At 41.8% G+C, this 72089-nt stretch overlaps 3 protein-coding genes across 6 annotated transcripts in view; 2 read left to right on the top strand and 1 right to left on the bottom strand.

The window, feature by feature from the left end:
- pde9a (phosphodiesterase 9A) overlaps positions 1-84 on the top strand; it is a gene marked incomplete in the record, with an annotated part of 44516 nt that extends 44432 nt beyond the window's left edge. The window contains 1 exon segment of the mRNA XM_034202078.1: positions 1-84. This exon segment is cut by the window's left edge and continues 240 nt beyond it.
- Positions 85-23366: 23282 nt separating this feature from the next.
- On the bottom strand, positions 23367-48860 carry wdr4 (WD repeat domain 4). Of its 2 annotated transcripts, none has more exons than XM_034202052.1 (11): positions 48568-48860; positions 48026-48094; positions 47319-47465; positions 47077-47233; positions 38407-38519; positions 36498-36558; positions 35916-36029; positions 34076-34140; positions 27522-27708; positions 25508-25577; positions 23367-23703 (listed from the first exon to the last, which is right to left on the bottom strand). In XM_034202052.1, exons 1-11 carry the CDS (start codon positions 48648-48650, stop codon positions 23549-23551), a joined length of 1221 nt encoding a protein of 406 aa, XP_034057943.1. In that variant the 5' UTR covers positions 48651-48860; the 3' UTR covers positions 23367-23548. The 2 variants fall into 2 exon arrangements, with proteins under 2 accessions (XP_034057943.1, XP_034057944.1); XM_034202053.1 differs by having other exon boundaries at positions 35925-36029.
- Positions 48861-48984: 124 nt separating this feature from the next.
- On the top strand, positions 48985-67205 carry si:ch211-140m22.7 (uncharacterized protein LOC570370 homolog). 3 transcript variants are annotated; one of them, XM_034202051.1, is made up of 8 exons: positions 48985-49347; positions 49578-49644; positions 61487-61592; positions 62921-63171; positions 63298-63892; positions 65765-65828; positions 66108-66232; positions 66895-67205. In XM_034202051.1, exons 2-8 carry the CDS (start codon positions 49600-49602, stop codon positions 66924-66926), a joined length of 1218 nt encoding a protein of 405 aa, XP_034057942.1. In that variant the 5' UTR covers positions 48985-49347; positions 49578-49599; the 3' UTR covers positions 66927-67205. The 3 variants fall into 3 exon arrangements, with proteins under 3 accessions (XP_034057942.1, XP_034057941.1, XP_034057940.1); XM_034202050.1 differs by having other exon boundaries at positions 61496-61592; positions 62921-63892; XM_034202049.1 differs by having other exon boundaries at positions 48987-49347; positions 62921-63892.
- Positions 67206-72089: the final 4884 nt, after the last annotated feature.

Below are 72089 nucleotides of genomic sequence, written 5' to 3'. Positions count from 1 at the left end.
GTGTTGTTTTTTACAGATTGTACAGATTTGTAGTGACCCTTGTTCTTTCCTACAACAATTAAATGGATTTCTTTAATTACAAAATCCTGTGTGCACTGTAAGTGTCTCTGCTTATTGTTTTTCACAAATACTTATCTAGGCGTTTCGACCTTTTCTGAACTCCTTACACACACATACACACTATAAAATAATGTCATGGTAATGACCCAGTCTCACGGCATTTCGTGTTATAGTCACGACATTTAATCTATTGATTCGTGTTCACCAACACGATTTTCCCCTATTTTCCGTGTCACACAGAACGATTTTAAAAGCAATGTATTTCTATTGGTAGTATGTTTCGTGCCTACAGCACGTCTTTTTGTCCGTTCGGGTCTTGGAAGAACGGAAGCTGTGGGGTTCATAAAAACATGTTCTTACTCAATATCAAGCCACGATTATTGTTCTTATTTTAAATCGTATAATGTAGGACTTTTTTTGTCGTCTGTGAGGAAAATAAATGGCTCAGAGCCTCAGAATACTGAAATCTGTATTTTTTCAAATCTTTTTTTCCTTCTACTTTGCTATTTTTTTCAAAATAACACACTGTTATTTACTCACCAATAACACACAATTATCCTTGTTTTTATTTATTTGTTTAATTCCATAATCTCTGGCTTTTTTGGCGTCCGTCAGGAACTGAATTTCAAAATAAAAATAACCGGAAACAGACGTAGCATCATTGCGATACACACCCACTGAACTGATTACCCAAGATCCTCAGCTATGGTTTAAGCTCGCTGATTGGATGTTTTAGCCGCAATGCATGTAGGGATATGGTGTTCATGCCATATCGAATTCCAAAAACTTTTTTTTTTTAAAGAAAATAATACTTTATTCAGAGTGTTTTTGCTTTTCTCTTTGGAAGTCATCACATAACGGCATTGTAATACACGGTTCGGCTGCATTACATATTACAGATCTGCCGTAGTTCTTTATTTATAGAGCCCTGATGAGAAGACCTTTGGAAAAACTGGAAGAAATGCCGCCGAAACTGAATACTTGACGTGGATCATAAATATATCAACAATTAAACAACATTTTCAATTTCTCTTCACACAATATGTCTCCTTGCAGTATCAACACTAATTCGGCTGACTTTTACATTTGATCTAATTCGTAGATAGGTTATATTTACACCATAACGGTGCAGAGCTGATATAAAAGGACTTGTAGTATTTAAAGATATTACTGATTTTCTTTGAATATAAGAATGTAAATACTGAGTCTGAAATAATATAGCAATATGCTGTAAAATTATGTGAAAGCATGAATAAAACTACACATCTTCAGATGTTATACATACATAAGTGTCCTACACTAATAATACAAAGTTATTATGGCTGTGTGTCCTTGTGTGCACCGCCTAGTGGTTAAAGCACATTATTGAATTATTGTTTTTATGTGTTATATTTGATGAAAAAAATATTAAGAGTACATACTTTCATAGGGGAAAAGTAGAAGGTCAATGATAGAAATATAGAATATTAAAAATCAAGAAGATACTGTAAGTGATCTCTACAATAAAACAGTTTAGTGCAGGATGTACAAAGATATTAATAGGAGGAGGTGCAAAACAGAAAAACGAATTAACCTTTATTTAAACATTAAATAATACTTTATATTAAGGTCTTCTTTTAAATAAGAAAAAAACTTTGGGGGTATCAAAAGATAAATAGTAAGCCTGACAAAGTACTTAACGTCTAATATATTGCTTTCCTGCAATGTTAACTATGTTGAAGCACTTATTTTAACTGATATTATACATATGGATTATACTCTTATGTATGTAGATAGAATAAGAAATGTGCAGAATTTGACAGTTTAATGGTGGAGGTTACACACATATTGATAGATGTCTTGCAATGCACTGTTGAGGAACCTGTGACCCAAGTTTTTCATTAATTGCATAACTACTGTTAGGTTTCCCGAGAAGTGACTGGAGATGAGAACCCACTATGCAAGCACTACAACTGAGACTGTGGTGAAGTGTCAAAAAGGCTTTATTTTGTCCACGACACTGACAAGGAGTTGACGAAGCACACGTAGAGGGAAGACGTGGAGCTGGGCTGATCAGGAGGGGAGGCTGGACGTGGCAGGCAGAGCGGCTGGAGTATGTGGATCTGGAACAGGAAAAACAAGCAGGATTAGGAAATGATCTCCCTTCACTAGGAGCATTAAAAAGTCACTAGGAAAAACACTAGTAGGCCTGGACGATAGTTTACCACTGAAGAATACACGAAGAACTGGCGAAGTCTGAAGATGGGAACCAGGGTTTTAAGCAGGTGCAGGTGAGTAGTGGCAATCAGTGAGATGAGCAGCAGCTGAGGAGGTGAGTTGGCGGGAATTGGAATGTAGGTAGCCACGCCCAGCCAGGGAGACAGACACACAGACAAACAGACAAAACAAACACAGACAGTGGAAAAAGAAGGAGGAAGTACTGCAGATCCTCACAACTACACTGTAGTTGTGTATATGATATGTCAATAAACCTTTGAAAATCTTGAAATCTTGAAAGGGATGTGCAAAATAGCCATACTATACAGTCTTTAATTAACTATTAGTAGAGAATAACGAGTAATGAATATACTTTATTACTCGTTTCCATTCATGTCGATTGCAGATAAATGTTTAGTCTTCTCAAGCACCAACTATCAAATATCTCTCCTGATTGTTGGCACTTGACAATCACCTTCCCTGAATTTTACTCAGGTGTAACTAAAGTCTGATTTAAGGGTTGTTTATATTTCACATCATTAATCAGAATCTGCAAAGTAACTCAAATAAATGTAGTGGAGTAAAAATACCAGGTTAACCTCTGAATTGTAGTGGAGTAGAATTACAAAGTAACAATGAGCTGTCATGTGGGTATATATTAATGCTGCGCATTATGGACACAAGTGATTTTCACCCATTTATTAATGATATGTTTTACATGTGATAACACCAATGTGTTTAATACTGGCAACTTCTAATTGTGGGGAAAACGAAAACGTTCAGTAGAGACGTCCCATAGAACATTTTGTGAAACACAATAGAGTGGCGAAGTCCCTCCCCTTCCGGTGGACGTCCATGGGACCTTATTTCGAAAAAATTATGTATTGAAGTCAATGGAGAGAGAAAGATTATCTTTCGATCCCGTTTGAATTGTGCCACGAATTACACATGATGTTTGTCAATTTAAAAGATAATTTTGCAAATCCAAAAAAATGTGTCGTAAAACTGTGAAGTAACACATTTGTTTGTGTGAAACGCTCAATGAACTACATCTCTGGTCTCGCAGAAAAACACACGTCACCAAGATGGCCGTCACTACTGTCTTGTCAACAAAACGATTGACTACCCTCACTATCACCACAATGAAACACGTCCAGAGGAATGTCATGCAAAGCTGCCTGCCTGCCTTCCTTTGATTCTCTCTGAACTGCCTGGTCTTTTTAATGTTTAATGTCAACCATTTGTGCAGATAGCATGAAGCAGAAAAGATCGGCGATCGCCGATGCTAGCGTTAGCATTTCTCCCCCGGGCTTAGATGGTGTATCATAGAATGATCACACCGGTGACAGTACTCTTCAAAGGGTTCACGAAATATGACTACTACTCTTACTGTTTAACATTTTGGGTTACTTAATGTTACTTCATGTTAAGGCTAATAAAAATGACAAGGCTGTAATGCTAACTAACGTGCTAGCTACTAGCTAGGTAGTTAACTTGATCCAGCCACTCCTGGTCCTTTCATCAGACGGGAAGCAAAAGAACGAGCAAGACCCATTGATGGTATGATAACTCACAATGATAACTTCCGGTCTTCCAAGACCCGACCGGACAAAAAGACGTGCTGCAGGCACGAAACATACTACCAATAGAATCAATAGATTAAATGTCGTGACTATAACACGAAATGCCGTGAGACTGGGTTGCAAGTTCTATGTATTTACATCTTGGCAGATTTGAAACCACACACACACAGACGCACACACAAACAATGGATTACTTAAAAGATTGAACTCAATCACTCAGTGAGACTAATGCACCAGCGATTACAAGGGTTATCATAAGGTGCTTTGGACAAAAGCTAAATGAACACTAGTTCAACTGGATTCACTCCTCCTGCAGGACAGCCCCAACAACTCTTTTATGAGGGTGATTTTATTTGGGGTTAAGTACATTGTCAGAATAAGTGAGGAATGAATTTTACTTCTGTTAGACAGCCATATGCCATACATTTTTGCATACATTCACAGTAAATATGTATTCAGTATGATAGCTGTCTAACAGAAGTTAAATTCATTTCTCACTTATTCTGACAATGTACTTAACCCCAAATAAAATAACCCAATAAAAAGAGTTGTTAAATAATAGTGAAGTCACGTTGTAATAACAATAACTCATCTATCTCTCGTTTTATTTTTCAGCTTTGCCAAAAGCCACTGTGTCAAGTGTCCTTCCTGGGTTGCCGTCCTGAGTTGTCCAATATGGCGGACCATCTCGCACATGCGCAGTACAGATCGGGCAGGGGGACCCAAGCCCCCAGGAAGTGCGCCAGAGTCTGATGAGAATATTCGTTGTGGCCAAACGGCGGTACTACACTTCCTTTAGGTTGCTGGGCCCGGAAACACTTTTTCCCATTGACTTACATGGGGAAAGAGTGGTCTGTAACTCGTCGGATAATTTTTTTTAAACTAAATAAACAACCCAGTATGAACACTTGTATAGCCCTTATTAAAAACATTCGTTCCTCAAGTTGTAAAAATGTGCTAATAACGTTATTCTGAGAGTTATTTCCCTCTGCATTATGAACGCACATCTAACCCACAGGACTGCGCCGCCCGGCACGTTCATGTTACGTGTTCAGCAATACATGCGTTTATCTTTACCCATGGATGCACACTAAGAACGGACCCATATCGCCTTACTGCCAGTGAGGCCACGGAGCTGTAATAATGGATATTGCACATGTTTGCTGTAATTCATCATTTGTCAAATATTATACATGGGCTGTATGATGTAAATCTTGTACCGTAAATGTTGTATTAAATAAAGTTAATATTACCGATGTTAGATTAACGTCCCTGTAGCTTATTATTGCACTAAGAAGCTTATTGCACTGTGTGTGTATATATATATATATACAGTCAGGGACGTGCACAGACATTTGGAGGGGCTATTGCTCTAAACTGGAAAAAGGGCCTCCCCCCCTTGTTTTTAATGTAAAAGGTTCATGATATAAAATGGGGTGGCTGTGGCTGAGTGGGTATAGTGTGCTGGACTTCGAATCTGGGGATAGGAAGTTCAAGTCTGCTGCAGGTCTCCCTTGAAAAAGAGATTGTTGATCTCAATGGGATTTTCACCTGGTTAAATAAAGGCTAAAATACAATACAATACAAAAGTCCCACTGCAGTCAGCATGTCGTTGTGTCCCTGAGACACTTCACCCCAAATTGCTCCTGTGGAGATTGTCCACAGTACTGAATGTATGTAAGTCACTTTGGATAAAAGTGTCTAACAAATGACATGCAATGTAATGTAATAAAAGCACAACACTGTCATTGCAAGTGACCCTCAGTTGACTTTCATGTCCAACTGCTAAATTCGTTATTCAGGCACATTTTTTGCAGTCCATATCTCATTAAAATATCTAATGTTAGTAACTATTAAAGAAAAATGGGGACAATTCTGTTTTAATGTAGTTTGACCATTGTAACTACTCGGCAGACATGGCTGCTGATAAAATAGGGCTTCTAACTACCTTAAATAAAATCACGAATTAATTAAACCAGTTCAATACGCATCATTCTTATAATTCTTTTGGAGCGTAGTAACGGTAAGGTATTTCATTACTTATTTATTTAGAATTCCATAACTTAATAACAGAGATGGTCAAACTAAAGTAGAGACATAGCAGAAATCCTACAATGAAGCGGGACAGTGAACTGTTCTCTGAGAGAGGGCAATCAAGAAAAGAGAGTGAGCGGCCCTGTTGAGGGAGTTCACGGAGCAGAGTGAAAGACACAGAAAGACAGAAACACAATAACAAGTATATGTAGGTGTTTTTTTTGTAAATAACCGACGGTGTCAAGAGGACGTAAAGTCCCCTATACTCTAACGCCATTTGGTGTGATCACCATAGCCATATGAGGCTGGACTCGCAGGGCTTGCCTTTGCTTCCAGCTGTCAGATTGTAAACAAAGTCACGTGACTGGAGGCAGATGAAAGCGCTGACAAGTTGAGTTGTTATCGCAGTGAGACGCTACAATACTAATTGTGGGCTTATCATGTTGATTCGGTCACAATAGAAAACAAAAAAACTCTCGCTCTCTCCAGAGGGGCAGGTCGGACAAAAATGGCAAACGGGCTGTTGCCCGGGCAACATTAGCCCGTACCTGTGCACGTCACTGTATCAGGGTTGCCAACTCTCACGCATCTGGTGTGTGACACACGCTTTCACTCTCAATCTCACGCTCTCACGCTGCCCAAACTATTCTCAAGCCAAAAACAAGAATACCGAAGACTAGAAACGGTTTTGAAAACGTTTGTCACGTAGTGATCGTCTTCTCAATAGAACATATTTGATAATGTCTTCTGGCCAATCAGAATCAAGATAACAGCGTGGTGTTGTTGCAGGAAGTCCCGACGGAGAATACTTTTGCTGTAGTACATCTCTATATACATCGATACAACATTACGTGTTGATAGAAATCAACACGTAATGAAATAAGACCCCACGGTTTGATGATTGATAGGTGTGTGGGCTGTCTTTCATTTTGACACACAGAACAATGGGGGCTATCCACCCTTATCCACAATGTAAAGTAATTCACAGCCTCTTCCCTCTTCAGTGAGGAGCAGCAGGTTCAGCTTTCAGAACTAAGTAACAAAAAACTAAAATGGCATTCATTTTTTAAAATATGTCGTGTATTAATAGATGTATTTATTTCTCTTCTCAAGAGAGTACCAGAATGTGTATTTTATGTTAGTATTTCAAAAAATCTCATGGGGGAGAATCCCCCAGACCCCCCTGCAGGGGTTGGGCTTTCAGCATGTCAACTCTTTCACCTGTGGATAAATTGCAGGATTGGCTCCAGGTCGCCCTTTTTATTTACTACAAGACAAATGTGCCTTTTTATTTCATACAGTTCAATTTGGATTGAGACAGGGAAATAATCTAACCCTCACGTGTGGCGTTTCACTGTCAAGGGGAGTGTGTAATTACCCAAGCGGCAAACTGTGGGGTAGAGCCGGGAAGCCAATACGGAAGTGCCACACACTGCAGTTCATATATTGGCCGATAGGCGATGGCTGCAGAAAGGAGCAATTTCCATAGACCCCCATGTTAAAATGCCCGATTTTACAGCAGAAAAAAACATGTTTCTACCCCTGGCTCCATACATTTTATTATCGATATAGTTAGATTCCACCTTCATGATTATGGATCTGTGAGTGAATTGTTTTCTAACGCGACCCTTTATATTTATATTAGGTCTTAAAGTTTGTGCATACATTAGGGCGTGGTCACTTTGATTGACAGATACGTGCCTCACTGTCAGCTAACAGCAACTTGTCCAATCTGCTAGGCTACAACCATAGAGGCTACAACGTTAGTTAGTTGTAGTTACTGTACTTGATCCTTTAGCTGTGTTCGTGGTGATCGTGCCTGTTAGGGAATATTGTTACAAATACCAGATAATTAAAATGTCGTGCTGTGCGCTTGAATGTACTAACAGATCTTCCAAGAAGTCTACTTTCAGCTTTTTTCGGTGAGTAAAATGATAATATTATACATGTTAACCCTGTTAGCAGGTGTTTGTGTGCTTGTTAGCTTAGCCTGTTATGTAGCTTATTAGCCAGCTAAGGACGTAACCCTTTATACATATATACAGTTTAGTTTATGATTCAGCCTTGGGTAAGACTTTTATACTATATGGCTATGACGCCCATAATGCTAAACGGGAGCAAATGTTAAAAGGGGTGGGCCGCCGGAGTCCACGCCGCCGAAGCTAACGGGGCAGCAGGGTACTAGCTCGCTAGCGCGTCCCGGCGGCCGTAGCTAGCACCCTGGGGCTCCGTTAGCTTCGGCCAGCGGCGGAGTCCGGCGTTATAACTGGAGATCAAGGAATGCATCGTAACGCGGACTTGGTTCGCCTGCAGCCCGCTGTAGTATTAGCTAAATAAATGATATTGAGCAAGGCTTATTAAGCTGAACACCGCCACAATTATTCTGCTATGTATCGGTACTTATTTTATTTTATTAACGTGTGAATGACCAGCATTAAGAATAATACCAAATAGCTAATTATCTTGCAGATTGTCTCGTTTGATTATGAATGTAACGTTTATATAGTGGAACTACACTGTTTTATCAAAACCAAAGTGCCACGCAGTGACTTGGTATGCATGTATTTCAGCAGGAAATGTGCAACCTAGATGACATTTACCAACACAGACTATATAGAAATATTTGTAAAAGTTGTTCATGCGTTACTAAGTGAATATGGCATTAACCCTCCTGTTGTCTTCGGGTCAAATCTGACCGATTTACTACTTTCATCAATCATGTTTTACATTTGATTGATACTGAGAGCATGTTAGCTTAGCTTCTTAGCCTGAGCTAGGACTCGAACGTCACGCTCGTTGGCAGCAGGTCCCGCCCTGTCCCGCCTCTTTGCCCTTATTTGGAGAAGGCGGGAGAAGGCGGGAGTTAGACTCTGACGACACCGTCGAGCCGTTAGTGGCCGACTCCGCCTACTAAGGGCTTCACGGCAACTCTGCAGAATCCTATGGGTGACGTCACGGACCCTACGTCCATTTATATATACAGTCTATGGTAATTACATTGCAAATACTGACTTGAGCCCCACCACTGTATGGGCCCTACCATAGATTACCCAACAAAAATACTCTGGAGCCGCAACTGCCGACCCGTATTGCGCATGCGCAGATCTAAGATCCAGTAGACATGATAAAAAAAGTAAAAGTCTGCTGCTTATTGTTCTAGGCCAAAATAGAGTCAAAGAGTATATGAGAGTGTGTTAATTAACATATTTGGCAGTTTGGAGTAAGTCTGTAGATTTGTTTGTGTGTGTGTGTGTTTCATGTATAGGCCTCTCACGATAATTAATTTTGTTGGATACATTTTCCCGGAAATTATTGTCGGCACCGTTGTATGACCATTTAGACCACTGACATAATGATAATATATAATAATAATTCAAGTACATCCTTTCAAACTGCTAGTCACATCCTCACATGTAAATGGCAATTTATCGAGTTCATTTTTATTTATTGTACGATAAGTCAATTAATTGCTTAGGCACACAAGGCACAGGCACACAATAAAACAGTGGAAACAAGCATGTGTTTGACCTTCATTAGTAAATGAAACTGTGTGCCCTTTATAGTCTGTGTCCAATATTGTGTATTTGTATATATTGTATATATCCTATATGCTAAGGTCTCGCTGCTGACACAATAGCAGTCATTTTGTGCGCATATGTGTAATTAAACCCATGATATCAAAATCTCACTCCAGCCAGGAACTCAAAGTTGGCAACCCTGCTGTATACAGTGCAATAATTATTTCATGCTAAATGAAGCTCTGTTGGATATCACTAGATCCTGTTCCAGCGTAATATAAGTACATAACGATTGATGTGTACATTAGCATAATTACTAGCTAGCCGCTAGCTGCTAACTGCCGCCTCGTTAATATCAAATCCATCATAATAACAATCCATTACCATGCTGTCATGAACGCACGGTGCTGTTACGTGTACGCAAATTGACGTGCTTGATGTGAATGAGCATTTTGGTTAAAGTTGCGCATGCGCTATGAGCGCACATACGGGTACTTCTCAGGCATGCCGGGTAATCTGTGACGTTTCACTCTCTCAAAAGTTGGGCCATTTTGTCATCATGCGCTAATGAGCAACTCTCATAGGAATGAATGAGGCCCCGCCTCCCACGCTGTATCCAGTTCTTATTATACATCCATGAGGGGGACGGATCGGGTAGTGACAGTTGGCTTGTTTGAGACGCGTTGCGGCTCGCCTCGAAAATAGACGAGAATAGCCGATCACAGCCGGGGGAGGTCTTAAAAAGCTCGCCTGAAGTCGGACAGCTCGGAGTCGGCTTCGTCTTCTTCTTCTCTCGGTTTTTTTGGCGGATTGCAAACCACTTTAAGGTGCATACCGCCACCTCCGGAGTCGGCTTGACTCGGTTTGCATTTATAAAGAATGCACACATGTGTTTAATCGTTAATGTCAGATATGTACTAAGTAAATACATTTGTTCCTGCTCAAGATTAGATTCAACTTTATTGTTATTGCACATATTACAGGTACTGAGACAACGAAATGCACTTTAGCTTCTAACCAGGTGCAACAAGCCGTAAAGACATTACAAGACATTACATTTAAGACACTGCAACGAAAGTAACAAAAACAATGTAAAATCCTTTTCCGTTTCACAGAACACAAATTGGGTTATTTACATAATTATGTTTACACTGTCGATTGTTATTTTTTAACATTCAAACATAAAAAATAACAACTAACCGCTAGCCGCAAAGCTAGCATCACAGCCACTGCTCCGTTTTCGGAGACTTTGCACACGTTTTTCACAAACAATTTCACACGCTAGGAGTACTTCCATTCGCTTCGTCTTGATCTGTAGATGTGATTTGATGTGTCGTGTGTCCCCCAACTCCTCTCCAAAGTTCAGATATTTAATAAAATACTCAGGGGAGTTTCCTGAATGTTCATGCCCAAAGCCAAGCACTAGGCCCTGGGTAAATTAAGAGGCTGATCTCGGGCACTTTTGTCCACTTTACCTGGTGCTAGAAACTCAAGTCAGGCATCCCTGGAATCGGAATAATGACAAAATAACAACCTGAAAGATATGTATTCTATCTACACATTTCGTAATTACTACCGCCCGTAGCTCTAGGAGGTTGCTGTGTCGAAACTCTGTTAGAGCCCAGCGCCCACCTATAGCCCTCTTCAGGCAGGTCCCTCCCCATCCTGTTCTGGATGCGTCCGTGAACACTGTGATGTAGGAGGTCATCCGTCCCAGTGGAGACCCCCTCCGGAGGCGCCCGGGAGACCCCAGAACCGGAGGTTGCCCTCCACTGAGGGGTGGGGAGGTGGTCACCAGCCGCTGTTTGTGCCTCTTGGGATCCAAACGCAGGCTGGAGAACCACCTCTGCAGGAGGCGCATATGCAGTAACCCCAGCGGGACCACAATATGAGCAGCCGCCATGAGACTTAAAGTCTGCATGACAGTTAAAGCTGTCACTGTCGCCCCCTGTCGCAGCCTGTGAACCGCCCGGAGAAAGGACACACTTCTGCTCTCTGACAGGGTGGCGCGTAGCACGCCTGCATCGAGCACCACTCTCAACTACAACGCCTGTTGGTGAGGTATGGGGGTGCTCTTTTTTCAATTGATCGCAAAGCCTAATTTGGTTAGGTGTGTGATCAATTGTGCTGTGCAAAACATTGCCTGTTCCCGGGACCCAGCCATGACTGAGGTCGTCTAGTAAAAGGAAACTATCATGCCGTGGGCGCGCAGCGGTTGAAGCGCAGTGGCCACACATTTACTGAACGTGCGTGGGGATAGGGAATAGCCCAACGGTAGTCTGTTGTACTCGTAGGCTATCCCCTGGAAGGCAAAACGCAGACACTTTCTGTGCTCTGGAGCAATTTCTACATGAAAGTACGCGTCTTTCAGGTCGATGGTGGTGAACCAATCGCCTGGCTGCACAAGCCCCAGTAACTGTTTCATAGTTAACATGCGGAATTTCCTGCAGGAAATGTGGCGATTCAGGCCGCGGAGATCTAGAATAGGTCTGAATTCCCCTGTCTTCCTGAGAACCAGGAAGTACATGGAATAAAGATCATTTTCTCTGTGCTGAGGGTGCACAACAGACACAGCCTGTTTCTGCACCAGAGCCTGAATCTCTGCTGAGAGGAAACAAATCTCCTCCTGAGGACAGATTTACCTCTTGCATGCCCATAAAAGAGGTGGGTGTGGGACACCCACAAGACAGTGGTCCATGTGATACAGTGGTACAGTGTATAGACATGTGGTACAGTGTCCCTCCACCTTGTTAGCACACAGCTGAGGGCTTGTCCATTAACACAATGTTCTGGGGAATGGAAACTCAGCAACTCATTCCCCAGAACATTGTGTTAATGGACAAGCCCTCAGCTGTGGGGCCGCAGCTATGAAGCTGTGGTACTCTCTGGTGACCCGTTCTGCCGCAAAACTCCCCGCGAAGGGAAGATTTGCCCATGGAGGGTTGACACAGAAAGGGCCGATTATTTACTGAGGACCCTGAACGCACCGCCGCGCGCTCTTGTGTGAGCGCGCGCTCCACCCTAATGCTGTTCTCACCACTACGGTAAACAACATTCATCGGAGTCTTTATAGGCGTAGTGTGTTTTACTAAGGTCCCTGAACGCACCGCCACGCGCTCTTGTGTGAGTGCGGGTGTTACCGAACAAGATGTGGCCCGAACAACTGGTGATATTCTATAACGGTATAGGCAGATTTATCAGGGGCGTGGCCTTAGTCGAATAACCAGGAAATACACATTTTGATCGCTTCTTCTGTCGTTTACATACATCTGTTGGTATATTTGGCTGGGTAGGAACACTTTGATGCACTTTCAGTACCAGTGTGTGAGGTTGTGGTTGCGATGCCGATATGCGGACGCGTACAGCGAGGACTACAAAAAGACACACGAGGTGACTGGGGATGTATGTTCAAAACATTGCAAGCTTGAATAAATAATTTAAACCATTTATTTTTGCCAGACTTATTACTGAATATCATTCTTAATGTGATACCAAGTCCATCTGAGACCTGTGTACACCTTCAGACAGCCTCCAAGAGAAGCACACGTTGTTTACTCACAGTTTGAAAGTCTTCAGCTGTGGAGAGCTCCGCCCAGGATAAACTGTGATACGACTTCTGTGGCTTGTTCTTGTTGTCAGTCTTATATTTGTATCATGTATCGTTATTAATATGATGTCGAGTTGATTTGAGACCCGTTTATACTTTCATACCATCTGTTAGTGAAACATACAGTTTACATCCATCTCCAACGCAGCGTAGAGAGCTGTGGTAAACAGTGATCCGCTCAGATTAAACTGTGATACGAGTTCTGTGGCTATCAACCAGCGATCATGTTTAACATGAAAGACTACACACATTGATCCCTTATCAAAACGGCATTCTGCACTTTGCCGCACTTATCCAGATCAAATTTGACTGTTTACTCGTTTTGCAAAGATAGAAGCAGAAATGTCATTGCTACATTTGCAGGGATATTTAGAATTTAAAATGCTGCTTGATCGTTAATTTTGTTCTAGGCAAACAATGTTATGAATCCTCTATTCAAAAATATTATTCAGTGTCCATCGACATGAAAATAACAAAAAAGTTCATGCTGGACTCAAACCCGAGTCCCAATAGCAAAAATCCCTCGTGCCATGCGCGTTATGAGTGAGCCACCGATCAATACAATGAATGTTATCATCACAGTATATTTTCTCACATTAACATTGTTAAAAGAGTCAGAGCAATTCAACCCGACCATCTTTTATAATGTGAGCGAATGTATGTACACTTTAAGCCATATAATATAAATATTATAGTCATAGGCATTTGCTTTGAAATAGTATACTGACTGAGCATCTTTAAGACCCACCGAGATCAGATATCCTATCAGCCTGCGAGCCTACATTACGTTGTGATAAGTGGTCATTTTACGTATTATGTATTCTCGTGCACACATTAAGTTCACATATGCAAATCAGGCCATGTGTTTCGTTATGTAGTAGCTATAATCATCACCTGTCATGGAAATACAACAATAACAAGGAATTCATATTAATATTACCAAGTTACACAGAAATAGATAAAACACATGAGAACAAAGACCACATAGATAAATGCATAAACGTTAAGTTAGAAATGAAAACATGTTAGCAACAGTGTGGGAAAGTATGAATATATGTGTTTCTAGTTCTCAACGTAGCCTATGTGAGTACCCTCGTCATTGGGTGTCGCTGTATCGAAATTTAACCGAGTAAACAGTCACATCTTATCTGGATAAGTGCGGCAAAGTGGAGAATACCGTTTTGATAAGGGATCAATGTGTGTAGTCTTTAATATTAAACATGATCGCTGGTTGATAGCCACAGAAGTCGTATCACAGTTTAATCTGAGCGGATCACTGTTTACCACAGCTCTCCACGCTGCATGTAAACAACTCAGACAGACTGTATGTTTCACTAACAGATGGTATGAAAGTATAAACGGGTCTCAAATCAACTCGACATCATATTAATAACGATACATGATACAAATATAAGATTGACAACAAGAACAAGCCACAGAAGTCGTATCACAGTTTATCCTGGGCGGAGCTCTCCACAGCTGAAGACTTCTCCACGCTGCTTTCAAACTGTGAGTAAACAACGTGTGCTTCTCTTGGAGGCTGTCTGAAGGTGTACACAGGTCTCAGATGGACTTGGTATCACATTAAGAATGATATTCAGTAATAAGTCTGGCAAAAATAAATGGTTTAAATTATTTATTCAAGCTTGCAATGTTTTGAACATACATCCCCAGTCACCTCTTGTGTCTTTTTGTAGTCCTGGCTGTACGCGTCCGCATATCGGCATCGCAACCACAACCTCACACACTGGTCTGGTACTGAAAGTGCATGAAAGTGTTCCTATGGAGCCAAATATACCAAAATATGTATGTAAACGACAGAAGAAGCGATCGAAATGTGTATTTCCTGGTTATTCGACAAAGGCCACGCCCCTGATACATCTGCCTATACCGTTATAGAATATCACCAGTTGTTCGGGCCACATCTTCTTTTTTTTTGCATGAAAATATAATTCTTCTGATTGATATTTCCTATTGACAGCTAGTTTCTATGTGAACATTATGAGATGGACAGCCAGCTAACAAGCTTTTTATACAAATATAATATATATATATATATATTTTATACAAAGCCAATCCAGTGGGGCTCCTGAAAGGGAGCAAGGGACATATGCTCCCAAATATTAAGCCTTGACCCGCATCTTAAAATTGATATGATCAAAAAATGATCTGCATTGTCGGAGGCCTTTTTTCCTCATTATCATGTCAAATTGTACAGCTTTCCTTAGTGTTGAATGCAGAAAGATGACTATATTAGAGTATTAAGTGAAAATGACTATATTAAAGTTTTAAGTAAATATTAGGGCTGTCAAACGATTAAACATTTTAATCAGATTAATCACAGTTTAAAAATTAATTAATCATGATTAATCACCATTCGAACTATGTCCAAAATATGCCATTTATTTATGTATATTGTTGTGGGAATGGAAAGATAAATGAAAGAAGGCGGATATATCCATTTAACATACAGTATCTGTTTATTATAACATTTTCTGCGTGTCAAAATGAAAGACAACCCACACACCTATCAATCATCAAACCGTGGGGTCTTAATTCATTACGTGTTGATTTCTATCAACGGGGGAGTACTTCAGGAAAGTTGACAGAGGGGGGGGCTAGTGGACTACTTCGTGACCACAGAGTGTGAACGTTGTGATCAGCTGTTTTAGCGCAGTTCTCCAGTGAAGGGGGGGGGGGGGAGTCTCCCTCCGCAGCCGGTTGGCGTAGTTTTGGCACAATTCCGTTGTACAGACCGACGTTAACAGCAGCCCTGTCTGTGCACACGGAGACCGACTCTGTCGTCCGGTGATCTAACCGCCTTCTGGAAAAGCTTCACAAGTACGTCGGTACGCAAATGCGCTTTGTGACACAAGTGACGGTACGCATTTCAGATTACGCACATAACCTGCGTACCAGTTATGTGCACCCCTGTACTACAGCAAAAGTATTCTCCGTCGTGACTTCCTGCAACAACACCACGCTGTTATCTTGATTCTGATTGGCCAGAAGACATTATCAAAGATGTTCTATTGAGAAGACGATCACTACGTGACAAAAGTTTTCAAAACCGTGGCTTCTGAAATCAATCTTACTAACTGCTGTCTGTGCAATTTACTCCGCGCGAGTTGGCAGACTTTATTTTGCTTCCTTTAACATCATTTTTCATGGTGGGGCTAAGCCATTTATTGGTATGGGTGTAGCCTACCCCAGCCATACCCTGGCGCTGCCACTGGTGGCACACGGGGCGGGCCATTCTGCACATGCGTTAAATGCGTTAAATATTTTAACGCAATTCATTCAAAAAATTAATTACCGCCGTTAACGCGATAATTTTGACAGCACTAGTAAATATATTAAGTGAATTACTCAAACTACATTTGTATAGGAATGATTCTGTCCTATTGGCAGATAACTACTCTTAACAGTGATATCTACAAGAGGTTTCCAATGTAAATTTAACTATTTTCAATTGGTTAGTATTACATTTTGTGACAGTGTGGTGACACTCATTTTAATGAAGACACATTTGTGTATCTTGAAATTCATTTATTTGACAGAGCTGGAAACTGATTGACTTAAAATACTTGTTTGTGTTTACCTACACAGTCATCACAGATGAGCCAAAGAGAGTAGAGGATGAAGAAAGGAGAACAGGAGAAAGGGACACACAAGAAGGAGAAACAACAGATAAGAACAACAATGAACAGGAACACCAGAACAGACAAGAGGCAATGGGTAACTGGGGAACTGATTTAGGGACTGCAGATACAGGGCCAAGGCAAGTGAGACATCACTGCTTTCCATCCGGCATGTTTGGCCAGCAAAAAAGATCATTTCAACCAAGTTGGTTTGATACTTTTAAATGGCTTGAATATTCTACAACTGCCAATGCAGCATTCTGCTTTAGTTGTAGATTATATGGCAAAGCAATCAAGTGATCAAAGGGACACCCTCACCACCTCAGGATACACAAACTGGAAGCGTTCATTGGATTCTTTTCGAGAACATGAAAAGTCAAACGTACACAAGGCCTCAATTATTCTCTGGAAGAGCTTTAAAGCCACCCAGGTCCACGGGGACATCACACAGCAGCTACATGCTGCAAATGTCAGTGAGATTCAGGAACGTAGGGAGTATCTGAAACGCATAGCAGCAGTGACAGCCTTTCTTGGGAAGCAAGGGATTGCTTTCAGAGGGCACAACGAAGCAGCAGAGAGTGATAATATGGGTAATTTTATGGAATGCATGAAGCTTCTTGAAAACGTTGATCCTTTTCTGCAAACCTATAAGCCACCTTCATGTGTGACCTACCTCTCACCCTCATCACAGAATGAGATGATTGAAAGCACCGCCAACGTTATAATGGCAAGGATAATATCTGAGATCAAAGAGGCAAAAATGTACTCGGTAATGGTGGATGAAGCAAGAGATAATCACACAGAGCAGCTTGCATTGTGTGTGCGATATGTAAGTCCACAAGGCTCAGTGAAAGAAAGGTTCCTTGGACTTTCTCAGCTTGCAGCATTTGATGCTAAAACCATCACTGACACAATAGAGCAGCTACTTGACAAACATGGAATAGGACATCTTAAATGTGTTGCCCAGAGTTATGATGGTGCTGCTGTTATGAGTGGAAAAGTGAGAGGTGTACAAGCTCGGTTTAGAGAGAAGCGTCCAGAAGCACTTTATGTTCACTGCTATGCCCATGAACTCAATCTTGTCCTTTGCGCCACTTGCAAAGCCATCCCAGAGGCACGTGACTTCTTTGATCTCCTGGAGTGTCTCTACTCTTTCTTCTCCACATCTCTTGTCCACCATCAGAGATTGGAAACATTTCAGAAACAGCTAGAGGTAGGGAACAAACAACTTGTTCAGCTGTCACACACTCGCTGGGCATGTCAAATTGAGTCGGTGAATGCAATCCTAAAAAACCTCCCTGCTTTGATCCAGACTTTAGGGAGCCTTCCAGCCCCTCTGGCAAAGGGACTGGAAAGCAAGCTTTGCAAATTCAGTACCATATACATGCTTGTCCTGTTCCAGACACTGCTCTCAACCACTCAGGGCCTGCACAAATACCTGCAGAAAGAAACAATTGACTTGGTGCAGGCAGTAAATTACAAAACAGCAGTTGAGAACACACTGAAAAGTTACCGAAGTGACGAGAAAGCACATGAGGTCTATGACAAGACCAAGGCCCTGTGCAATGATCTGGATATTCCCGAAACTGTGACACAGAGGAAGAAGCGTAGTAACATGGAAGACTTTGTAGTTGAGGGATCATGTGGAGCAAGGTCAGACCTGACAACAGGAGATGACTTGAGAGGGAGAATCTTCTTTCCAGTTCTCGACAGAATGCTGGAGGAGCTTCAAAACAGGTTTTCTGGAGTTGGGGAAAAAATATTAATCGGCATACAGGCATGTCACCCTGCTTCTGAGAATTTCCTGAATGAAGAGGCACTCAAAAATCTTGCACAACATTACAGCATCCACTTACAAACTGAAGAGGTTGTTGTTGCAAGACGATACCTTGCCAGGACCTTGTAAGACATGCCAAGTATCCAAAGTGTATTTTCCCTTTTGGATGAGGATATGTTCCCCTCTCTTAAGGCCATCTTCCAAGCTGCTTTGACAATCCCAGTCACCAGCTGCAGTTGTGAAAGGTCCTTCAGTGCCCTGCGAAGGCTACACACTTGGCTGAGAAGTACAATGGGCCAGGTGAGGCTTAGTCATTTGGCCATCATTTCCATTGAGAAGGAGGTCTTGGCTAATGTGGCCCATGGAGAGGTCATCGACCAATTTGCGAATGTCAAACCAAGGCGATTCAGCCTAACACTTCCACCTACAAAACAATAAAGAGTCTGAAGACAGCGAGTGATGATGGGGAGAAAAACGAAGCAAATGAAAGGTAATGTGATGAAGGAAGCAAGTGATGAGGGGAAACGGCAAGTGAGGAAGGAAGCAGAAAGTGATGAAGGAAGCAAGTGATGACGGAAGCAAGTGATGAGGGGAAACGGCAAGTGAGGAAGGAAGCAGAAAGTGATGAAGGAAGCAAGTGATGACAGAAGCAAGTGATGAGGGGAAACGGCAAGTGAGGAAGGAAGCAGAAAGTGATGAAGGAAGCAAGTGATGACGGAAGCAAGTGATGAGGGGAAACGGCAAGTGAGGAAGGAAGCAGAAAGTGATGAAGGAAGCAAGTGATGACGGAAGCAAGTGATGAGGGGAAACGGCAAGTGAGGAAGGAAGCAGAAAGTGACTTGAAAATCAAGTGTTTTTAAATATTAAACCCCTTTCTGATTCTTTGATTTTTTTTACATATGGGTGTTGAGAAATGTATCCATAGATCTCTTAATGTTGCTCTCAAAGTGCATCAGATTGATGCTTTTAACTTCAATATTTAAAAAAAATCTTCCTGGGGGAGTTTCCCCCAAAATAGTACTTTACCTCTGCTTATGTAACTCCGGTGTATTGTCCCCTCGGCAACAGATCACTCACAGTTGGTGATTACTTTCCAGCATTTCAATGGACAGCATATAAAAAGGACATACGAGCTTCATTGCTTAAGAGATCCTCACATGCTATCTCTTTTAAAAAAGAAGTGTCCAGTCAACAACAAAATATCAGTGATCGTATAGTGATAGTATATTTTTCATAAGCGATGTGAAACATTAAACTTAAAAAAACTGTGAGGGCCTAAGATATTCTACAAAATAATATTTAAAAACATTTTAGTTATATTTTTCATTAGTTTTACCAAAATAACTTGATTTAATTGTATTTAAAATAACATTTCCAAAGAAATAAATCCTTCGAATCTGCCTGTTCAGTTTCTGTTGGAATGTGAAGGGTTAAATGAAAGAAGCTCCTCTCTGTGAGTGTGAAGACAGGAGCTGTTGGACGTCCAGCTAGAATTCACAGAGGGCCAGCTATAGTAACTAAAACGAGAGAGTAATGTCAAATGACGGTACAATTGACCAATCATATCTTCCTTCTAAATGGGTGGGTGTTATTATCGCGGACTTTATGACATAATAACTCGAGGGAAGGGGGTGGGGGTCAGAGGGCCTAGGTATAAGTGCACGGCTCGCCACTGCAAATAGCCAATCACACAAAAAACATGTTGCTGTGACTGTGAGCATTAAACAATTAAAATTAAACTAAACAAACACAACAGTACGTTATTGTCCTTATAAAATAAAAACATACATTTTGTCCACCGCTATAAAACAGGCACCTTACCCTCAAGAGATCCTCACGTGCTATGAGAATCTCCCACAATCTATTGCCATAACAAAGCTAATGCAGGCATACGTTTGTGACACTAGATGGCGCAATTGTGTATGTGCGTGTGAGGAGTCTTGCAGTAGAACATTTGACTGTAGTGCCGCCACTGTGGGCTAAGCCCCGAATGTTTCCAGGTCCAGGCAACGCCCCTGCCTCCACCCCTCGAAAGTTATCGCTGACTCCGCCATGTTTATGCAGCACTGCACGTGGAGATGTGGACGCGCAAATCGCGCAGATTACGTACATATAAACCTACAAAGTACTGATATTATAGTAAATAAAAAAAGTATTATTTATGTGTAGTTGTATATTGCAATAATAACGTATGGTTGTCACAAAATCCCACGGCACACCCGGACTTGCCTCACGGCACACCGGTGTGCCCAGTGGTGTAGTGGGCGTTGGACGCGGGGGTACGCCGTACCCCCACTTATTTGGAGCATGATCTTTTTTTTTAATAGTCTAATAAATATAAAATCATTGCCAGTCTTATCAGTTGCAAGTGTGTATTTGTTGTAATAATGACAAAAACATAATACATTTCACAGTAATGGCCTATAATAAAAAATAAAAACGATTTCCTTCAAAAATGATGATTCGTCGTGACCCTGCGGCGAGCTGGGGGTGTGTCAGTGACACACCCACGGCCAGCTCACCGCCCGCCGATTTTGCGGCAGCTCTTTCCCTCAAGAATGCTAACGAAAAAGCTCTATAATGGAAGGAAAACGTTTTTTACTTGACTTATTTTCTAAAAAGAATATAATTCACAAGAAGAAAGAGGCTAGCAGCACCGAAGCTACAAGTGAAGCTGCTACTAGTACTACATCATCAGAAGAGCCGCCTAAAGACGTGGATAATGCTAGCTAACGTGCACGTTAGCTGCGCTAGCAACGTTCCCCTGGCTAGCTCAAGTTCACCTTTCCCAGAGGTATGGACGGAGGAGATGTGGCAGAGGAAACAAGAGGCTTACCCGTGGATAGACTGCAAAGCTGGGAAACTGGGCTGCAAAGTTTGTTCATCCATTTCGGATTGATCAGTCTTCAAAACGCAAGGTGTGTGTGTGTGTGTGTGTGTGTGTGTGTGTGTGTGTGTGTGTGTGTGTGTGTGTGTGTGTGAAAAGCAGCGCTGTCTGCTTATTTGCAATGTAGGCTAGGCCTAATCAGCATAATTTCAAGTCCAGATTCAATGTTTGCATTAGTAGGCTATATTTTTCGTTTCGTTTATTTAATAAGTTAATTTCAGGACAACTTTGGGAATTTTTTTGTTTGTTATGAGTTTTAAATAGATTTTGAAAGTGGAGATAGAGAGAAGCAGCGCTGTCTGCTTAGTTGTAGCTTATGCAATTTAGGCCTATAAATTGTTGGAAGGTATGTGCCAGTGTGTCCATGGTTTTGAGTCTATGTGTGTGTTGAGTGCAGCGCCGTCTGCTTTTTGAAGTACAGTAACTAAAGTAGGACTAAGCATACCGGTAGTTTCTGTAGACCTGTCTGCCCGTTTTGTGAGTGCACTGCGCGCGTGCGCACTTGTGTGGCATTGTTTGGGATGACCTAATTAAAATAGCGTCCCCCCAGTAAAAAAATCCCCACTACACCACTGGGTGTGCCGCGGCACACCGTTTGGGAACCACTGCTCTAGACCAGTGCTTCTCAAAGTGTGGTCCGCGGACCACTGGTGGTCCGTGAGCGCCCCCTAGTGGTCCGCGAGTATATTGGTAACATTTCACATTTGAAATAAATAAATACATTTAAGTTTTCCGCACTCTCGCGGGAATATCTCCCTAATAGAGCGAGCTTAAGTTTCACTTTAAATTGCATGATATAGCCCAGCGCAACACCTTCATCACACATGGTACCACGTGTTTGTACCATTTTCAGGCGATTTGTAATCTGTTCTAGAAAAACGATGCGATTTTGGATATTTGTGGAGTTAGGTGGTCCGCGAGTGTTTTTTTATTGGTTAAGTGGTCCTTGGTATGAAAAAGTTTGAGAAACACTGCTCTAGACGTTAGGAGCTGATTTTTGGATTATCCGACCGCAACCCGAGAAGCGAGGAAATGAAAAATAAGAGAAGTGAAACGCAGCCTGAGTCTCAGATAACTACAGCTCAGTGAGGTAAAGGACTCTGTGTTAGTTAACTTTAGTTATGTTAGTTGAATTGATCTCAGTGAGTCTCAAACGGTTTGGTCACCATTAAGGTACACAAATGTTTCCAAGGCACACCTTTATATAATTATTATAGTTTTCAAAAAATAACAGAATAAATAAGACAGCTATGAAGTCCTTCCAGTTCATACTGTAGAACAGTACAACTAAAATACAGTTGGGAAATATGCATGAGTAAAAAGAAAACATTTTAACTATGTGAAATAAGGTAAGAAACATTCAAAACGTGTTGAGAGCTAAAACTAGTCTTTCTGCTGCGTCACATAGCAGCAGGGGGAGGGGAGGGGCTGATTCAGGAGCGCAGAAACACTCAACTATAAATGAACCTAAACTAATAAAATGAACAAGTTTCAATGTTTTGCTATTGGATATGGTATGTTATTGGTTATGGCCATATTCTTATGAGTTTATGATCATTGAAAAGTATACAATTCTGTTTCATATGGATCTTGTTATTTTGCCCTCAAAGTGCACCAGTTGATGATTCAACTCCAAAATGAAAACAAAAAATGTTCCCTGTACTCCAAGTCTGCATCAGTTAGACACAAACACAACTCCAAATGTCTCTGTGTCTGCTGGATATTTGAATAGGAAACCCTTTCAACTTACTTACGGGGCAATACCTTTAATATTGACAGCACACCATGAAGTCTTAGACAATGCTTTTTAAATGGCCTGCAGAGTTCTGACATCAGCTCATCACAATGAGTTCTTCACCATGCGCTGCCTTACACAAGAGGCTCACACACTGTGAATCCTATGCATATCAACGACAGGCATGTTGCAAAAGTTCGGTGCAGAAGACAGAAATATGATAAAAAATGCAAAGGAAGTACAGCAGCAGTGCATGTGAGGAGAGAGTGTATGGTGCTCATTCACACACAGCATGTGGCATGCATGGTGCTGGAAACAGAAGGCACAGTTTGATGATTGCTGCAACGTTTATTTAAAAATCAGCCAGAAATGTAAGCCAAACTGCCATGTGGTGAAGCACACGCTCTCAAGTGCTTAATCAAATGCACACATTCAACTCATATCAATCATTCAAAACATCAAAAATAAATGTCCCTGTGTCCATTCAGGAAGATCACTTTGTTACAACTTTTATTTTCTGGCTTTCTTGTTGCTGTTGGCCTTCTGTGTCCTTCCCCTCTTCAGCTGCTCTTCCAGTCTCTGCTGCTTCTTCTGCAGGTACGCCGCCACGTTGTCGAAGTTCACCTTGTACAGGTGCTCGAAGCGGCTGTCAGTCCTTAAGGAGGCTGTTGACGAAGAGAAGAGCAGGAGGACGTGGTTGTGACAAGAAAAAGAGATGAATACTTTAAACCGTCATTAGAAGAGAACAATATGAACATAAATAAAATAAATAGAGGTGAGGACTGTGGAGAAATTGTTGGAGCAAGAACACAAGGAGAGAACACAGGAGAGCTTGAGTTGATGTCAGACAGACTCTGAAGATGTATTGGCTACGGCCGGAGGATTAACAAAGACATTTGCGGAGACACCACCAGGGCCCAGCTTCTGCCCAACCAACCCTGAAGATCCCTCCCCCGTCCCTCATACTGAACCACTCCTAATCCATAATCAACATTATACTACAAGACGCTGCCAATCCTGTCCCTGGCAGGGTCAGACTGACCGTCTGAAGAACACATTGTTTTATGGTCATTTCTAATGGCGCGTTTCCACTGCAGGCCTCGCTCGGTTTGGTTAGGCCAGGGGTCTCCAAACTTTTTTAGGATGAGAGCTACTTTAAAAAAATAAAACAAGTCGTGAGCTACTTTTACTCCTCTTTTTTTGCAGTGTATATATTTAGCACATTTTAACATTATTATACGCTGACCTTTAACCTTTGTGTCTGTGGGACTCGTTTGCAGTGTTTACTAAAAGAACATGTATGCAATTTAATTATTTTAACCTGCTTTATTTGGGGTGGATGGGCCTCACCTCCTCTATGACACAGCTGTGGTTGAAGCCCAGAGCGTAAGAACGGCCCGCCTCATCACCCAGAGAGAGAGAGAGTTAAAGCCAGGGGCCCTTTGCTGGTCATATGTTTTTGTCATTTGAATGAGGAATACTGTATTATTAATACAACAAAACATTGTTTATAACATTTCCAGAGGGGGGTGGTAAAGAGTCCATTTACTCCCTTACATACTTACTTAATAACTTATTAGAGTTAATAGTAACTATGTGTAAATAAATGTACTTGTTGCAGTAGTATTAATGCAGCAAACTTATTTCTTACGATCGTTATTATTTTTAATTTGTATTATTAATATTTATGTCCGGTCTTATTCTTTTATCCATTTTATTTACAACTTTTTATGTCATGCATCTTATTTTAACCAGCTGAACTTCTGTTTTTCTTTTCTTACTGTGTTCACGTGTGCACCATTATACACAAAAGCTAATTCCTTGTACGTGTAAGCTTGGTTGCCAATAAAGCTGATTCTGATTCACTTCTGCACAAAATTAACGTAATATACACTCACTGGCCACTTTATTAGGTTTGCCTGTTCAACCGCTAGTGAACACAAATATCTTAGCCAATCACATGGCAGCAACTCAAAGCATTTAGGCATGGTCAAGAGGACCTGGTGAAGTTCAAATAAAACATCAGAACGAGAAGAAAGGTGATTTAAGTGACTTTGAACGTGGCATATTTCAGAAACTGCTGATCTACTGGGATTTTCACAACCATCTCTAGAGTTTACAGAGAATGGTCTGAAAAACGGGAAATATCCAGTGAGCGGCCGTTCTCTGGGCGAAAATGCCCTGTTGATGCCAGAGGTCAGAGTTTGGCCAGACTGGTTCAAGATGATAGAAAGGGAACAGTAACTGAAATAACTACTGGTTACAACAGGGGTATGCAGAAGACCATCTTGGAGTGCACAGCACTGCGGAATGTAGCCTATGTCAGCAGCACAACATGTTGGAGGTCATGTGACACTGCAGGTTATTCCTGTCAAGAGGGTGTGAGAATGAGAGGGCACAGGAGAAACACAGACAGAGGCCATAGGGCCACATGGAAGTGTGTGTGTGTGTGTGTGTGTGTTGACTCACCCTCCAGTGTCTCCCAGTGCGGTTTGAAGGCCTCAGTCACTCTGATCAGCTTGGGGCTCTCAGCATCACACTGCACAGAACGGGGGGGGGGGGGCACAGTCAGGCATGTGTACCTCCCTCTCTAACACTGTGTGTACCTCCCTCTCTAACACTGTGTGTGTACCTCCCTCTCTAACACTGTGTGTGTGTACCTCCCTCTCTAACACTGTGTGTGTGTGTACCTCCCTCTCTAACACTGTGTGTGTGTACCTCCCTCTCTAACACTGTGTGTGTGTACCTCCCTCTCTAACACTGTGTGTGTGTACCTCCCTCTCTAACACTGTGTGTGTGTACCTCCCTCTCTAACACTGTGTGTGTGTACCTCCCTCTCTAACACTGTGTGTGTGTGTGTACCTCCCTCTCTAACACTGTGTGTGTGTACCTCCCTCTCTAACACTGTGTGTGTGTGTGTGTACCTCCCTCTCTAACACTGTGTGTAACTCCCTCTCTAACACTGTGTGTGTGTGTGTGTACCTCCCTCTCTAACACTGTGTGTACCTCCCTCTCTAACACTGTGTACCTCCCTCTCTAACACTGTGTGTGTGTGTACCTCCCTCTCTAACACTGTGTGTACCTCCCTCTCTAACACTGTGTGTGTGTGTACCTCCCTCTCTAACACTGTGTGTACCTCCCTCTCTAACACTGTGTGTGTGTACCTCCCTCTCTAACACTGTACCTCCCTCTCTAACACTGTGTGTGTGTGTGTACCTCCCTCTCTAACACTGTGTGTGTGTGTACCTCCCTCTCTAACACTGTGTACCTCCCTCTCTAACACTGTGTGTGTGTACCTCCCTCTCTAACACTGTGTGTGTGTGTACCTCCCTCTCTAACACTGTGTGTACCTCCCTCTCTAACACTGTGTGTGTGTACCTCCCTCTCTAACACTGTACCTCCCTCTCTAACACTGTGTGTGTGTGTACCTCCCTCTCTAACACTGTGTGTGTGTGTACCTCCCTCTCTAACACTGTGTGTACCTCCCTCTCTAACACTGTGTGTGTGTACCTCCCTCTCTAACACTGTGTGTGTGTGTACCTCCCTCTCTAACACTGTGTGTACCTCCCTCTCTAACACTGTGTGTGTGTGTACCTCCCTCTCTAACACTGTGTGTGTGTACCTCCCTCTCTAACACTGTGTGTGTGTACCTCCCTCTCTAACACTGTGTGTACCTCCCTCTCTAACACTGTGTGTGTGTACCTCCCTCTCTAACACTGTGTGTGTGTACCTCCCTCTCTAACACTGTGTGTACCTCCCTCTCTAACACTGTGTGTGTGTGTACCTCCCTCTCTAACACTGTGTGTGTGTGTACCTCCCTCTCTAACACTGTGTGTGTGTGTACCTCCCTCTCTAACACTGTGTGTACCTCCCTCTCTAACACTGTGTGTGTGTGTACCTCCCTCTCTAACACTGTGTGTGTGTGTACCTCCCTCTCTAACACTGTGTGTGTGTGTACCTCCCTCTCTAACACTGTGTGTACCTCCCTCTCTAACACTGTGTGTGTGTGTACCTCCCTCTCTAACACTGTGTGTGTGTACCTCCCTCTCTAACACTGTACCTCCCTCTCAAACACTGTAACTCCCTCTCTAACACTGTGTGCCTCCCTCTCTAACACTGTCTGTGTGTGTGTGTGTGTGTCAGGGTCAAATGTCCGGACAGAATGTATTTTACCGGACAAATTTGAAACTTACTGGTCATGTTTCAATAATAATAATAATAAGAGTTGTGTAGCAGAGTTTCCGTTAGCAGGTAATCACCGGACTATGAGCGGATATGCTGATGTTTAAAACTCAGTTCATGGGGCTCATTTTTATATTGATGCTACCCAGCAGTCTCAGTGCATATCTCACAGGCTGTGCATCCAAATCTAAGCCACCTTATCATTAGAACTCAATATAATGTAGAAACTAAGCATTTTAACCTCTCAAATGCTCTTTAGCTTCTGATAAATCTACAAATAAGTGAATGTATCACACTGTACCTCCCAGGAGTCTCGTCTGTGGGTGTATATCTGGAGTGGTGCATCACCTGAGTCCATCAGCACCCATAGCTGACCTTCCGGGTCAAAGGTCATGTCCAGGGGGCAGTGGGGCAGGGAGAGCCTTCTGTGAGGCACAAGCTTCTCTTCACCATCCTGGTCCACAGTGAAGAAGTGAACTGTGGATGCTCTGAGGACACAGGAAACAATGAGCTGAGCACTGTTCTATCTGTCAGAGAAACGCTGATATGTGGCTTCACTTTGTGCTCCTCTTCTCTCTGACCTACTCTGAGTGTCACCTACATGTACAGTGTATACGACACAGCCCCAGTGACCTTGCACCTCTTTAGTTCCAAATATACATTTAAAGATCAGAAGCAAAAATACATTTAAGCCAGCCGAGGTGGGATGGCATGTCAAAGTTAAAAGCAGCTTTCTGTTCGCAGGAACTCTAAAAAGGTTTGGGACCTAAACATTTTTCAAAAAAACACGCTGAGAAACAAGGATGCTAGGAGCAGGAACTGACAACATGTTCCCTTAATCCTTTAGAAAAATATCCACTTCTACATCAGATTTCATCCTGTGGTCACAGATATTCAAAAGTTAAAATACAAATTCTGTAAATTCTCTCAAATACCTTAAACAGTGGGATTTTGTTCAGTTTTACTCTAGACTCGGCTACATTCATCTGACTCCTTTACGGTCTTATCAGAAGATTTGATGGTGTCCAGTGGTGACTGGATCAGGTGGTCAGTTTCACCACTGAAATGTGGAGAGTGACAATATATCCCTTCTTCCAATCTAGATAATGCAATATTACATATTAGTATAGCGTTTCCTGGTTTTAAAAGCAGCATTACATTAAAGAGATGTCCTTTTGCCACTTGCCTGCTTATCTTTCTTACAGTGCAGACGCTTTTCTGCTTGCTCTTGCCTGTGCTTACTTCTTATGCTGATTTTCCTATTCTTATTCTCTGAAAACTTCGAGCAGCGGCTCCTGGACATTAACTTATCACTGGGACAGTTCATCTTCGTAAATAGACGGAGGGTTTCAGCCATATTTCAACATTTTTACGACGACGTCAGTCTTACAATAGCGTGGCCTAGCAACAGCTAAAGCCTGGTAGGCTACTGCTATTTAGCTTAAGCTAGTTGGTAGCAAAATGCCTCCGTTCTCTACAGATGACTTCCAGAAACTTATACAGAAGATGGCTGTGTTGGAAATGAAAATGCAACGGTTGGAAGTTAACGTGGAAGTGAATGGACTATGTCGTGGGAATGACACGACTTTACCAGTGTTGCAAAATAATGGAGAAGGGTATGCTAACTCACAGCTAGTTAGCAGCTACAAGGATTCCAAGGAACAGGAGGGCTGTGTACCGGGTAATAAATCTACAAGTGGTAGTCCTCCCTGGAACTCTCTGGGTGCAAAGCCTAAGAGTAAATCACTTCCATGGGATTTGGGAGGACGGATAACAGGCAGAGCCCAGAGCTCCGAAATCTGTGATGCGACCGGCTGGCCTGCATTGTTATCACCCAGGAAGAGCGCCTCTTCAACCCCTATTCATACTAGGAAACAGCAGTGGACAGCTGCTAAAGGGAGAATTACAAACAATCCTCCTAAACCACCAAGTGTGCCAATCCAGAACAGATACGCTCCGCTGACCGAGAACCGGAGATCTGATGACCTGGATAACCTGTCCTCTTCACGCAGCAGGGTAAGGACCAATAGCTACTCTAAAAGTAAAAGGCTAGAGGGAAAGCTAACGACTGGGCCTGAAACTCTGATTGTGGGTGACTCTGCTGTAAGAGATGTAAAAGGTCTGTGTAATAAGAACAACACCAAAGTACTCTGTTTTCCCAAGGATGTGGTCTCTGACTTGGCTGAGAAGATCCTGCATATTGGGGCTGAACATCCGACTGTGAAGAATGTGGTACTGCACATTGGAACAAATGATGTTGTGAAACAACAGTCAGAAGTGCTGAAAGAACACTTTAAATGTTTGTTGGAAACTGTCAGCTCTCTAAATGCGGAGGTGTTCATCAGTGGCCCTCTACCGCCAGTCAGAAGAGGAGTGGAGAGATTCAGCAGATTGTTTGCACTGAACACCTGGCTTTCAACGGCCTGTACTGACCATTCTGTTCATTTTATTGACAACTTTAACTTTTTCTGGGATCGCAGACATCTTTTCAAGGCAAATGGAGTTTGCCTGAACAAGTCAGGAGTGAAATTGTTTATCTCTAACATATTCAACTGCCTGCGTCATCAATCTGTTCCCTCTGCCAAGGACAAGCGGCAAGAGGAATCAAAACAGGAGAAAGACACAACACATCACGCAGAAAACCCTGAAGAATTATCACTGCACCCGCCTGAGGAATGTTCTGATTATGGGAGACCTATGAGACAAATGGAGGAGTCTCCACTGCCCGTCACACCCCCCCCCCCCCCCCCTGTCAACGCCTTTGAGGATACTCATCACCGCGCCTACGTCAACCACCTCCCCCCCCTGGCAGCATGTCCTCTACCCCCGCACCATCTCGCCCGTCTCCATCACCGTGCCTACGTCGACCACCTCCCCTCCCTTCGAGGGGGCATCTGCAGTCTCCGAAGCCTGATAAGGATGTGTGTGTACAAAACACAACAAACTCTTACTGATATGTGATGGGTCCAGGCTCAAGAGCGTATGGCACTCTCAACTCTTTCCAGGACATGTCGGGGCCCTGCCTGCCAGTAGCTTTGCCGATATCTGTGTTGATAGGTAATAGATTAAGAGCGGTGAATCATAGAAACAGGAAGCGCTCAAACGTTTGTGTGAGTGTATCTAATTTAGCAGTGATTCCATGTAAGCCACAGCTTGTTACAAAAAACATGACTGATAGTGTGTTTAACAAACTTAAACTAGCTTTATTAAATGTCAGGTCTTTGGCAGGAAAAACATTTTTAATCAATGATTTTATCACTGAGCACAATCTCGATTTTATGTTTTTAACAGAAACTTGGATTGAACAAAATAACAGTGCAGCTGTTCTTATCGAATCAACCCCTCCCAACTTTAGTTTTATGAGTCAGGAAAGAATGCATAAGAAAGGGGGTGGAGTTGCTATTCTGTTCAATGATTCCCTTCAATGCAGGAAGACATCGTATGGAAACTTTGATTCTTTTGAATATGTGGCCCTTCGGCTGAAATGCTCCTCTCGAGCTCTGTTCCTAAATATCTATAGACCACCCAAATACTGTGCAAGCTTTTTTGATGACTTTACTGAACTGCTGTCTATAGTGTGTATTGACTTTGACCGTCTAGTCATTGTTGGTGATTTTAACATCCATGTTGACAACCCCCAGGACAGAGGGGCTAAAGAACTGTTTTGTGTTCTTGATAGCTATGGACTGACTCAGCATGTGACGGAGCCCACGCACAATAAGGGGCACACTCTGGACTTAATTATCTCAAAGGGTCTGAATATCTCTAAGGTTGTGGTGACTGATGTTGCACTCTCTGACCATTCCTGTGTTTTCTTTGAGAGCTCTATTTCTGTTCACAAAAATGTTCAAAAAGAGGTAACCACAAAGCGATATTTAACTGAAAATACTAGGGAAATGTTTACTCAGAATTTCTCTTCCACACTTGCCCCTGCCAACATCTCAGTAAATGAGCTAGTAGATCATTTTTAATTAAAAAATTCAAAATGTTATAGATGCCATTGCTCCAACTAAGGTAAAGGAAGTGTCTGGCAAGAAAATATCTCCATGGAGAAAGGCCATGAGCGTGAAAACAGAAAAAAGAGAATGTCGAAAAGCTGAACGCAGGTGGCGAAAAACAAAACTCCAGGTTCACTTTGAAATCTATAAAGAGAGACTTGGCCTTTATAATTTGGAATTGAAAAACGCACGACAATCGTTCTTCTCTGACATCATTACCAAAAACAACGCACGTGCCTTGTTTGCTACCGTCGACAGACTAACAAACCCCCCAGTGTCAGTAGCCTCTGAATTTCTATCCACCAGGGCGTGCAATGATTTTGCCTCCTTTTTCACTGACAACATTCAGAAAATCAGACAAGCAGTCAGTGCCTCTGCATCAGGAACAGCAAATGTGTTGTCCCTATCTCCACTTAACATCAATTCAGACATCATGACACAATTCCATCAGATTAATGATAAAAACCTAGAGGACATTATTCAACTTCTGAAATCCTCCTCCTGCTGCCTTGATATTATTCCAACAGGATTTTTCAAAGATGTTTTTCGTTGCATGGCCTCAGATCTACTTCATATAGTAAACAAATCTCTTCACTCAGGTATTTTTCCACAGGCCCTGAAAACTGCAGTCATTAAACCGCTCTTAAAAAAGAATAATCTAGATGCTTCAGTAATGAACAATTACAGGCCCATATCAAACCTCCCATTTCTAGGTAAAATCATTGGAAAAGTTGTTTTTCAACAGTTGAGTAATTTCTTGCATTTAAATAACTGTTTCGATGTGTTCCAGTCAGGCTTTCGTCCAAACCACAGCACTGAGACTGCTCTTGTAAAGGTATTTAATGACATACACTTAAACACAGACAGTGGCAGAACTTCAGTGTTAGTATTATTAGATCTCAGTGCTGCGTTTGACACTGTTGACCACAACATATTACTAGACCGACTGGAAAACTGGGTGGGACTTTCGGAAACAGTTCTGAATTGGTTTGGATCCTACTTAAAGGACAGAAACAACTTTGTTTCTATAGGTAAATACACATCTGAGTTGACAAATATGACATGTGGGGTTCCTCAAGGCTCCATCTTGGGGCCTCTTCTCTTTAACATCTACATGCTACCACTGGCTCAGATAATGAAGAACAACAAAATAAGTTACCATAGCTATGCAGATGACACACAAATTTACATTACCATTTCACCAGGAGACTATGCTCTAATTCAAACACTGAGTAAGTGCATTGAACACATCAATGACTGGATGTGTCAGAACTTTCTCCAATTAAACAAAGATAAAACTGAGGTAATGGTTTTTGGAGCCAAGGCAGAACGTATAAAAGTTAGCGCTGAGCTTCAGTGTGCAATGTTCAAAACAACAGATAAAGCCAGAAATCTAGGTGTAGTCATGGACTCTGACCTGAGTTTCAACAGTCACATTAAAACTGTTACTAAATCAGCCTACTATCACCTAAAGAACATATCTAGGATTAAAAGACTAATGTCACAGCAGGATTTGGAAAAACTTGTCCATGCTTTTATCTTCAGTAGACTGGACTACTGTAATGGTGTCTTCACAGGTCTCACTAAAAAATCTATTAGGAAGCTGCAGCTGATTCAGAACGCCGCTGCTCGAGTCCTCACTAACACTAAGAAAGTGGATCACATCACTCCTGTTCTGAAGTCTTTACACTGGCTTCCTTTGTGTCAAAGAATAGATTTCAAAATACTGCTGCTGGTTTATAAAGCACTGAATGGTTTAGGCCCAAATTACATTTCTGACCTGCTAAATTATGAACCATCCAGATCTCTCAGGTCTTCAGGGACTGGTCAGCTTTCTGTCCCCAGAGTCAGAACTAAACATGGTAAAGCAGCGTTCAGTTATTATGCTCCAAATATCTGGAACAAACTCCGAGAAACCTGCAGGTCCGCTACAACTCTGACTACTTTTAAATCCAGGCTGAAGACTTTTCTTTTTGTCGCTGCTTTTAATTGAACTATTCATATCTTAGACTGCACTGTAACTTTTATCCATGTATTTTTTCTTTTAATGTTTTACATTTAAACGTATTAATTTCTCCATGACATTTATGAGAGGGACTGCTCGAAAGTAGGATATTTGGGATATCCATCGTAGCCAGGGTTTACGATCAGTTTTTAGGTGAGTTGTACTGAGGAACAAGTATCTCAGCACCGACGGGTGAAAAATAGTGTTTAGGTAACACGGGGTGTTCAGGTAACACTTAAAGACTTTGTTATGGAACGCAAAGCAGAGTAGGGGGCTGTACACCCTCCTGAGGGTCCGATTGTGGATGTCATGCGAGCATAACATGGTGAAAACAATCAGTCTAAATTAACAATCAGGACGGAAATGTTCGGATTTCCAAAGGGAGGTTCTGTGAATAAATTAAAAATCAAGAACCGAAAGAATTGAACTATTCATATCTTAGACTGCACTGTAACTTCTATCTTTTAATGTTTATTTTATTAGCTTTTCTTTTTAATGACTGATTTTAAATGCCATTTTCTTAACGTCTTCCACTTTTAATGTTTCTTTTATTATCTTTTACTGTTTTTAAATGCCTTTGTCTGAATGTCTTTCATTTTTGTAAAGCACCTTGAATTGCCTGGTGCTGAAAGGTGCTATATAAATAAACTTGCCTTGCCTTACTGCTGAACATGAAATACTGTTGTTGTTTAAACGCTTAAGAGCTGCATGTGTATATATTCATTATGTAAGAAATATTTTCTAGAAGGAGAGCTAAAGGCAGCAGCTGTTGATACAATATGACAAAGCTTGAATACATTGAATGGTGGGGACTTTTAAACACGTTACTCTACGACTGATTCACACACTCACCTCTCACACTGCACGGCTACATGCCGAGCATCAGGAGAGCAGCTGATGCGGCACACAGTTGGCTTCTGGGAAATAAAAAAAGAGAAATGTGAACTTGTTATTTATTAGTAAGAGCAGCAGCTGAAACATCATTTATTCAGGTAGAGTGCCCTGGTAAAGATTTTGAGGACCACTTGAAATTGCATATGTATATACAGTAGATAGCATATCATCCAATTATTCTTTCCCTTTTTCATCACATTCAAATTATTTCACTATAAAATCAATACAAAATATTTACTTTGTTTTTCCTTTTTCTTTTTGTATTATTGTGTATATAATGTGTATCTGTGTATATAAGTCCCTCTGTGAGGGCAACAAGAAAACAAGAAAAAGTTGGTCACAAAAAACAATAGGGTTGATAATAAAAATGTCAAGCAGCTTCAAACCGTTTCATACTTTGAAAACAACCAATCAAAACGTTTTTCCAAGGACTCCAAACCCTGATCATCACCTGGAAACTAATGGGGCATTTTAGCCAATTAATCTTCTTAGTTCATCCTAGACTCCAAGCGGTAATTTAAAGACATTTGGATCAGGATTCCAGAGTTATCCTCTTCATTACAATGTGTGGGACGGAGCCCTAGAGACAACGTGTGTTTGTACATTAACACTTTTACTTCTCACACATGTCTGCAGCTTGGCCCTGGATCCAGATAGCACATGGATATGTTCAAGTTTAGAAAAGTTATTAACCATTTAAATCACTTTGGAGTTGAGGTCACACAAAACTATTTCATCAGACAATTCTCAGCTTTTATGAAATGAAACCTGAACCAGCATATGTATTTGTTTTGATCAGAGCATACTGACCAGAGCAAGACACATATTTTAATCCTAGTAGAACACTCGTAAGCCAAATGCATGTTTTCATGTTTTTCCTTGCTACTCCTTTTGCTGACCAGGAAGTGATCACTCCTAACCAAACTACACGCTACAGAGGTTGAATTGTGGCCAGTGTGGCTCTTTTGCTCTCGTTACAGACTGTTTAGCTGCATGCAAACAAAGCCAGATTAATGTGACTGGTCAATAATAACCACTACAAGCGGACTGCAAACACAAACATCTTGTCCGTTTTCCTATTTCTTTAATAATGAGTTTGAGCTAAATGCCTAAACTAAAGATGAGGATAAGGGCCATATTCGAAAAATGTTTTGAGATCTGACCAAAAGGGATTTTTTTGTTGTAGTTTCTAAGAATTCTGACTTTTTTTCTAGGATTTAAGCCAATAAAGCTCTCAGACCAAAAGTCAGAATTCGGAGAATAATTTCAAAAAGAAATGCCCAAGGTCATTATATTGTCCTGAGGAGGAAACACTGTTGTGTGTATCAATTGTAACAGTAATCCATCAAATAGATTTCAAGACTTTTCTGTCAAAACCAGAAATGTTGGCGTTGTCCGGTGCCTCGCTTAAGGGCAGCATGGTAGAGGTACCAGTACCAGTCCAGAGGGACTAGTGTTTTGTTAAGTATTAGGAGATGTTCACCAGTGTAACTTTTTACATTGTTTACTGTTGTCACTTTCCTTTGTAAGAAAGTTGTTCTTATTTGTCTTTAGTTTGTTTGTAAATTGGCTAGTGAGTCCTCCGTTTTGATTTATTAAAACATTATCTTTTGGTTTCACAAATCAGTTTCCTCTTTTTTTCTCCCGGTTATTTGATATGTTGATACTTTCCTTTTACCCCTAGATTATTAGGGAACGAAACCCTCACTGTGGCACCAGATAAAAAGTCAAAGTATAACCAAAGACATCAGGTCACGCTGTAGCCTTAATGTGTTATGGTAAAACATGCTGTGGTTACCGTGGTTACCTTCTGCTTGTCTGCCTCAGAGCTTGATGTCTCTTCATGCTCTTTAAGGTCCCAGCTCTGCAGCTTACGGCCCGACTCGTAGTCCCACAGCTTCATGGTCCCGTCCTGACAAACACAAACACACAGTGTCTCTCTGTAAGGACCCTGATGGACCCTCTGCCTCAGCTCTCATATCATACTGTCAGCCATGTGAGGTACATCCTCCAGGTAGTGAAATACCAAATTGCTTGTTTTCATTTATAAACTTCGACTGTTTAAATGACAGTCGGAGGGACTGACATATCTTTACAAACATGAGAATATAGGATGTGGGACAAGAAAGGCTCCAGTTAGTAGATACAATTCATCTAGTAGGTGAAAATCCAAGAACATTCTCCAACCAATCTTTATTGACTTTAGACTAGAATAGAGAACATTAAATCATTAATGACAGTGCTAAGTGGCCTGTGTGTGTGTGCGTGCGTGTGTACGTGTGTGTGTGTGTGTGTGTGTGTGCACGACTGCACGTGTGTGTGTGCACGTGTCTGTGTGTGCACGTGTGTGTGTGTGTGCACATGTGAAAGGCAGACATACCCCTGATCCAGACAGCAGCCAGTGCGGGTGACCTGGTGGCACCAGCAGAGCGCTGACAAACCTGACAGGAAGCAGGACAAATCCAAAAAATAAATCCACCTTTACAAAAGTTCCTGTTGCCAATTAAATACCGGATTGACTTCTTAATATATCTCATTACTGACAAAGCCATCAACAACCTCGCCCCCCTACTTCTGCGACCTCCTACAACCAGACACCGCTACCCTCAGGTCTGCTTCCCGACTGCAGCCCATCAGGACTAAGCTCCAGACCTGGGGCTTCTCCCTCCCAGCTTTAACAAGAACAACAACTCGCTTTTTCATTCTTGCTTTTGACCTTAAATAGGTCCTATTATACTGTTTTTCATAACTTTATTATAGGTCTCATATATACAAAACATGTCTCTGAAGTGTTTGGTTCGAAATACCAAACAGATCACCCATTGTAGCATCCCATAAACCCCTCTGTTTCAGCCTTGTTTCTAAAGTGCTGATTCTGGGTCTGTTACTTTGGATGAAAATAAGGTGCCACTCCCAATTAGGGATTGGAATTTGAAAGCAAATGTATATTTGAATATTCGACCCCCCAAAAAAACGCTTAACCGAATAACTGAAATATACATATCCTATATTATTAGGGCCCGAGCATGAAGTGCGAGGAACCTATTGTTATCCTACATATTATTATTATTCCCGTTCTTAGAACCCTATTTTGAGGGCTTTAGGACTTTCAAAAGTTGTATAATTTTGCACCGACGCCAGGACCGGTGAAAAATGTGATGGGTTCAAATTGTCCAACATGCTTGCTAGCGCCACTTATATGTAAATATTTTTTGGAAAAATGTACATAGTCGCACTGTAAGTCCGTTAGAAATGTTGCACACTTATCCGGGTGGACCTGCTCTACATTTGGTCCTCTTGAACCTTTAAGCTCCGCCTACTTTGATTTTTGGAGAAACCAGCTTGAGTGCGCTAGAATTTGAAAATACACAACCGGAGAAAATCTGCCACTTCCTTACAGAGCCCCTCCCCCAACACACACGAACGCGCACATGACCAATGAGGGCACGAGATAAGTTTGTGCACAGATGGAAAGCTGACAGACAGGTAGGCCATCCAGTTACTTTAGCCTAAAATGATTGGTCGTGCTTTTTACAGTACTACGGCTTCCACAGATGACATTGTTTTATGGATTTTTTGTCAAAGCACTTAAGATATTCATTGCTATCGGGATGTTAAGAGCATTCCATGGAATATAACACAAAGTGTATCTCGAGCCGGTTTCTCAAACTTACCTACCCCACCTTTAACATGCATATTAGCAGTATATTGGCTCTTTATTAGTCATTATAAAACACTTATTAATGCCTTATTCTACAAGTAATAGGCCATTAGTTGAGAGTTTTTGCTCAATAACCCTCTAATTAGTGCTTATTTATTGCATGTAAGGAAGTTGTTGTACATGAGTTTGGGTCTTAATATGCGCTGCTCAATATGGGCCTAATAAGGCAGTAGTACCACAAGAATAGTAATTCTCCCATAATAACACTTAACAAATATGATCTATTCTTATGTAACAAGACATTAAACTATAAGTGTTAATTGTGTCTAAATAACTCACAATTAGGTATGTATATCTAAGAACATGTTCCCTATTTTAAAGTGAAGTCTTGTTCATAACCAATAAGCCAGTAGTTTAACTCAGACGGGTATTTATAGAAATGGATCAGGACAAAAAGAGAGAGAATCTTTTTTCCTGAAACTTTCAGAATCTCTTTACACAGAGGGGACGGGACACATGGTGATGTATAAAAGACATGAAAAAGTGGATTTTGCATAATAGGTGACCTTTAACACTTTTCCTCTCGGGTGAGGACTATAATGTTTGCATTATTATAGTTATTACTCACTGTTGATGTCCCAGGCAGAAAGACTGGATGTTATACGGAGACCTCAGATGGCTCACTCTGATCTTCTCGTCGCGGTCGGCTGTGATGATGAACTTGTCGTCCGGCGACATGCTCTGAAAGCCAGAAGGACACTCAGCCTCGGAAGACACTAATTCATGACAATAGTGTATTTATAAGTTGATCAGTGTGTCATGAGTGCAACAAGGGACAGAATAAACAAAGTAACTGACAGCTTGTGTTTCATGTTTTCACTATTCTGACAGTGAGAAGACAGGACTTGAGGGGACAGACGGAATAAATCAGTTTCTTTAGAGTGAGCCAGGGTTGCTGCAGTCTCTCAAAAGATATCAAGGTAGTTCCAGCAGATAAACATCAATATAATAATATTATCATTATAATAGCTAGAAGGTTCATCTTGATCCGTACCGGAAACCCGATCGGTTCTACGCATGTGCCAATACACCACTACTACCCATGATGCTACTGAAGTATGTTGAAGCAATTTACGGCACTTTTCTGGGATTTAAATAAAATTATGTTATCTTTGGTTTGATGAGCTATAAAATAGAAGACTTCAATTGGTCCTAAATACTAAATAAATACTTTCTCTCTTGTTTTGATAAAGAATGTCTAAAATATGGAGCTAATTTTGTCATTTATTATCAAAGAAAAGCTGGTTAAATGCTTGCATAGCTTAAATAAAGTAATTGTTAAAGTAATTCAACTATGAACCAGAGGTCGCGTTAACCGAATATTTTCCGTCCGACGGATTTTTTTTATCAATGACAGAAAAATCTGAAAGCAGTCCGTCATTTTGACAGATTAGAACAAACTCAGAACAGCGCCACATTTTTTTTTACGGTGTTATGCCAGTTCCATCATCCTGGAAGGTGGCCACGGTAACACCGATCTTTAAATCTGGGGATAAGGCAATAATGTCCAATTATAGACCAATCAGCATCCTCCCCTGTGTCTCTAAGATAGCTGAGAAATGGGTGTCAAAACTAATCACCAAACATTTAGATAAAGGTTTCAAAATCAAAGGATCCAATGTGCTTTTAAACGGAGCAGAAATAGAACTAGTCCCCACTTCAAGTATCTTGGAGTCATACTGGACTCGAACTTGACTTTTAAGAACCATTAAATTCAACTTGCATCCCACATTGAATACTGTTTGACAAACTGGTCGTTTGCTTGTGCCACAAACCTGAAACCCATAGAACAGCTGTACAAGAGAGCTATCAAGGTGTTTGACAGAAAGCCTTATTCATACCACCACTGTACCATCCTTGAGAAACACCATTTCTTGAGTTTTGACAATTTTAAGTCTTTTAAAAGTATGTGTTTTTTTTATAAATGTTTACATGGACTGATCGCTACTTTCTGAATGAAGGGAACTGCTGTTTTTTGACATCACTCCAAAACTTCGCTGGCCCGTTAGTGCGCTGCTCTTGTGCCATGGTTACGGATGAATGCATGTCAATAAGTTCCAGTATAAATTTCCCCTCGTCGATGCAGGGGACCACTTCCTTTGCTCTGGTTGATACGCCCCCCTATATTGCAACAGTCCAGCGTCCATCGCCTCTGTGGGGAGAGCAAGTCCATCCAATCGACCGGCAAAGTTCTCTTTCAACCTCGCAATGAACTCTGTCATCACATCCGTGATTTGTGCCGGGGATGTGATGTGTAGGTGGAGCGTCGGAAAATGCAGCATCCGACACGTACTCAAGTCGGTCGCGAAAAGGTCCAGACCTTTCTTAACTGTCAATGCATCTGCTCCACAAGATCAATGACCGTTTTGTCTCTGTTTACGCTTCAGAGTTGAGAGAGACATGTTTTAGAGTTGCTATCATAGGACCACCGTTACTAGCACCACTAGATGCACTTTCAAAAAACGTGCTGCGTTGTGGTTTGGTGGTTTCTATGCAACGCGAAGTGTTGAGTTCATGGTATGTACTAGTGTAGGAATTTGGCCACGGGAGGCTGGGCCACTCAGGAGTTGGTTCTGGGCCGCATCTGGCCCGCGGGCCGCCATTTGAATAGGCCTGGTATAGGGCGTACACACGGAGCCGTTGGACCCCCCAGAGCGTTGCGTATGCCGTTCTATCCACCTTGGGACCCGTTATCGTTTCCGCAGTCGTTTAGTGCCGTATTCGGTCGTCCTCGTGTGGCCGAACAGTCTATATGACACTAAACAGTAACGCAAATGACCGTTTTCGTCCTCGTGTGGCCGGGGCATTAAACTCGATGCGCTCTGAAACTACGGGCGGCAGAGGAAAAAGATACACATGCGTTAAAATAATTAGTGTCGTTAATTTTTTTTTTACGTTATTAACGCGTTAACTTGACAACCCTAATACCAAGGTATACTATATTTATTCACCGTTGCAAGAATTAATCAGATCCTTTTACTTAGTGGAAGTACTCTATGCAGAATGGACATTTTCACAGAAATATTTATGGTAAATGTATTATCCTGTTTTTATAAATGTAGAAGCATTTAAGTATTGTAGTTTGTCAACGTGGACCAAATGTTGATACTACAAATACTATTTAGTAACTCGTACAGTACTGCAATATACCATATCAGGTCTTTTAAATGTGCAAAGTAACTCGTAACTTTGAATGTTAAAGGTCTCCTATTATGCTATTTTTAGGCATATATTATGGGTCTCAGATATATAAAAATTAGGGCTGTCAGTCGATTAAAATATTTAATCGCGATTAATCGCATGATTGTCCATAGTTAATCGCGATTAATCGCACATTTTTGATCTGTTCTAAATGTACCTTAGAGGAATATTTTTCAAGTTTTTAATACTCTTATCAACATATGAGTGGACAAATATGCTTTATGCAAATGTTATTAAACACAACAACCTCTGAACATTACAAATATTCGCCTCAATTCAACCTGGAACCTCTCTCGTGTGTGTGTGTGTGTGTGTGTGTGTGTGTGTGTGTGTGTGTGTGTGTGTGTGTGTGTGTGTGTGTGTGTGTGTGTGTGTGTGTGTGTGTGTGTGTGTGTGTGTGTGTGTGTGTGTGTGATGGATCGTTGGAGCTATGTGCAACTCAAGGCATATGCTTGAACGGGAGCTGCCTGGACGCTGCAATCATGTTGCGCACTATCCGTGCTGAGTGTGCTGACTTTTTGTACAATGTCCCACTGTCTGGCTTCCTGCATAAAGTCAAGTGCTCGGCGCAGTTGTGGCGAAATGTCGCTCCTCTGTTTTCATTTAAACAGCTCCTTATATCTGTTAGCGCAGCTAGCTAGCACCAGATGCTAACAACAACAATGCACGTAAGGTCTCTCTCTCGCTCGCTCGGGCCACACATACACACCCTCCCGGTCCTCCCAATAGCCAGTCGGTGCCTGCCGGTGAGCGTGGAAGTGTGGTCTGCCTCAAGCGGACAGCAGGAGCGGGGCTGTCAGCATCAGCTTGTAGATGGTATTTTAAACTTGATGCGCTCTGAAACTACGGGGCGGCCGAGGAAAAAAAATACACATGCGTTAATCGCGTTAAAATAATTAGTGGCGTTAATTTTTTTTAACGCGTTAACTTGACAGCCCTAATAAAAATATATAAAAAACATGTCTATGATGTGTTTTGCTCAAAATACCAAACAGATCATGCATTTTAGAGATCCCTCATATCCCTCTATTCAAGCCCTGTTATGGCGCGTTTCCACTGCAGCGGGTAGCTCGCTTTAAGCGTGCCGAGCCCGTTTTTGGTTGCGTTTCCACTTGGCCTAGTTTTGGCCCGGGGCTACTTTTTCACCTTTTTTCTGGCCCGACTAAATCGTGGTTCTAGGGCCAGGAACAACCAGGCTGAGTCGGGCTGAGTATGCTAAACTAGAGAGAGAATCTCTGGCAAGGGGGCTACAACTACAACAAGATGAACATATTTGACCGTGAATTAATTGTAATACACGTTTCAAAATGATGCCGAAGTAACAACATACTGATACCGGTTAGTAAAAACCATGAATTAATGCTTTGACAAGTCTGCAGACAGACAGCAGGCGAAAAACCCTTTTAAAATGCGTGTTTTCTGAATGGAGATCGGCTAAGCTAACGTTATATATGCTCCGACCGTCCACACTCACAACAACGGCCTATACAGACATAAATAAACCAGCGACTGTATTCGCCATGACACAGGCAGTCTGTTGTTTGTACTTGTTTAACTTTTGTCAAGTTTCTGAACAGATATGAAGAGCTGTGAGCTCCGAGTGCTAAGAGCTAACGGCTGTGTTGTTTTTCTGGGGCTCTCATTGAAGATGACGTCACGGCTCCGCCTACACTGCGTTACTATAGTAACTGCCCCAGTTCCTAAACTGTAATGGAAACGCAGCATTAAAGTGAGCCGGGCCTAATAAGGCCTAACCAAACCGAGCGAGGCCGAGCGAGGCCGAGCGAGGCCTGCAGTGGAAACGCGCCATTAGAAAACTGAAGGTTCGGGGTCCTTAGCTTGAAAAGAAAATAAAAAAGAGGAGGGGGAGCTTGTGCCTGCTCAGAATTCTACCAGAGATAAAGCTAAATGCTGCTGTGATTAAACGCCATATCATGTTCCAAACCACATCAAGGATTATTTCTGAAACAGTATGGAGCTCAAATGCTTTTTCTCTCTTGCAGGATTACCACAAGGCGAGTTCCTTTTTTTATTTCCTGCTTCTTTACACATATTGGTTGTTTCTCAATCAAACGCTTGCTTGGTAGCACATCTCTTCCGAGTCACTTGCTTCAGAAGCGAGGCAAGAATACTTCCTGGCATTCGGAAAACGAAGAGTGGAACAGGCGAGCAAGTGTGCAGGTGTGCGTCATATGAGAGGCCCCGCCTTACATTTTCCACCACAGATTTGGGGAAATTGGTCCGTGCGCAAAGCATTGTGGGGATTTTAAGACCGGAGTCTACACATGTGCAGCCTCAAAATCTCTCGCTACGAAGTACGCCGGGCTCGGTAGAATTCCAAGTATGCTGGACATTGGAACAGTCCTTCGGCGGCACTCGATGACGTAGTATGCTTGAAATAGTGGCTCTAGAGCAGCTTTACTCGACATTGAGAAACACCCATTCTCTCCAGTACAGGTTAGCTCTGAGTGTTAGCGATGCTTGCTAATATAAACAAAGACCATATTACGTTGGGTATTGAATCTGATAGCGACGTTTCCGATAGTGCCGTGGGTGTAAAGCCAGCCCACATTTCCGATATGACGTCATATCGGCAGCAAATCTGGATCAGCTCCGTTGTAGCTCCGTTGTGCCTCCGTTTTTAGAGATTTGGGTACGGAGGAAAAGAGAGAGGGTTTTGTTTTCTGACACTTTGGGAGTCTCCTGACACACCTATTAATGTATAAAAGACATCAAAAAGTACATTTTGCATGAAAGGTCCCCTTTAAAGTAAAAAGTAAAATATTTGCCTAGAAAATGAAGTTGAGTGAAAGTATAGAGAAGCAATAAAATGAAAAAAATCAAGTACAAATATATCGAAAAAGTACTTGGATACATTACTTGATTACATATACTCAGTTACTTTACCACTGTACTTATTTGAAGTTAAGATAATTAAAAAAATTAAAAGTAAGTGGACCACTGGATTTTGTCAGTGTTATAAAAATTCACACTTAAAGGGGACCTATCATGCAAAATGCACTTTTGTACATCTTTTATACATGAATATGTGTCCCCGGTGTGTCAGGGAACTCACCAAGTGTCAGAAAACACAACCCTCTCTCTTTTCCTCCATACCCAAATCTCTAAAAACGGGGCTGCAACGGATCTGATTATTATTTTTATTTTTCTGACGTCAGAAAAGGGGTGCACCGCCTATATGGGCAACTCTCCACCTATCAGGGGAATGAGAGACCGCTCGAAAGCGCTGGAGACGCTGTAGTACATATGCCAGGCCTGTAAGTGGCGCTGTAGTCTGCCACAAAAGCAGAATCAGCCCCTGCAAAAACAGGGCTGGAAAAGAGCAAATGGAGCGAAATGAGGCATGGCTAAAATGTATGATCTGTTTGGTATTTTGAAAAAGGGTAACTTCACAGACATGTTTTATATAGGTATGGTCCTACAATATATGTTTCAAATATAGCATGATAGGTCCGCTTTAACATATTTTATCAATGTATTGCTAAAGATAAGATAAAGTGATCTCAAAATCTTTCCTAAACAAATAAATGTTATATATTATTTTTAAATGATTAGTTTTTCTTTCTCTATAATGCCCTCAGTTCGATATTATATTTTAGATGTTGTTGTTGAAACAGTTGTTCAAAAGCATTTAAAAAAACGTTGGCACCTTCTCAATAACGCAGTAAATCAATATTTGCACACATGCACAGAACCGATCGGGTTTCCGGTACAGATCAGGTAGTGACAGGGACAGTGCTGGAGGCATTGTAGTAATATTATGGCTGATCACTTCCACATATTCTGGAAGAGTCAAGTAATCCAATATTATTGGCTATCGATAATAACCTAAATAAATTATATTATTAATACCAGTTGAATTAAATGTTCGGGACAAGTATCTTCTTAAAACATTACTGATAGCTAATGAAAAAGCCATTTCTTAAAATAACTGTGAAAGAACCTCCAACTAAGGGAGAATGGTGAAACATTGTAAATGACATGTTTCATATGGAAAAACTTACTTTTTCTTTAAAGAGCCTGTGACAGCCTCCCAACAACTGTTGTGCAATGAAATATTGGGCTACTAGTCATCTCGAACCGTCAGTTTAAAAAAGAAGGTGCGATACCGTTCCGATAAATATCAATAATTTCGAACATCGTGGGGAAATTCCTTCGACTCATTTTGAAGTTTTGGGGGAAGCCGGAAGTGACGTCAATGAGGGAACGCTTCACTGTGCGGCGAGAGCATGGGCGAGAGAGCCAAACACGGACAAAGTGTGTTGTCATGCGTAGAAATGGTGAATTACTGAGTTTAGGCACGTTAATAACGTTTTAATGAAGTTGACTACAGTATATTCATATTTGTCAGTGCTTTCATGTCAATTCGGCGAACATAAACATAAATGATCGTGGTGAAGTTGATGATTTAAAAATCGTTTGTTTGAGCCGGTCTGCATTTCCTGATGAGAAAACAAACCGATGCTTTTTGTAGTTGTAGTACACCAACATGGATTAAACGTGTGGTTTTTTTACCACAATGTTGGGGAAATTAATGGATAAAATGCACGGATTATTATTATTATTATTATTCCCACTCCGATCGGGACACTAGGTCCACCGTTTCCCCGCAGCGAGGCTCCCCCCGTTGACAGTTTACGTGGGCTGGGCTGGGTGCAGTGGCGGACTGGCCATCGGGACGAATCCCGATGGGCCGGTACCGAAGTGGGCCGGTCGGATAAGTCACTAGCACATCCCCCACTCCCCCCGTTGACAATTTACTAGCGGTACCGAAGTGGGCCGGTCGAGAGTCCCGGGATGATTTTTAGTCCCAGTCCACCACTGGCTACATGACCGTATGATCGCCCATATTGACGCACCTAATTCCTAAACTTCTAACAGATACAACATAAACCGATCCTTCAGCCTCATGAGCTCTCAGACACGTTCAAAATTAAACTGTCATCGCTGTCTGAGCTTGCTGCTGTGTGCGCCATCGTGCGTTTACATGCAGATGCTGGGATCCTGAACGGTGCAGCTGGAGCGCTGTGCCCGCAATGACGTCACACATCATTTGGCGTGACTTGAAGAATCCCAGAGCAGATCCAGAATATGGTCAACATTGAAGGGCAGATTAATGGTTATCAAAGTACAAATATCCAAAATCAGTTCAGTAACGATTTTCAAGAGGATTTACTCAAATTGATGGGTTTGGATGATGGGGGAAACTCGTGTCACAGGCTCTTTAAGACTCTGTTGTGATACATTTGACAATTACTGGTCCAAATGGGTTTTACACATCAAGAGGGTTGTTGTAAAATCCATGGAGAATGTTCTGGTACAACGAATCTGTTACTTCTTTCCGATTTCCTATATGGGATTTACTTGCTCATGTTTCGTACATGTATCTACAAGCCTCTTCTGAGAATGAATCGACACAGATTTGTTGTGAACCCGTTTTGAGGGACGGTGCACAGGACTAATTGCCGAGGACATATTGATGTGCGGTTTTGCCTCTGGTGACCTGTATGTTGTGTTTTTTTTGTAATGTGTTAAAAACATATATAAAAAAAGTAATCTTATTAGAAGTCTTACATTTCTGTGACAATAGAAGTTCTCACATCTGAAGTGAATACAGACAGGTAAAGGCTAGAAAAGCAAAGGTAAAGTTGAACATGCCGGAGAGAGTCAAAGTGTAGTTCAGCCTTCGGAAATCTCTGTGATGTAAGATCAAGCTATTGTAATTATTTCCCTCTTATTGTTTTGATTCCAACTAAATACATATTTTTAAAAACTGCATATGAGTAATAATAATTAGAAATTAAATGAATGGCCCAACTACACACGTTCAGTGATTCAATTACAGTGTACTGTTGGATATCTTAATGCATCAGGGAGTGGACAGAAGTGCACAGGTCTGTCAACCTCTTTCTCATAATACTTAATGAGATACTACCGAATGAATACTTTAGACATGGTTTAACATATTTGTTCAGGTTCTGCAGGCTAGTCTTAGCCCAGTGTGAGTGCTCCTTACCATGGCTAGCAACATGGACAGGTGGCCCATCTTGAGCTCGCCCTCTCTCTGCGGCTCCCCCACTGAGAAGGAGTACACATCTCCTGATTTGTCGGTGGCCAGGAGCTGGTCCTCTGCCTGGTTGAACATCAGGGAGGTGCACCTCCTCACCACCCACCTGTGCAACAAACACATAGCTACTATTAACACACCTCGCATGGTCCTCTATACAGTATATGAAGCTGCTTGGACTGAAGTGGTACCTGATGCTGATACACTGCCATGAAGGCTCACAGTGAAACAGGACCAGTCTCTTGGAATCATCAGTCAGCGCCACCAGCTTTCCGGAAGGAGAAACAGCAAAGGCAAGGACTTTGTCACTTCCTGTTTCCTCTGAGGCACCGCCATCACTGAGAACAGAGGAGACAAGTAACAGCTGTTATAATGTATATTTTCTAATAAAATCTGTGAAACTTTCAGATATATATATATATATATATAATTATATCTAAGGGCTTCTCAGCAACTCTGCAGAAACCTATGGGTGACGTCACAGACACTACGTCCATTTATATATACAGTGTATGATATATAATCATTTATATGATATACACGCCTGCTGCTTCCCCTCCTCTCTCCTCGGTTCCCCCTCCTCGACTCCTCCGCTCCCATCTCCTGTGGGCGGGACTAAGACACGAGGATAGGAGGAGAGGAGGGGAGTCGAGGAGGGGAACATTTGAATTGAGAAATGGCTTTTGTGCAATTTAAATATATCCAAAGCACTTCAAACAGACAAAAAAAACGGACCAAACTTCATTTTATGTATGCCATTTAATACTAGTGCAAGTTTGAGGCGTGTGTATGTAGGCCTAAGTGTGAAGAACATGTTGATTTTTGATTGTTGTTTCAATATAAGAAAATGCCAATAATCATATTATTAATAAAACAACAACCAGAACATTGTGCTTACCCGTTACTGACATCCTTTGTATTGTTGGGCTTCTTCTCAGCGGTGCTGCAGTCAAACACAAAGGACTCTCTGCAATAGAGTAACAGATGAACGAATGTTGTTATATTCTTAACATTTCCTGTGCCACTGACTTTTTATGTATTTTTAACCATTTATTTAGTAGCCAGCTGTAAACACATTCATTATTATCTCATCTGGACTTATACTATAAATCTACTCTCAGCACTTTTGCAGAAGGTTCATTTTAGAGTGACTCTTTGTACCCCGTGCAACTCCCTACAAATATATCACTATACACATTATAAATCATATCATCTGTTGCTGAAGGCCAAAACTAAAAATGTGCCACAACATCTTCACGTTTCCAAGTGTATTTGCAATTGTATATATTTAAATAATAATAATAATAAAACTTGAAATGATCCTCCATGCTTTCTTTCCAAAGACTGCAAGCTAGCTAACAGTGCTAGCTGGTAGTTGTCCGCCGTGTGACACAAAGGCATGACATGTGAAATACATGACGGAGGAAACGAAGTTCAAACCTGGCTTGTTTGGTGTGAATTGCTACAAGTTTCTTGTCGCAGGTGAAAATAAACCACTCTCCACAGAAACCGACAGCAGGCATGGCTGCGGAGTGTGTGTCAGGCGACCGGAGCACTAGCGAATGGATGTGACGTAATTGTGAAAAAGTACAAGATACAAACTTGTACAAAATTGCGCACGGCAGATCGGGCAGATCGGGCAGAGCTGCAGATCCGGTAGAGCCATGGATGTATAATAAGAACGGGTAGAGCCCACGCGACAGCCGTAATTTGTCGCTTGCTAATTACGTCAGCAGCTAAGCACAACACACGCCCCCTTCAAAAAGTACAGAATGTACACAAGAGAGCTGCTGTGGGACAAAGATAGGGTTAATAAACAAAATAAACACAACTTCCTATATGAAATAAACGCATTTCAGTTGGCTAAGCAGCGTTACTGAAGCTACCATTAGTGAAGCTCAGCATCTTGAATTTATCCAATTTCAAAGGGAAAGTTGGCCATGCTAGTGACTAGTGAGTGAGAAGACCCTGCTTATTACAGTGCAGCGTCCACATATTCACAGACTGTATAACATATGAAAACTGAATATGAAACACCTATAACATTAAAATCAAACGACCTGTGTGTAACGGACAGCATGGGAAGGGGGCGTTGACAGTCACATTCATGTGTTACATAAAGAGCAGGATAAAGGACTGAGCCCTGTGCATGCTGCTGGGAGCCGTGTCTTGCCCGTCCAGCTCAGGAGAACCGTAGAACAGCCTTCATTTGATCAAAAGGTAACTATCAATATCCACGTCTATGTGATAACACTTAATGTTTCTTGCACCACAGATAGTTTTTTTTTATCTCAGTCAGATAAAGGTGTACAGTGTGCCTCAGATGCTTTTTATTGCGGTTCTGTTGTCATGCACGACGTTACGTAATATAATTAATTAAAGCTGCCATTGTAGATATGGTGAAGTATTCACTATTGTCTTCGTTTATCGTGTATTTATGAATCTCCCAGCACAGGCAGGCTGAGAGGAAAGATGGCGGCTTCCTTGCTGAGGATAGGACGTTTAGGCTGTGTCAAGGTAACGTATATCATTTCTGGCGTTAACAATAAATGCATTAATGTATTTTCCAGTTGTTTTTGTGTCTGTTTCCTGTTTGTTGCTGCAGCTAACTAACCAAAACGATTATGTTCAGTCCCTGAAACTATTAATGAACAGTTTCGTGCCTAAAGTTAGTAGGTTTTTGTTCAATTAACACTTTTGAAATTGTTGCATTTGTGAATGAATCCACTTGAAACTCTATCCCGTTCTGGCAGACAGCGAGTTGTCCTGTCTGTCTCACAGGCTCACAGCAGGCAGCAGCTGAAGCTCCACTTCTGAACTCTCAGGAATTGACTTTCTGATGAATGTTGCCATTAGAGTTTTGGCTAATTTTCACAATAAGCAAGCTAGGTTGTGCATTTTTTTCCAATATTAGTGATCATTCACCACTACAGGGTCAGGTATTGCACTGAAATTGTCTTTGCATAATAGTGGTACAGCCAATATACTTCAAACGATAGGAATTTGATTAGAAATTAAACATAATCAGGGTGTCCGCGGGGTCTTAAAAAGTATTAAAAGCTGATAAATCAATTTAGCGAAAATTAAGACTATTAAAAAGTATTAAACGGCATTTTCCAAGGTATTACATTTTGTAGCTTGTTTTCAATATGTAAATATAAATAACATTAATAATTAATAAATTGTCCAAAGAGGTAGTATTCTAAAGCAGTGGTTCTCAACTGGTCAGGCCTCGGGACCCACTTTTTCCTTTATCAATAAATCGCGACCCGAAATTTTGAACCACTCAAATCTATTCAACAAAAAATCGTGCTGTAATATATAATTAATGTGAAGTACAGTGCAAATATCCCTTATATCTCTTCACAGAACTAAAGTATGCTTTTAAAAAAGGTTTAATGAGATGATGGAATCAAAGATGAACTGACATAAAAAGTCACACATGCTGAAAACCCAACCCCAGCTGGGGGGGTCTGGGGGGATTATCCCCCAGGAGATTTTTAGAAATACTAACATATAAACTACGCATTCTGGTACACTGAGAAGAAAATAAATACATCTATTACTACCCGACATATTAATAATAATTTATGCCATTGTTTGTTTTTCACTTAGTTCTGACAGCTTGCTGCTCCTCACAGAGAGAAGAGTAAAGAGGAGATAGTCTGTGTGAATTACTTTACATTGTGGGTAAGGGTAGATAGCCCCCATTGTTCTGTGACCTGTCAATCATCAAACCGGGGGTCATATTTCATTACGTGTTCATTTTTATCTGAAGCGTAGTACCCCTCACTGCAGTGTGCAGTACCTCAACATGGGCGGAGCCTCAACGCCCCTCCTTCTCAACCTTTGAGGCACGTGACTGACGGCCCCTCCTTCTCAACCTTTGAGGCACGTGACTGACGGCCCCTCCTTCTCAACCTTTGAGGCACGTGACTAACGGCCCCTCCTTCTCAAATCAAATCAAATCAAGTTTTATTTGTAGAGCACATTTAAAAACGATTTTGGTCGAGCCAAAGTGCTGTACATGTAATTTAAGCACATAAAAACACATTACATCACAATAAATCACAACAGATAAAAACAACACATGGAACAGTCAGGAGTCGTGACCCCACTCTAACTAGAAGGCCAGAGAGAAGTAGTGTGTCTTCAGTGTGGATTTAAAAGCCCCTAGGGTCTGGGCCGACCTCACATGGAGGGGAAGAGTGTTCCAGAGCCTGGGGCCAGCTGCTGCGAAGGCTCGGTGCCCTCAGGTTTTGAGCCTGGTCTTAGGCACTACCAGCAGCAGCTGATCAGCAGATCTTAAAGCTCTGTCTGGGGTGTAGCGCTGGAGGAGTTCAGCTATATAGGCCGGAGCCAACCCATTTAGTGCTTTAAATACAAATAAAAGGATTTTAAAATAAATTCTGAAACGGACTGGAAGCCAGAATTGGGGTGATGTGGTCACGCTTTTTGTGCCTCAACCTTTGAGGCACTTGACTGACGGCCCCTCCTTCTCAACCTTTGAGGCACGTGACTAACGGCCCCTCCTTCTCAACCTTTGAGGCACGTGACTGACGGCCCCTCCTTCTCAACCTTTGAGGCACTTGACTGATGGCCCCTTCTTCTCAACCTTTGAGGCACTTGACTGATGGCCCCTTCTTCTCAACCTTTGAGGCACTTGACTGATGGCCCCTTCTTCTCAACCTTTGAGGCACTTGACTGATGGCCCCTTCTTCTCAACCTTTGAGGCACTTGACTGACGGCCCCTCCTTCTCAACCTTTGAGGCACTTGACTGATGGCCCCTTCTTCTCAACCTTTGAGGCACTTGACTGACGGCCCCTCCTTCTCAACCTTTGAGGCACTTGACTGACGGCCCCTTCTTCTCAACCTTTGAGGCACGTGACTGACGGCCCCTCCTTCTCAACCTTTGAGGCACTTGACTGATGGCCCCTTCTTCTCAACCTTTGAGGCACTTGACTGATGGCCCCTTCTTCTCAACCTTTGAGGCACTTGACTGATGGCCCCTTCTTCTCAACCTTTGAGGCACTTGACTGACGGCCCCTCCTTCTCAACCTTTGAGGCACTTGACTGATGGCCCCTTCTTCTCAACCTTTGAGGCACTTGACTGACGGCCCCTCCTTCTCAACCTTTGAGGCACTTGACTGACGGCCCCTCCTTCTCAACCTTTGAGGCACGTGACGAGCTTCACAGATGACGCATTGCATCCTGTTTCCGGGGTAGTAGTTCTGTTCTGTTAATCATAGCGTCAGAGTATTAACTATTTTAACATATTATATCTTATATTATTAATATATAATGATACCGGTAATATAATGATACCTTGAGGTCTGTGATGATGGCGAGTGATCTGTCGCCATGGCAACGGCATGTAAAACTCAAATTAAACACATTAACAGCCTTCAAAGCATATTTTAATATCTATTTGCATGTTAACTGCATCAATTATTTCAGTTATGACTTCAAGAAAGGGCCTTCATTTGTTTTTTAACTTTTTAATTTTAATTTCAGAGGCAATATTGTATATTTACTCACTTTTTACTGAAAAACATGTGATATAAATGAAAGTATTATCACATTATTTCCTACCAGTATTTAAAAAAAAATATTTAAAAAAAGTGCCATCGTATTGATAGAATTGACAGGATAATATCAATGGTAATATAATACTGTGAACAGAGCCATTCCGCATGTACTTCTACTTTTGATACTTCGAGTACATTTAGCTGATAATACTTATACTCTTTTACTTAAGAAACACTTTGAATTCAGGACTTTCAATTTGATTGAACACAGAAAGCAACAGACAAGACAGGACAAAATAATACACAGACAGATCGTGACAACTAATACATTTTGAGGCATTAGTGAACCTAATACAGCTGATTGTAACAGCTCCCCCCCCCAGCAGCGCTCACTCATGACCCCATCTCAAATGATGGCCTGCTTCTTTTGTGGAACCTCACAACCTCTTCATCCTGAAATATATTTGACAAAGAGAGGTTAAATGTTTAACACTCACACTGGTTCAAGACTTTATCATTTGTGATTCAACAACTTCAACTAACCATTGCCTTTTCCTCCCGTCGCCTCTTGCAGTCTTGCGACCTCTCTTGTTCAGACCTTGGTGAATGAAAGACAAACATTAAAAACATTCATTAAAAATGATATAGTCAGGTTACAGTGTAACAAATAGTCTCAAGAATGCAAATGTAAATTGTAAAATTAAAGAAACATACGGCATGGGAACGTCTTTGAGGAGAACTAGGCACCACCAGTGCCTAATTTGCTGCATGTTTGTCTTGGAATATAAAAAGCACACAACCAGATGGGTCAACAACACATGTCCTGAAAAGTCTTGTATATCAATGAAAAACTGAAATATGAAACCCTTATTTCTACATACCTCATTGAAATCAAATTGGGCTCTTGCCACAATGTAAAATGCGTACTGTAAATAAAGAAATAGTATATCATGTTAGGTTGTTGTGATGCTATGGTGTTCATTGACAAATAATATTCCTCCGTGAATGTTGTTTTGGATATAAATAAATCACAGCATGTCTCGAACTATGAGCAATAATGGAGTGCATAGCATGCTGAAAGCAGTATACATTTGTATACATTATTATAAACAGAAAAATAGGACTACTATATGTATACTGTATATCCAGTATCTTACCATCAAAACAAACACCCCACAGTTGTTCGAGAACCCTTGTCTTGGTAGGCCCTGTAGTGTGAAAAGTCAAAAGTGTCAAAAATGACAATTACATCATACTCTTCAGTAGAATAATTTTAACAAATCTAACCTGGACATCATCCACACCAAGGTTGCAGTCGAATAGTCCATTTAGCTTAGGAACCTTCCTAACGGAGTGAAATGACCCGGAAGTCCCTCACTGGCAGTCATGATAAGTGCCGTTCCAATTCTCCAAATGAAAGGAAAGGAGGTTTCAAACTTCCTTTATAACCTCCTTTAGCTTAGGAACCACTGGACCTCCCTAACCGAAAGGAGAGGAGAAAATGCTGCCCCACAATGCCTTGCAGCCGCAGCATTTGCCGTCACTCAACAGTCGGCCGTTCACGGAAACAATCGATTATGACGGAGAAATTATATCATGAAAGTTACGGTGCTTATTAAGCATTTTAAAACGTATGTGGTAAGTTGCCAAAGTGCTTTGTTTTGAACGTTCATCAGTATTGTAATCAAAAAGAGAAATATGAACGTTAGTTTTTACTGAAATGATCAAATAAAGTCAACATCTCACAGTCTTTACTGAGCTGTGTGGGGTTTGTTCAACTTTTAAAAGATGTTTGAATGGTGATATACACAGTGATAGATGGTAAGGACTAACGTTTATAATAAATACATTTGTATTGATTTTAAGATCTTTTCATACAATCATACGTATTGGGATCATTTGTATTAATGTGGACCGGAGGGAGAGGGTGACGAGCAGAGGTTTCACTTTCCTTTTTTATTTCAATTCCAACTTTGGTCATGAAGAATATGTTTCTCTGTTGTCCACGTTCATAAAGCATAAAGCAACAGCATCAGAGCACGGTGCAGAGTCTCTAGATGAGTTTACAGTAGTCCCTCGTTCTTATTAAACATCCATGTTGTAGTCCGCTGTATAGAAAACTGTAGTTTCCATAGTTTCCCCACAGCAGCAGACGCACTTTCATGACGTCCGCTGGCGCATCATAAACACGTCGGAGAGTGAAAGTGCATTCGGATTCTCTAAAGTACCGCAGTCTCTTCTCCTAAGTCCTTTTGAATTCTCCTATCCACTATCCCTTAACCCCGTGACGTTTCACTCAGAGGTCAAGGAATAGGAGATAGGGTTAGAACTTAGGAGCTGATTTTTGGATTATTGGAACGCAACCCAAGACTTGCCCAGGGCCCAGGGCACAAGATCTGAGCAAGGTTTCTGTGAACACAATGCATGTGAAAGTTAAGAATAAGTACAATTTAATTAAACTTTATAAGTACTCGAAAATCATGCAGAAAATCTTTGAACACTGTTGGAACAGGAACAAACTTGAACTTCCAAAAAAAAGGTCATTAAGGGGTCAAACAAAACAGCCCGCTGTCAAGTGGCATCTATGGTTCTGTTCAATGCCTTTTATTAAATACAATGCATCCCATGTTAGTTCAAATAAAACAGAGCCATAGATTAAAAAAAGATAGACAAGTGGTCTGAAACAGAACTGCCACTGTCCGGATGTGATGGAACTGTGCGCCAAAAGACCTGAATGGTTTGGTGCGACTATCATCTCTCCAGCCAGCGCCACGGAGGGGATCTAGAAAGAAAATCTCCCTAGCTTGTGGCCTCAGTATCTGTTAATATCACACGTTCCAATATCAACAGGTATACTTTGACATACAAACGTTATATTATAAAGTTGTAGGATCTGTATTATACAACTAAATGAAGCGTTGAATTGAAAGATAGAAACACTATTTGCGGCATGGCAAACTTCATTGTACAGTAAACAAACAATAGCAAAGACTGAACTACATGTACTCACACAGAGTCCAGGTTCCAGGTTCCCACACTGGAAGGAGAAGCCGTTGGAGGTTTGCTGCATTTTCCTGGAAAAGCAAAAAACCAGTTGTGTTGATGTGACTTCAGTAATGAGTTGGTACGAGAACATGGAGCAGCAACATGGGTAATCATGATCAAAATAGCGGCAGGTGTTGCATCGGATTGATGGTGGAAGATGGTGAAACCAGGCAGCTATAACATGGCTGTTGGAAGCAAACACACCATCTACTCTCTGTAACAGATGTAGTTTCATAATGTAATATCTTATAATTGTTTGGTATAATATAGTATGTTTTATACATATATTTACATATTTTAGAACAGCTTCAATACCTTCTCAGTAACTGTAAGACAGCTGTTCAGGATCTGGCAGAATACAAACACACAGTCAGTAAAATACAGAGTACATGAAACATGCCAACAATTAAAACAAAATCAGTTAGAAACAGTACAAGAAACAAAGAGCGTGATCACTCTGAGTACCATCCCATCCATGCCATTAGCCAAACCCAAACTCCAAAGATCTGACCGCGTGAGAGCCATCTTGCTCACAAAGGCTAGATGTGTGTTTGGGCTTTGGGTCTTGTCCAGAACCTGTGCCAGCTAAAGGAAGGAAAAGAAAAACGGCATTTTAAGTCATATTTAGCAAACATACAATATTTTGAACTGCTGACTAGTTCACTTGACTTGTTTGTTTGAACCTCCTGTAAAAATCGAATTGAAATATAGGTTATGTATAGTTATTAGTATTTCTCAAGTAGTGCAAAAATAATATAAAGACTTTCCTAAAGTTTTCAGGACTTTGCTTATACAGCAATCCTACTATTTTGAAGCAACACAAATGTAATTTGTAGTTATAGTTATTAAATGTAGTTAGTTTCTGCATCACTAGGACATGCACGCCCTAGTAGCGACAGCGCACATTTGACAGCAAATAAGTGAGACTTCAAATCAACACATTTTAAACCGCAGCAAAAACAAATAGTTAATTTATTCAGGGATTACTTACCTCCATCTTACTCTGACGACATGATTAACAGAACAGAACTGCTACCCCGGAAACAGGATGTAACGCGTCATCTGTGAAGCTCGTCACGTGCCTCAAAGGATGAGAAGGAGGGGCGTTGAGGCTCCGCCCATGTTGAGCTCCCGCCCATCTTGAGGTACTGCGCACTGCAGTGAGGGGCTTCAAGTTGTACCCATGGATAAAGAGTAGTTCTACCGCAAAGTTATTCTCCGTAGGGACTTCCGGCAACAATCTTGATTCTGATTGGCCAGAAGACTCGAAAAAACATTAGCAAAGATGTTTTATTGAGAAGATGATCACTACGTGACAGAAGTTTTCAAAACCGTTTATGGTCTCCGGTACTTCCAGTCCAACGCCTACTGCATGCACAGCGTTAGAAAATCGGGCCTTCAAAATAAAAGTTTGACTTGAGTTTTTTCTTCACTCACATCTCCACTCGAAGGGGGTCCGCGACCCACTTTTGGGTCGCGACCCACCAGTTGAGAACCACTGTTCTAAAGTTTACCTGAATGTAATCATTGCGTAGGTGTGTAGTGTGATTCTGTGTAGTATATTTATGGCATCCCGTTGGATTTGACGTCATTTGAAAAGGACATCGCACGCTCACTGCTTGATAGCGCGCGAAGGTCCGTTTACGCCGGTTGTTAACATCGTTACGGGGAAATGCAAGTTTGCGTCCAAATGGTTGGAAGATAAGGAAGAAGGACAATCAATACTGTATATAGTCAATGTTATGTAAAGTGTGTCGCAAACAGTTTTGGGCAAGTTACTTCCAAAATGTAATATATTACTTATTACTCTCTTTTGAAAGTAATAAGTTACATTACAATATTACTGTCTCTGAAATGTAATGAGTTACGGTACTTTTTAGTTACTTTTTAGTTACTTTCACCAAAATAACCTCAAAAGAATGGCTAGGTGTTTTAAATGCTGAAATGTAGTTTAGTGCAGCTCATTCTACATCCAGTGAAGGGCAATGTGGTATAGCATAACAACTGTGTAGGCCCTTAAGGCTACTAACAACTTGCATTACACGGCTTAGTTGAATACTCGATTCTGATTGTAACTTCTTAACATGTGACACGTTGTTAATCCAGTACAGACCACTGTCAAGGACTATAATGAAGGTCGCTAAGGAGGATCCAGAAAGAGAAAGGAAAAGAGGTTAAAAGACGGAGCGCTGGACGTCAGATAGATCACCAGAAGAAGGCAGACAGGAAGTAAACACTAACAGGACACGGAATGGGCTCTGTAGTGTGTTTAGTATATGGCCGTGTACAGGCCCGGCTCCAGAACAAAATGACTTGGGGTGCCTCTGAGGTTACAGGGGGCGCAGCAGTAGTAGGTTTACATGAGCAATAGTGGCCGGCAACAGCAATGAAAAATAGCATTGATGGTCCCAATGAACAGATTATGGCCTTTGTTATGTTTTGAAACCAAGCAAGTGAGAACATTTCAAGTGAGTTAAAAGTGCAATCCTGAAATATCTCATATAGTCCAAAGTGGACTATGGCAAAGAAAAGCACAACAGCTTCAAAGCTGTACTGATAAAACAAATGAGAACATATTGTAAATCAAGGCACATATGATTTGAACCAGCTCATGGTTTGAAATGGCAAACATTGAAAAGCAAAAGTATTATTAAAACCATGTAATAAATCATCACTTTGGTCCCATCATATACTCTGAGAAGAGAATATTTACTGTGCTTGAAAACTGGTATCACATCATCATGTGAGGTTGACTTTGTGACCTGGAGAACATTTCAGCTGCAACATTAGCTTGTTGATAAGCTTGGGATATCATATGAGATCTTTGTGTAGCCATTCGTGGTGAAGGCATCTGTGCTATTGTATGCATTATGTTTGACCCAACATTTCTACAGGCATGGCAGAATATGGCACTATTTTCACATGAATATTCCATTGTCTATTTGTATACCACGAGCTGCAAGATGACGGCCTAACCCCACTGTACAGGCGGGTACTTGTTTAGATACACCTGGGCAGGCTCTGTGTTGCCGTGGTATCCTGGCACCTGCGGGCCGCAGAGGGGCGGCGTAGTTTCGGGCGACGAAGACTGCTGCTCCGGGGGCGAGGGCGGCGAGTCAGGCGGGAGTAAACTAGTGTCCACGACGGAGGGTCACGTGATGTCCCCATCTGACCTGTTGCTACGGTCTGCAGTAGATGCAGTGTTGCTGGCGTTTAGTGATGGTTGCTTTAACCATGTTCGTATAAATGATTATCCACAGGTGTGTGTCACTGCTGTGGAAGCACTTTGGAAATGATGCACGCGCAGCGGAGCAGGTCACGCGCACCTGACACAATTTGTTGTTTGTATTTTTCGATCCTGACGCGAAGCCTGAAGGGTAAACACCAGGTTTACTAATCTACCCGCACAATGTGTCTGGTGTCGGAATGTCTCGCTATGTTAGTACATTCTTAAAAAACAAAACACCATTTCATTTCGGGTTAAAATGTGTTGTAACTGCGTTACTGAGCATTGTAACATTTCATTAGTAATGCGTTACAGCAAAAAGTAATATATTACTGTAACTCCGTTACTTTTATAACGCGTTAAACCCAACACTAGTCGCAAATGTAACCGGTTAAAACTCGAAGTGGCGATGACGTCTTAAAATGTATGGAAAGGGTCTGATTTCACTCAGGATGCCTGCATATACCCTGATAATGCACAAGAAAGTTCATTTGTTGTGGTGCAGTTTGAAATGAGAAGTCTACTTCCTAAAACAAAATGTAATAGTCACTCCAACCTTACCATTTGCCTCAGTGATAACAAGATTACAACCCTGGAAAGGAAAAGGTATGTTATGGTTTAACTTGGTAGTTAATATTTGAGTTGGAATGAATGTGGTACTTAAGAAATGTAATGATTATGGATCCGCCTCGGTAACTACTCGACACTAGAAACACACGCAGAGCTTGGCTGTTTCTCAGCAGGTACTGTCATTTCTTGCGTGTTGTTATGTAACCTCCAATCACCCAAGTGGTCTCCCAAAGAGAGACTAAGATTTTCATGATGTGAGAACACATGGGATTGGGAATCTTAAAGTTGGAACACATTTAATTGTCAAGTGAACAATCCACTATATAAGATATTAATCCACTTGAATGGATTGCAGTATTAGAACAGAGTTCCAACAGAGACACTCTGTTGTAAGCTTAGCAGCTGTTTAAGGTGTAAGAATGGTTTGTGTTTCGTTGTGTCTTCAACCCAGCTGAGGTGTCCTGCAGACCTCACCTTTATTTCCACTAGAGGGCATCATATCTGAGGTGTTAGTGCAACCTGCTGCAGACTTGGAAGGCTTCTCAATTCTCTAATTTCCCCTCCTCGACTCCTATCCTCGAGACTTAGTGCCGCCCACAGGAGATGCGAGCGGAGGAGCCAAGGAGGGGAACCGAGGAGAGAGGAGGGGAAGCAGCAGGCGGTTAGAGAAATGAGAACTCCTCTCCTCTGAGCGGTCATTTTAAAGACACGTCCATTAATGATGACAGGAGACACAGCAGTACTCTGTCTGATGGACAGATGTGTTCATGACCACTTCTATATTTACTTTGATTCATTCACAGTGCGGTATAATATATATATATACACACAATTTCAGTATCAAAGAAGTATGAGAGCACTCATAAGTACGTAACACAATCAGAGACTGGATATATCGATGCTCGGTCCTCGAAGTGCTTTTAGAGAAATGAGATGTCCTTCAACATGGCGCGCTGAAATCCATTTTCGGGTCACTACCAGAGGACCGAGGAGTCGAGGAGGGGAAATTAGAAGCCTTCCTGGACTCTCAGTTTTCATAGACTTCAAAACAGATTTTGTTCAAATGTAAGTTGTTTCACAATGCAAGGTCTTGGCTGGATGTGCCAAACTAATGTGGAATGGTGTAAGTTGATAAAGAAATGGCCAAATCTGCTTGACCTTGTCACTAGAAAGACTAAGGTAAGGGTAAAGCTGATATTATGTAGTACATTTCCATCATATTATGAAAATTAATTGAAAGTAAGTTTAGTGCTCATTTAGTTTCAATTTAGCTGATCCTTTACTTGTTTTGACAAGTATTCTTGTTTGACTAATCGCACAGCTGCATTATAACCACACGCAGCTTCTGATTAAGCTGGTGTGCTAACTACAGTTTTGATAGTCCTATGCTGAGTGGTAAGAAGTTCTGTGAAAGTGAGTGTGGGATCCAGGTCCATATTAATCAACAACTATATTAGTGTTGCAGACCACATGTATGTTTTCACAAAGCTGGATCTGGCTTAATGTGTGGTGTGTGTGTGTGTGTGTGTGTGTGTGTGTGTGTGTGTGTGTGTGTGGTGTGTGTGTGTGTGTGTGTGTGGTGTGTGTGTGTGTGTGGTGTGTGTGTGTGTGTGTGTGTGTGTGTGTGTGTGTGTGTGTGTGTGGTGTGTGTGTGTGTGTGTGTGTGTGTGTGTGTGTGTGTGTGTGTGTGTGTGTGTGTGTGTGTGTGTGTGTGTGTGTGTGTGTGTGTGTGTGTGTGTGTGTGTGTGTGTGTGTGTGTGTGTGTGTGTGTGTGTGTGTGTGTGTGTGTGTGTGTGTGTGTGTGTGTGGTGTGTGTGTGTGTGTGTGTGTGTGTGTGTGTGTGTGTGTGTGTGTGTGTGTGTGTGTGTGTGTGTGTGTGTGTGTGTGTGTGTGTGTGTGTGTGTGTGTGTGTGTGTGTGTGTGTGTGTGTGTGTGTGTGTGTGTGTGTGTGTGTGTGTGTGTGTGTGTGTGTGTGTGTGTGTGTGTCAGTGTTTGCAGGCTGAGAGCTGGAGTACTCTGAGGAGAGCGCCTGCAGCTGCAGCCTTTAGCACAAAATCCGAGGGTTCCAAGAAGTCGACAAAAAAGAAAAACTCAGGTAGGATTCAGATAGACACTGTCACAACATGTGGCCGAGCCTTAAGCAGCTCTTGTAGGTTGAAACCTTTGATCCTTATTGAGGCATTTGGTGTTCAACTTGGCCTTTTTCTAGATAACTGTTTGACTAAATGATGTTCTTTAGTGAGCCCTGACAGACTCAACATAGAGTATTTTGTTAAAAGTCCAACATAGGTTATCGTGACAGAGGAGTTATCTTCCACTGCCCTCTGACCACATTACGCAACCGTTTTAGAGGTCAGACCCAGATATACTCCATCTCATTAAGTAAAAAGTGGAGGCTGTGAATACTACTCGGTAACCAAAACGGATCAGAACAGAGTCCAGTGTAACAAAATAAAAGAAGGGTTTTAGCTTTTGTGTTTGACATTATTGAGTTTGTGGCACTGCTGGAGAGACTGAAGGTCAGGAGTGGGATTCCAGCCCACATGGCTCATGGCATGGCTTCAGGTTAGGAGATCAGTAATGTAAATACAAAGCATATTTACCTGTTTCTACCCCAACCATATGCTTGAGCAGGATTTAGCATATATGGCGGTTTGGTTTGAAAATGCTCAGTTTGCGAGGTGGAAAGCATTGATTTCTGATTAAAGAAACTATGCTCTGTTACAATTTCATTTTGATGAATAAGTAAATCTACTTTAGACGGCCTTTGTCTTGTTAAAAATATTTGACAATAAACATGCAATATGCAGATTTGGTCAAACAATCCGGCCAACAGAAAACAAAAAGTGAACAAAAGCCTCTTCTGCGCTCTACAGCCTAAACTTCAGTCTCCATGTCTCAAGATATGAAGCCACATCAAGATCTTCTCATTTTGACCACTGTTTGGGCCCTGTTTCTACATCAGAGGATATCGAGGTTGCATTCACCCTTCAACTGTCACCGAGCAATTTACACACATTTACAACATGTACCTTTTTGAATCAATCCGCTATGCTTTCACCACAGTTCATTCATTTACCGCTGGATTTCCTTTTACAGGGTTGACAATTCCTTCACTTACGAACGCTATAACATTCTTTTTTTGATTTAATATACTCAATGTATCTTTTTTTATAAAGTTATTATGATCAAGGTTATATTTGTTCTTTTAATGTCAAGAGTTTTTCCTGAAGCTTTTATTTTCCTTTGCTTTATTACTTTGGCTAAGTACCTAAGCAACCTTGATGTTCAACTTTCCAGTATAGTGATTGTATTTTGATAAATGTGCGTTAATGGTGGTCCTCTTTTCAATTAACTCTATACACATGTAAAAAAGAAAATAATAATAATGCATCTTGTGCTTGCCCTCCTCCTTTGTCCTAGACAAAAACCAGGCTAAAACATTCTTCGATTTAGAGAAACTTGTCCAGCACAAGTCATATGACCTTCCCAAGAAAGAAGTTTCTCCAGCAGCAGCTGTTGCAGCAGCAGAAGCTGTTGCTAAAGCAGCTGCAGGTCCCCCCCCCGCTGCTGCCGCACTTGAGGCTGTGGCAACCACCCCGGTGGTAGAAGCTGCGGCGCCCGTGGTAGAAGCTGCGGCGGTAGTCGAGGCTGTCGCCGACGTGGCGCCCGTGGTCGAAGCTGTCGCCGACGCGGCGCCCGTGGTTGAAGCTGTGGTCGAAGCTGTCGCCGAAGCGGCGCCCGTGCTTGAAGCTGTGGTCGAAGCTGTCGCCGACGCGGCGCCCGTGGTTGAAGCTGTGGTCGAAGCTGTCGCCGACGCGGCGCCCGTGGTTGAAGCTGTGGTCGAAGCTGTCGCCGAAGCGGCGCCCGTGCTTGAAGCTGTGGTCGAAGCTGCGCCCATGGTGGAGGCTGTCTCAGAAGTAATTGTAGAGGCTGTGCCAGCGGCTGAAGCTGCCGCCCCAGTGGTTGAAGATGCTGCAGCAACAGAACCTCCTGCTAAAGTTCCTGTTGAAGCTGCCCCAGTAGAAGCTGCTCCAGAGCCCGTGGCTGAAGCTGCCCCGGTAGAAGCTGCTCCAGAGCCCGTGGCTGAAGCTGCGCCTGTAGAAGCTGCGCCTGTGGCTGAAGCTGCTCCAGAGCCTGTGGCTGAAGCTGCGCCTGTAGAAGCTGCGCCTGTGGCTGAAGCTGCTCCAGAGCCTGTGGCTGAAGCTGCGCCTGTAGAAGCTGCGCCTGTGGCTGAAGCTGCTCCAGAGGCTGAAGCTGCCCCTGTAGAAGCTGAAGGTTCTGGCCCTGTGGAGGGAACAGAGGAGCTGGTGGACCCGGCTCCAGTCGTAGCTGAAGCTGCAGGAGAGGAGCTGCGGGTGGAGGCCCCAGCTGAACCAGTTGAACCGTTTAAGGGTACACATTACAACCTCCCCCTCTCACAAAATCCTTCTCTTTTCCTCTGTGGACCCTGGAGTCTACCGGCTGTCAGTTTCATCCCCATTTCTAGGGCTATACAATAGTCGTTTGTGATGAGCGTAAGGATAAGCTGTAAAGATACGGGACATCACAAACTCACTTATTTTGTTCTAGCCGTGCACAGGTTGTTCCATATAGTACTTAGTATTACTTGATCGATTTTCGGCCCATATCCCTTAAACACTACCTTCCTGTTTCTCATGTCCTATTTGACTTCTGGGTCATCTTTCATGTAGCTGTAGTTCAACTCAATAGGCGCATTCACACTGCAGTACTTTTCCCACAAAGGTTCATGAGAACTTAGTTCATGAGAACTCTTTAGTTCTCATGAACTAAGTACAGATCGCGTTCACACCGGAATAAGTCCCTGGGGGTGGATTAGGCAAATGAAGCCGCTGACGTCACTTCTTCTTCTTCTTCTGCTTTGGGTTTACTGGCAGGCCGCAAACCACTTCACGGCGTATACTGCCGCCCAAAGTCCCCGGCCGGAAGTCCCCGGAGTTGGGGACTGGCTTCAGTAGAAGCTGCTGGGACTCCCAGCAGCTTCTACTGAAGCCTTCCGAGTAAATCGCCAGAACGCCGACACCTCCTCATCTCCACCGCTCCCATGTTTTATTTTGTGTTGCCATAAGTTAGTCTCTCTGCGTTTCTGCGCTGGGCTAATGCTAATGCTAATAATGCGAGGATAATAAAATGGCGGCTTCACAAAACTTTTTGGGAGTTTTACGGGCCGTGGTTTGCAATCCGCCCAGCCAATCAGACATAGGAACCTTTTTACCCCCTTTTCCGTCCCTGCTCTCTAGCAGGGACGGAAAAGGGGCTAAAAAGGTTCTGATGAACTCATTTTAGTTCCGGCTCTTTTTGTGTGAACGCGACATTTTGAACTATATCGGAACTAAAGTGGGAAAAGTACTGCGGTGTGAACGCGCCTCTTGTGTGTTTGCACTGCTTCAGGCATCTTGAATAATGATGCATGTCTTAGCTGCACACCCTTTTTCATTGAGCTTTTTGCCATTATTTCTGAATGCCATCACGTTTTTGTTTTTCGTACACTAACGTCTGCCTGCCGCACTCATTTACTCTTACATACTCTTTTCCTTTTTTTCTATTCAGAATTGTAGAGGTTTACCAAGATGTCCCAACATGATAACACAATGATTCTCAGCAATGCCTGTAGTTTGATGGAACTTTCTTCATGACTATGCATTATTAAAGACTACAGATAATGCTAACTGTACTGTTTCCACTGGTGAAGGAGAAAGTTGTTTTGTGTTTCTAACCCTAACCCTTTTTTCCCTCAACCTCCTTCCATCCCTTACTCTTCTCCCACTTATTTGACATGGTAAAAGTAATACCTTATCAATCCCTACATGTTGGGTTTACTTGTTAATAGATCATGTGTAAATGTAAACTTTCTTTCATGGTAAAAGCACTTGTATGCAAGAATGCACACTGTGGAGTCACAATGGAAGATTTATGTTTGAATGTTTTGTGTAGTATTGACGGCTGGCAACCTATACCTTGCTGCAGTTCTGTAAATGTGTTAACTAGCATGACTATCACAGCAACCTTTAACCTGTCAACTGACCTTTTTTATAAGTCCTTCCCTATCTGACCCCTGTAGCTGTCTACATGTACTGTCTACCATCTTGGTGCTCTTATGTGCATGCGGGTTATGGTTGAATCGAATTGGTTGTTTATTTGTTCTAGCAAAATGGACCAGATAGATGATCCTGGTTTTACGAGTATTTTTCCGAGCTGAAATTCATTCTATTTTTGTTTGTTTTCATCCTTGTGTTTGTTACTCAGCTCAAATGGACCCAATTCAGAAGCTCTTCCTGGACTCCATACGCCAATATTCTTCAAAAAGCCAGTAAGTCTCTCCCCACCACCTAGGCACTCAGCCGTTGCTTCCTGCTGAATACATACATCTTTCAAATCTGCAAGTTTCCCCTTGACTAAAACTCCTAAAACTGGTAAACAACTATTCAAACTTGTGAACATGTCAACAACTATGTAACTAAGAAGAATTGAGTCACCATTGTGCATTTGCCTTTCATTAAACTTAGTGCTGATTTTGCACTGGGGATAAGATGCATTCAATGAGGGAGAAATGAATTTTTGCTGATAACTGATATTTGTCCTTCTTCAGGGCAACGGAGGGGTTAGTGGATGCAGGATCAGATTATGAAAAGGCCTGGGCGGATGAGGTGTCAAAGCTTGAGAGACTCTATGGTGGTGGGGACCTTACATCTTTTCCAGAGTTCAAATTCACAGGTGAGTCTACTTTACTAACTCTTGGTCAAGCATTACAACTTGTAGTTGTATGAGCTATGCACTGCAGTACGCTTGTGTTCTGCATTGTTAGTTTCCTCACTATCAAGGGTTGTAAAACTGAAGTGTAACAACAAAATACATTTCATTGATCCATACCTGAAATTGTTGCAATTTCTCATGCCTTATTTTCAGTCTGTTTATTAGTTTGCTTCATCCTCAACACATAAGTCGAGCAGTGCAGATGGTCTCATACACTGGCAGCCACTTGTTTTGATTCACCTCCCAGTCATTGCACATGGCATGCTTAATATTGATATACAGTCTGACATAGATCGCAACCATTATTTTTATTTGACCCATCTCGCAGTGTGACATGCAATAAACATACACGATTGGTGTACATTTAGTCTGAACAGCTCAAAGCTACAGCAAGTTATTGTGTATTTTCATGGTCTGCAGAGGTCCATTCTTAGGTTGTTTGATGGAAGCCAGACATGTCACACCATCAGGCTGACAAGATATGTTCAAATGTAATGGCTGGACTGGGAAGGCTTTGATCAGGATTCAGAAAAATGTTAAATCTGAATATTTTGTCATTTAAAACCATGTGAAAATTGTGAGTGCTTGTACTTGAGTTAATATGTCAACTTTGTATTTTCCAGAGCCCAAGTTTGATGAAGTTGCCCAGAAGTAAACAGCAGCACTATGCAATTGAACTTGTCTAATGTTGCCTTTTACCTGTACACCATACACCTGTATCTGCTTAATGTCATATTTACAACAAACCATTGCCTCTAGCTTTGTATGCAATTATTAGATCTGTTTCAATTGCTAGCTATGCGATGAGTAGAAGCTAAAGCATTGGATGTACATTTCTGGCAGACAGTTATTTTAGGGCTGTGAAATAATCTTTGTATAGATAGATCTGTGGCTGAGTTAAATGTGAATAAACCAATAAATTCAAGTTCATATTTGTCGTGTGAATGCCTCTTTATACCGCTGCCAGGGAAAGTGTGAAATTGTCACAATTATCACTGTCTGAGTTGGATGTTTATTTTTGGACGAATACTGGACCTGTGTGTGTGTGTGCCTCTGAAGCTCATAAAAAGAAATAATTGTGCAACTATTTTTTTATTTGGCATATTTACTGAAGATTTGATTTGTGCCGCTGTCAGGGAAAGCGTTCATCACAATAGAAAATGTAGAGTTGGTTATCTGTGTGTAAGTTGTCCTTTTAATTTTCAAGCATTTAACTCTACACAATACTGCATGTCGAAAATCGAAATGGTTGAGTTCAAATCTACTAAAGCTAGGAATCAGTAGTAGAAAGTATTTTATTTTCATGACGGTGTAATTATGTAATGTATGAACAACTTAGATCGCAGGTTCCTCAACAGTGCACTTTACAAGACAAACAAAAAACAGCAATACAAATGGTGGAAGCTCAGGTGTTAGTCTTATGGCCTGTGGGATGAACGTTTTGTTGTGATAAGCTAAATAATTGTCACTTTAGGTGAGATAATTGTGTTATTTATCAGACATCGAAAGCTCTCTTCATATGGTCAGTCGGACTCGGACATAGTGTGGTCGAACTCCCGGTCGCAAGCAGGCGGAACCGCAGCATGAGAGAAATAATCCTGAACTGACCTCTACAGTCTGCAGGTCCAGGACGGAGGAACTCAAACTTGAATCAGACTGACTTGTGAGTAACGTTTTCAGCTAGTGGAACTGTGGCGCGCTTACACTGTAGTTGCGCCGCAGAAGAGGCTTTAGATGACGCTCCCTCCGCGAGGTGAGGCCCCACGCAGTCTGCGTGATCTGCCTGTAGGGAGGCTGGGCGGCCCTGGACATTACACATCACATGCATAATGCCAATCCTCCCGATTTCATTGCAAAAAACTTGCAGAAACTCTCCCGGTTTCCTCCTGGGGTCATATTTCTCCCAATTTCTGACAAAATCAGATGTGACCTGCTCCATCGAAATCAGTCGCATTAACCCGAAGACACTTTGAGTTGTATACACTGTTGGAAAGAGGATATTCCTAGCTTTCTAATGATATCAGGATTGTTTTTGTACTCCAAATATTAAGCGAAATATCTCACATTATATAATGACTGTCACCGAGTCATCATTTTGAGAAAAAGGCCTTTAAAGTTTCGTCTTCTCTGGAATCCATCGATCTGATTGATTATTAGCGGAGCAAATGATCAAATACTACGGAGGGAAGATATTTTCATTTGGAGGGGAAGAGAAACACCGGCTGTTGTTATGCCTGCTGTGACGTTAAGTTACTCCGTTCTCCGCTTGTAATTATGCCGTTACAAGCTTCAAAGCTGTATTTATCATCTGAATTTGCCGAAACAAGTTTAATATTCTGAAAGCCAAGACTTTGTTTAATCGAAATCAGATGAAAACAAACTGTAACGGACCCTTCCGTGTTATCTATGATTACTATACTCTTACACAGTGGTGTAGTGGGCGTTGGACGCGGGGGTACGCCGTACCCCCACTTATTTGGAGCACAATCTTTTTTTTAATAGTCTAATAAATATAAAATCGTTGCCAGTGTTCTCAGTTGCAAGTGTGTATTTGTTGTAATAATGACAAAAACATAATACATTTCACAGTAATTATAATACAAAATAAAAACGTTAAATTCCTTAAAGAATTATGATTCATCATCACGCTCATGACCCCGCGGCGAGCTGGGGGTGTGTCACTGACACACCCACGGCGAGCCAGCTCACTGCCCGCCGATTTTGCGGTAGCTCTTTCCCTCAAGAATGCTAACGAAAAAGCTCTATAATGGCAGGCAAATATTTTTTACTTGACTTATTTTCTAAAAAGAATATAATTCACAAGAAGAAAGAGGCTAGCAGCACCGAAGCTACAAGTGAAGTTGCTACTAGTATAGGCCTACATCACCAGAAGAGCCGCCTGAAGACGTGGATAATGCTAGCACTAACGTCAACGTTAGCTGCGCTAGCAACGTTCCGCTGGCTAGCTCAAGCTCACCTTTCCCAGAGGTATGGACGGAGGAGATGTGGCGGAGGAAACAAGAGGCTACCCGTGGATAGACTGCAAAGCTGGGAAACTGGGCTGCAAAGTTTGTTCATCCATTTCGGATTGATCAGTCTTCAAAACGCAAGGTGTGTGTGTGTGTGTGTGTGTGTGTGTGTAAGAAAAGCAGCGCTGTCTGCTTATTTGCAATGTAGGCTAGGCCTAATCAGAATAATTTCAAGTCCAGATCATCGTCTGCTTAGTTGCAATACTGTAGTTTATGCAATTTAGGCCTATAAATTGTTTATGTAATTTATATGCCAGTGTGTCCATGATTTTGAGTCTGTGTGTGTGTTGAGCGCAGCGCCGTCTACTTTTTGCAGTACAGCAACTAAGCATGCCGGTAGTTTCTTTGGGCCTGTCTGCCCGTGTTGTGAGTGCACTTCGCACGTGCGCACTTGTGTGGCATTATTTGGGATTACCTAATTAAAATAGCGTCCCCCCCCCCCAGTAAAAAAATCCCCACTACACCACTGCTCTTACATTCATAATATAGCCGGAGGAAGGGGGCGCGGCGCTGCGGAAGAGCAGATTGTGAGGGAGAGGTGCCTGTCTTCGTCCATTTACAAGCTTCAAACATGTATTTATCGTGTGATTTTGGAAATAAAAGTTTCATATTCTGAAAGCCAAGACTTTGTTTGTTTAAAATCAAACAAAACACCCGAACCCCGAAAAAATAGTTTTTTACGTAAATCCACGTTTATTTTGAAATGAGCCGTTGCGACTTCCGACTGATTTCGATAGAGCGGGTCAGAGCCATATAATAGAAGAGTTACGACAACGGAAGTCCAAAAACGGTTATCGTCACGTGGTTCATGTAGAAGAGGATCGTTCCCCGGAAGTTCATGGCGGGCAATGTGAATGCATTGATAACAGGAGATAGAACTACGATTTTTGGTAATTATTAGTGAATAAAGGTTTTGATTTGCAATATTTATACAACAAATCTATATGTGTATGTATTTACATCAATGTTTTTAAAATAAAATAGAATTTGCTCATATTAAGTGATAATATTAGGATTAGTGTGAACAAGGAGTTTACATGTTAGGCTAACAGTGCCTTGGTTAAAGAGCCTGTTGCTGTTTATGTATAGCTTTGAATTCTTTAAAACCAATATTATCTTCTTAAACTTGTATGGTAGTCAGGAGCATCACTTTCTAATGTTTATTGATATATTTAGAGGGAGGGGATCTAAAGTAATGCTTTACAATTCAGATTAGATTAATGTCTACCATTTTCTTAAATTCATGGTAGTTTCAGTAACCATGGTAATTGAGGACACAAGTTATCTAAATGACTAATGTCATCTTTATGGCTTTCAGAAAGGACAGGAGACCGACAGGTGACTATCAAAGGACTAGCAGCAGCAGCATGATGATGATGATGATGATGATGTTAAATGTGTTGTTTTAGGAACATCCATTGCAAATACATGGAATTCAATAAACATTGAATAGCATATCATGCAGTTTGTCTGTGCCTTTTCCTCCTTGTTGTCCTGGTTTGCTGTGCTGCCTCCTAGTCACCACCATGGTTTGCTGTGCTGCCTCCTAGTCGCCACCATGGTTTGCTGTGCTGCCTCCTAGTCGCCACCATGGTTTGCTGTGCTGCCTCCTAGTCGCCACCATGGTTTGCTGTGCTGCCTGGGGATGCTCCAGTCGCTCAGAGAAAGGAGTATGAATGTACAGCTTCCCCACTGACACAGAGCGGAGGAAGCAGGAGCAATTTCACGACCAACAGCAAAAAAATATGTGATTTATATACAAACACTGCATTTGCACTTTTTCACAAAACGAAAACCACACCATTGGGAAAGTTAATGTTTTGTTTAATACAAAAAACAGGGAAAGGCTTGAAAAACACTGAGAGTTGAGACTCAGGGTGCAGGGTGCGGGTCTCAGTGCAGGTATTCAGGCTCCATTGAATCCCCCTCTGGTTCTTGTGCTGAAAGAGGGATAAACAGACAGGAGAAAGGGTTATACACACCTATATAGCACACCTATTGGATGGGAAATTGCCTTGGGGAGATAAGGTGTGGTCTTTGTTCCCAACTGAAGTTATGGAACTTTATTATTTGTGAGTTTAACAAAGTATGACAAATGGCATCAGTAACAGATGTGATATGAATTTCTATAAAGTTGTCTCACATTCTTGGTCATATTTTATATACAGTATGTAATGAGTATAACATGTCCAGTAAGTATAAAGTGTTTCCTAATACTGTGTATTCAACCACTATGGAATATGTATGTGGGCAGACAAAACTGAGTTGTTCTGTGTGTGAAGTAACCTCAAGTCACTCCGCAGGCACATTTTGATGCAGACCAGTTTGTCAAGACAAAAAAGGGCAAGACTAGGCTGAGAGCAGAGGCTATACCCACCATCTTCGTGCATCGCCCTGTGGTCAAAAAGAGAAGGGCCCCTGCACCACGATTCACCCCGGGACCTGTATCTACAAAGCCCATAGCTCATGATCACAGCGATAGTGTGAAAGGTGACACAGGTATAATAAGTATGAACTCTTAGTAACAAAAGTAATATTTCTTATTTTTAAGTGGTATAATATTTTAAATGTTCGAACATTTACAGTGCCATGTCTTCTACTTACATTAGTCTCAAAGATTGAGGGAAGAAGGGAAGGGATCACTGCCCTCCACCTGCCAGAGGAGCGCAAACAACAAAAACAAGCAAGGTGTCCCGTCATGTACCTGGAAGTTTGGGTTGGCAAAATGGAGTAAGAGAGGGACTTGAAAAACCTTGGTGGCTGTCTACTCATGTTGTTACAGTTGTCTT

The sequence above is a fragment of the Gymnodraco acuticeps genome, unplaced genomic scaffold (assembly GCF_902827175.1).
Source record: "Gymnodraco acuticeps unplaced genomic scaffold, fGymAcu1.1, whole genome shotgun sequence".
NCBI classification, from domain to species: domain Eukaryota; kingdom Metazoa; phylum Chordata; class Actinopteri; order Perciformes; family Bathydraconidae; genus Gymnodraco; species Gymnodraco acuticeps.
This window is presented reverse-complemented; position numbering and strand designations above follow the sequence as displayed.

Bases quoted from the DNA above. Each gene is read 5' to 3' on its own strand.
- si:ch211-140m22.7 (XM_034202049.1), top strand. From the start codon at position 49,600: ATGGCGGCTTCCTTGCTGAGGATAGGACGTTTAGGCTGTGTCAAG. The intron at 61,593-62,920 runs GTAGGATTCAGA...CCTTTGTCCTAG, and splicing joins GACAAAAAAGAAAAACTCAG to ACAAAAACCAGGCTAAAACA. The intron at 63,893-65,764 runs GTACACATTACA...TTTGTTACTCAG, and splicing joins ACCAGTTGAACCGTTTAAGG to CTCAAATGGACCCAATTCAG.
- wdr4 (XM_034202052.1), bottom strand. From the start codon at position 48,650: ATGCCTGCTGTCGGTTTCTGTGGAGAGTGGTTTATTTTCACCTGCGAC. The intron at 47,466-48,025 runs GTAAGCACAATG...CTCTGTTCTCAG, and splicing joins ACAAAGGATGTCAGTAACGG to TGATGGCGGTGCCTCAGAGG. The intron at 27,709-34,075 runs GTGAGTGTGTGA...CTGTGTCCTCAG, and splicing joins GTAGCCGTGCAGTGTGAGAG to AGCATCCACAGTTCACTTCT.